General features: G+C 35.8%; 1 protein-coding gene across 1 annotated transcript; it reads right to left on the reverse strand.

Annotated features, from left to right (window-relative positions):
• Window positions 1-1,305: 1,305 nt before the first annotated feature.
• GC (GC vitamin D binding protein) lies at window positions 1,306-51,542 on the reverse strand. The gene is made up of 13 exons (XM_063107450.1): window positions 51,481-51,542; window positions 34,522-34,673; window positions 19,647-19,716; window positions 18,919-19,051; window positions 16,399-16,610; window positions 15,092-15,224; window positions 14,701-14,795; window positions 12,593-12,722; window positions 11,182-11,384; window positions 9,854-9,983; window positions 9,276-9,373; window positions 7,185-7,317; window positions 1,306-1,335 (listed from the first exon to the last, which is right to left on the reverse strand). The coding sequence occupies exons 1-13, from the start codon at window positions 51,540-51,542 to the stop codon at window positions 1,306-1,308; spliced, it is 1,581 nt and encodes a 526-aa protein (XP_062963520.1).
• Window positions 51,543-72,089: the final 20,547 nt, after the last annotated feature.

A 72,089-nucleotide genomic window follows, 5' to 3' on the forward strand; every position in this document is an offset into this window, starting at 1 on the left:
TTTTGGTTTTTATTCCCCAGGTATTATATAGGGAACTTATTTTACTTTTAGGACGGAATATCTGTGTGCCAAAGCACAAAAATATATAGGTAGGAAAACATTTTTTTAGCTTAGATTCATAATAATAGTAGTAGTAGAAGCAGCAGTAGCATCAACTTTGCTAGTATTACTGCTAATATTTGGGATTGTTTTTACTACTTTTTAGACATTTTATGTACATCATCATCAACTATCATTACAACAGCACTGGGAGGTAGATACTGAAATTTTCATTTTACAAAAAAGGAAACAGAGCTTTAGGCAGTATAAATCACTTACTCTATTTCACAAAGATAAATAGTTGGAGTGGGGATTCTAATCTAGGTCGGGTGACTCCAGAAATGAGTTTCCTTGACCACCCACCTTGTACTGTCTCTCAGAGTGTTAATTTTCTTTTTTATTCCGTCAGCTGATTCAAATAATTGGTAGTTGACAAGCTGAATACGAAGAAATGATTTAATTTCATTAGTCAATGGTTGGAGGGCATTTGTTTCCATATCATTCTGGGCGAAATTGTCAGTCAGCAAAATAACAACTGACATCATTGAAAAGCCTCAGTTCAACTAAGATCTGAGATAAACTCAAACCATTATTTGCATCATTTTAAAACCTCAGTTGCAATATATTTAAAATGAATATAACTGAACCTGCAGAGAAAATATTCTTGTTGAAATGTGCAGAGTTGAGGTCACCTTCACTTTAAATTGTGGAGTTATAGCTACATAAACTATTTTATATTCTTAATATCTTCATCAGGCATTTTAAAATGGGTGAAAATGTAGTATCTGAAAGAAGCAAGTGATAATATTTCAACAGTGTTTCTCTAATTTGAAGAGTGTGTCTTTCCTTTTAAGAACCCTGCTGTGTTATTTTTAACCATGTTATTTTTGATGAATCCTGTCTTTAAAACTCAGTTTTTCTTATTAAAGTGCATCAGGATCCCTTAAGTGATCTTTATGCTGTCGTTATCTTAAATGTGAGGTTAGGATGAATGTAGCACCAGGCTAGAGAACAGTAAACCTGGAATGTAGTCTTAAATGTATCAGAAGTTGACTATGTGCACTTCTGTAAGTTCTTTAACTTTTCTAAGTGCTTAAAATTCTCATCTATAAAACGAGTTTGAATAGATAATAAATGGAAAAAAAGATCAGAAAAGAAAGTCTCCTTTCCATTCTGTGACTTTTAAAAAATACATTGTACAATGCTGGATTCTTGGTGCAGCATTTAAAAAATATACTTACCTAAGATAGTACATATGCATCCCGACTACAGGATATTTTTCATTTCAGCATCGATCTAATAATGAACAAAGAATGTTATAGAATTTATGAAGTACTTTATTTGTAGACTACCTAATCATGCAGAAGGTATACAAAATTTTGAAACTTTGCTTAGAGGAAAGGATGCTTGCCAAAATGTAATTTTACATTGCAGTTTTTTATTGGCCATCCTTCATATTTATTTAGCTTTACATTGTCTCCACCCTTGAAGAGTTTACAGTCTTCTGGGAAAAACAGACAAGAAAATAACGACAACAGAATTTAATAAGTGCTAATTATTGGGTATGCACAGAATGTTGTGGGACAACAAAGGAGCTTGAGTGCCAGAGAAGGATTCCCAGAGGAGATGATGTCTAAATTGAATCTTGAAGCCTGATGAAAGATTTAGCCAGGGCAAGCCTGATGACAGATAGGGCAATAGGGGCTGAGTCATAAGAACAGGTTTAGTGTGTTTGGAAAACTGCAAGTAGTTCAGGAGAACCAAAACAGGAGGCACAAGAAGTAATGATAGGAGGTCAGCCTGGAGGGGAACCAAGGGTCCAAAAGCTTCCGATTTTGTAAAAGATTTGGACTTCAATTTAAAAGCAATGGAGAGCTATTGGAGGAATGTATTAGTCATTTTGTGTTTTGACCTCAGTATAGAGATGGGATTGGATGTGAGGCATTGGGGGTGAACTGGAGATTGGAGACTAATTGGGAGGTTGTAATCCAGGTGAAAGGTTGCCTAAAATTAAGTACTGAGAATGTAGAAGAAGATGGGTGGGATATTGAGAGATATTGAGGACTTAGAATTGATAGGATTTGGAATCTGATTGAATGTATATGGAAAAAGAGGAGAAATCAGGGATCACTAAGTTTTTATCTTGGGACAATGGGTGAATAGTGGTTATATTCATAAATTTAGAAAACACAAGAAAAGATTTTAGGGGGAAGATTTTGGCCATTTTAAGTTTGAATTTCTTGTGGGACAAGAGAGCCCTGTAGACATTTGGATATGAAGCCTGGTGCTGAGGGGAGAAAGTCTGGCTTGAGGTAGAGACCTGGAGATTAAAGACATGTGCATGGAGGAGAACACTCAGGAAAATGTAGTGTCATGGAAGTGATGAAGAACAAAGAAAAAACCCTGGAAAACAGAAATTTAAGGGGTAGGTAGAAGAGGAAAATATGAAATAGAACAAGAAGGAAAGAATTATTGAAAGACAAAAGGTAGAAGATAATACTTGTTTCAAGTATTATCAATAATTCTTGTAATTTCAATAATTCGTGTTTTAAGAAGAAAGGAATAGTTGTGGGTATCATATGATTTGCAGAGATACTTATAAGGACAGAAAAATGTTTATTAGATTCAGCAGGAAGGAGACTGGTGGTGTGACCTTGTTGACAGTAGTATGGTATCATCAGAAGCAGGACTGCAAAAGACTGAGGAATTTGTAGAAGGTATGAGGGATCAGAGTATATACTCTTTCAAGAATCTAGGCTGGAAGGGGAGGAGAAAGAAAAATAGCTAGGGATGTGTATAAAATATTTATTTTTTGTGGTAAGGAGAAGAGCAACTTTGATACAAATTGGGCAGAGCCAGTAAAAAGGAAATGTTGAAGCAAAAGAAGAGAATATGATTAATGGAGAAGATTCCAAGGAAGTGAGATGAATGAAATTCAGCATGATGCTACCAACCTGGTTTAATTTTTGCTATTTTAACAATGGTAATTTTGAATTTTCAGCCAATAGTTAGTAATCTCTGGGTATCAAAACTTTGCTTTTGTCATGATTAGCTAAATTAGGGCTGAAGTCTATGACAATGACGTGGAGTGAGAGTAACAGACTAATGTGGAATAAGCTTATGATTTTTCTATGTCATATAACCTCTGTAAATCTTATTCAAGCCATCTGTAAGAGGGGAGTTAAAATGGTACTTAATATTTAGAATTTTGGGGGATTATTCTATAAACATATACATGAAAAGCTATTAACATTCTCCTGAACATATAAAATCTATTTATATCGAGAGATATAACAAATTAAAGTGCCTATGCCAGTTTTTACTGAAGTACTCAAACAGGTAGAGGAGAAGGGGTAGACTCTATTGTTAGTTTCTTCTCTGCCCAACTTCTACTTGGCTATTTGCTTTTGTCTCTGTGTTTTCAAGACTTTGGTAATCCACTCCAGCATATAGCAGTGGCTTTCTGAATACTTTGGGAAATCATATTTGATATTCACCAGCAGTCTGTTGGGACATCTTATAGAAGCATAGCAATGAATTTGCAGAAAAGTGCATAGGGATACCCTGCCTGAATGATGGAAAGAGAAAAATATTACAAGTCTGATTTTGAAACTATGTGTGCGTATACACACACACACACACACACACATTTTTTTGCAGGCAAATGGGCCGTTATGTCATAAACAAGCCAGTTCTGAGAGTGCCATGGCAAAGCCAAAAGAAAATCACACTGGCGTTCTATTTCCTGGTCATTTCAAGAACTGGATGAGGGTGGGAGTAGATTTCCACATAATAAAACACTAACTTGATGTGGTTCAGAAGCTCAGAAGCCCCTTTTGCCATTCTTCCACCAGTTGTGCCAAGCATATTTAAAATGGCAAAGAGAGATTGATCCCTGGATATAAGTGATTGCAGTAAAAGGAGTAAATAGACATTACTTTTAAGAAAAAAATTTGTCAAGCAAATGTAGTACAAGGAAATCTAACAACTTATGATCCAAATATTATAGGGTAAGTGGGAGAAACATTCAACTAAGCATTGGGAATTAAAGCAAATTCTGTTCTAACAGATGTGCCTTCTGATGAAGTCAGAGAGGAGAGGTGGGCTTGCTTACCTAGCCAGGAGATTCAGTTTAGAAAGACAATTAGAAGGGCTAATAGAAACACCAGAGGGTCTAATCTCTGAGTGCTCTAAATAATCAAATAGTACACAAGTATCACATCAACTTCATTCATCTCAATTTATTGAGCAATTATTGAAAGATTGGCTATGCAGCCACAGTACTCTATAAACTTACTGGAGATAAGCAAGAAAATAGAAAGTTATCAAAAGGGACAGGGGAAGGGTTTAAAAAGTGATCTTTCTTATCGAATCTAAAAGAATATTTAGACAGTCTCCCCCCTACACTCACACTTTTTAAATGACTGAGACCCTCAGAGCAAATTGTGCTAATTGCAAACAACTTCTAGGTAAGGTGATTTTATTTTTCTAGATAAGGCAACCCAAATTCAACCTAAATTTAGGGTACAAAAAGCAAGTTTGTATGAAAGAACCCATTCAATTTAATAATTATGCTAAATGTCTTAATGCCTGTACTGACCAAATACCCTGACAAGTCCAACTCATTCAGTTTTTATGTTAAGAATTTTTTGTGGTTTGAATTTTAATGAAAGATAAAGATGACATATTTGACAGTGGAATTTAAAGGTTTCTATTCTACTGTACTCTTTTCATCTGGAATTCTGACTTTACAAATTGTTATAAACAAGATTAGCAAATAGGTTTGGGACTAGAATATAAATGTAGAAATTAGGAGAGAAATCAGAATCGCTAAGGTTACGAAGAAGGAAATCAAGCAAGATGTAGCTGCGTTTGTCAAGCCGATTAAGACTTTGTTTCTTAGGCACTATGCAGTAAAAAACAACAAACAAAACTTCACTAAAATGTTAAGAGAATTGGTACACGTAAACCAAGACTTTAAAAAATACTTTACACAACCTAATTTTTAAAAAGCCACTTTAAGTATAAAGAGCTGCTATTGAGAACAGAAAATAGACATTTTCTAGTTGATAGAGAAAGCCAGGGTAGGCTCAGTAGAAATTATGAAGGAAATATGTATGGCCTAACTTATAGAAGAATGTTCTCATAAATTAAGCTATCTGGCAGCGAAATAGGCCGTTTCTACCTCTCGGAGAAAATAAATTGACTATAGGTATTTAAATGGAGGCTGAATGGTCTACAGGAGGAATTAACTGAGTGAGAAGTCACACGGGATAATCTTTATAGTTTTCTTCCAACATTTTTACCTTTATGATTTTTAAAAAAATTAAGTTACTAGTTATTTTCAAATGTGTTCTATTAGGCTTTGTTCCTTTCATGGATTAATAAATAAACAAAAATTCATGTAAATTCTTAAGAGAAAGTTTTACTTGTGGAGAAGTACTTCTAACTGGCATTAAATTATTAGCCTATGTAGCATTGACCTTTACATTATAGTTAAATTATTTTTCTGTAAAGACACACAAAAATGGTGTGTCAAAGGTGGATCATAAATACTCCTTCCCCAATACATGACAAAATAAACATTTTTAAAGTCCAGTCAGAAAACCTCAACAGCCACCAGCAAAGTGGGAAGGTGAAACAATTTAATTTTATGAACTTCAGAAAGAGGCGCACCGAAGAAGAAAATATTTTGGCATGGTGTAGAGTTGTTCTTAACCCTGCCTCTGTACTTCTGATATGGAATACGTGGGACAACAAAATTCTCAGAATTGTCACTAATACCTCCAAGTTAGCAGTAAAGTGAAATGAAGAGTGGCCCTTGGCTTTTGACTCTTCTAAATAATTGAGATGATTGCTGGAGAGTAACAGGTACAATGGAGGATATGAACAAGTGGACTGACTTTCTGAAAAAGGCCAACAAAACATCCCCCCATGGAAGAGGGCAGATATTGCCTCGGTGAAGGAAATCCTAGTAGAAGACACTTCCAATCTCAGAAGTCAGAGCATAGTCTAGGTCTACTTACAGTGGGCACACAAAGCCTGAGCTGGGCTCTCCTCCCCTCCCTCATACCTTCAGTCTACATAAAGATGGGCAGAACACAAAGCACCAGCCTCTCATTGTGGTTTATAGGACACCAATAGACCTCGGATGCAGTGAATAGGGAGACACTAACTCATCTATTATCAGAGAAAATAAAGGGTCTGGTCAGAACTGCCCATGTTTTGCACGAGGTAAAATATAAAGGATCTGGCAATTTAAGGAAGAGAGAGGAGGAGGGGGACAGGGGCAGAGGAATGGGAGGAAGAGGTGGAAGGAAAACAGATACTTAAAGAAAGATGAACCCAAGAACTCACAAAAATTCAAAGGAGTTGGGGAGGAAAATTGAAACATATGGGAGTTCTAATTTCTCTGTGTTTCAGAGTTGGGAGCCAAATGATAGTGTCAAAAAGAAAAATTTGTAATTAAAAATGACTAACACTTTAATATTCATAGAAGTCTTTTTTACTTAGAAAATAATTCTTATGATAAAGAAACATTTATGTGACCTTTAGAAATTCTCCGGTTGTATTTCTTTTTTTTTCATATTAAAACAAAATTAAGTTTAATATTTTTATAATTAAAATGGAAGGTATGGTATGATCGAATTTTTCTGAAAGTATTTTTTAATTGATCTACCTGCCTATGCTCATATATATGCATATGATATATTTACATAAACATACATACATATATATGAAAAAAAATTTTAATGAATTTTTACCCTCACCGTGTTCACCCTCACTGTGTGAGATGGCCTCTGATATTTCTACTATATTCTTTTTCTTTTCTTCTTTCATTTTTAAAAGCTGTTGCTGGCTTACAACCTATAGTCTGAAAAACACTACACTGTCCTTTGCTGCCCGCATTCACAAACCCTTTTGTTTCTTATAAAAAACTGTAAAGTTAAAAGAAACTAAAATTTCATAAGTTTTGCAAAGCTTATTTTTTTTTAAGTGAGCATAACATGGAAATAGTCATTTTCTTTTGCTGAAAAGAGAACAAAATTATAACAGCACCAGTAACAAGAAAGAAATTAGTAAATCTTAATGCGTAAATTCTTAGAACACTCTGAAGTGATAAGTAGAGGGTTACATTTTCCTACCTGTGAGCCACAGTAAAGAGGAGGTGAATTTGTGGAGCAGCACTTGGAGGCGAAGTCTGAGCGTTTGTCAACCAGCGCTGCCAGGTCAGTGGGTGTGGCGTCAGGCAATTTTGCTCTTAGTCGCTCTGCCAGTCTGAAAGACCATTTTTATGTGAGGTTTTATTATATGTATTTTATAAACATTTCTAATGTGAAATGATAGCCAACTTCAGATCTTTTATAATAAAAAAATAATTAAAATAAGTACTTGCCTGACTCGAGAAAATTCTATATCTGTGGAATAATTTTTGGTGAGTCGATTTGAGATTAGTATGTGAAATCTATGTCTCTTTCAAGATCATGAAAATAAACATACAAATTGCTGCTGCATCTGAATTCCAATCTTTCCCTTTTCATTTGCTCATTATCGCAACATGGATGATTTTCTCTTCCATTTCCCTGACTCTTCACCTTCTCTCCAATTTTAGATTTCAAGCTCCTTAAAGAGTATTTTCTTTATGGGACCTCATACTACTTAATCCTTTTTCTTTTCTCTCATATTTTACATAATTTTCTCCTGGGTTTGTCTACTTATCAACTCACTGTGCTGGAAAACACTGAAAGGGGAGTCAGGAAACTTTGGTTCTCATTTTGAACTGTACCGTTAACTAACTCTGCATCTCATTTTCTTGATGGTGATAGGACTTGGTACCTCTGAGTCTTTCAATTTGAACAATCTATGATCTTGCTGCCTCTTCATCTTCATAATGAACAACTCAACCTGGTTTTATGACTTTCTCCAGGAAATACTTGCCAGGCCAGTAGTGGGCAATGGGTGGTAAAAGAGAACCAAATTTATCTGGCGCTGGGGTTGTCGAGGTGGATGCTAGAAAGGGACATGAGGGAAAGGGGGACTAGTTTATTCATAACAAGAATTATTGAAATGAGTAGGCCCAAGCTAGGAGAGGAGGCAAAGTGAGACCAAAAGGAAATCAGATGATTAAAAAAAAAAGTGGGGGATTTCAAATACCTAGACTCAGTAGTCTTAATCTTTTCTAATTTCATAACCCTACATGTCAGTTCTACTACAAGTTCATCTGGAATCCAGACTATATAAATTACTACTCAGATACCCCATGCAATCCTGGAGTTCAAAACTGTTGCCAGAGAACTTAAATTTGAATTATCTGATTAACATTATTTTATACTACCTCCATAATATTCTACTAGATTATACAATTAAACAGTTTTCTGATAACTGAGAAATAATCATTTTGAACTTAAGTCTTTCTCAGTTTTTCATTTTTTTTTTAAAGCTTTGCTAAGGTAGACTTCATGGGGGTCACTGAAAGAAGTATTTTACTTTTAGGATTATTTAGAAAGATCTTTTTTATGGAATTCTATTTGTGCTTACTTATGGCCCATGTTGTTTGAAATGGATCTGAGAAACTTATTAAATAAAGTTGAGAATGACATGGTCTTCTGAATGGAGACTTTTTCAAGAACCCAGTACTACTACTTTCATTATTACAGCCTGTTATTTTAGTGTTAACACCTACTTGTAAAGAAATGCTTTCTCCTCCTCTTAATAGAGAAAAATGACTATTGAACATCATTATTGATAATTAGCATTTGACTTCCCAATTTATAAGAAACACATGCTGGTGATGACCACTGACACTATACTTGGTTGAAAGTTTGGGTCATCTTGTCAGGCAATATGTCATGAAATTAGATAATATTTTCTAGCAGTTTTATAGCTCCTGAATTATATGTGGCAATATCTACAGATAACTTTGGGGCAAGAATATTGATAATCTATGTGCTAATTTTGCCATTTTGAATCAAGTCCCTGCAGATAGATTTTATAATTTTTGTGGCTGTGTTCTAAATAGCCTCTCACCTTATACACATGACATTTTGTTCCCCCAGAAAGAACTCAGCTGCTGCTTACATAGATATTAGATTCTGACCACTTTTAAAACTCTTAATGCAGTTCCTCTTTTTATTGTTCACATAGCACACCTAAGTTTTCAACCATGCTTTCAAAGCACAATACTAGGCAAATATTACTGATAAATTTGGAGAATATAGCCAGAACAAGTCCCTTACTTTTTCTTGTATTCAGTAAATGTGTTTTCTGAATAATCTGCACATAGTTCTTGTCCCTTGGCAATGAAAGAAGATAGTTCCTTCTTCAGTAGAGGACCCTGTAAGCAAACAATAATTGTGTAACAAAATTAATTGTCTTGAAAGACTGTCCCATGAGGCTATTAAATCAGAATTCATATACTATATCAGTATGAATATTTATTATCTACACCAAGCACTAGCAAACATTTTCTGCATAAGTCTAGATTACTATCTACTAATTTTAGTCTTTGTAGGCCATATGTGGTCTCTGTTGCAACTATGCAAAGCAGTCATGAACAATGCAAAAAAAATGAGCATGGCTATGTTCCAATGAAATTTTATGTATGAACACTGAAATTTGAATTTATATAATTTCACGTGTCATGAAATATTAATCTTTTTTTGATTTTTTCCAGCAATTTAAAAATGTAACTCAGTTCTTCCATTTTTAACTCGTAGGTCATACAAAAATAGGCAGTGGGTCAGGTTTGGCCATGAGCTGCAGTTTGCCAACCCTTGATCTAAATGGTTGATAAAGAAAATCTAGCAAATTATACCTTATCATTGAAACAAGCAGTAGAGTCTTCAGAGTCACAGCAATCACCAAGGCTTTTCAGGGTTGGTTCAAGTACTTTACTGAGGAATACTTCTGGAATGTGAGTCCTCCTACTTAGTTCAAATATATACCTGGCATGAGAGAGAAGAGATAAAACTCTTCTTATGTATAGATATGTGTATATGCATCCATGTATTGAAATGTGACATATCTATCACAAAGAGAGAGAGCACCTGTTTTCTGCATCTTAATTAAAAAAAGAGATAGCCAAATCAACAGGCTTTGAGTTATACATATCTTCTTTGAATTGTAAGTTATTAATACTTGCTTTGAAGCTATTGTGACTAGTTAATATTGAATTAAAGCTTTGCATGCATACATATTTTCATATATGCTATATATAAGCATATCTACTTCAAAAGCATATAGAACGGTCCTTTGTGCAAATATAATACAATCGATCCTATATAAAGCATCATGTGGGTACTTTAAGTAGCTTTTCCACGAAAATAGTATTTTGTAAATTCTGCCATTATGTTTTATCTCTCTGCTGTTATGCACTTATAAAAACAATGAGTATTCAGAAAAATGTAAATTAGAATCTTGGTCCAGTTTAAATTTTGCTGTCTGGTATCAATAATTGATATTCCAATTTGCTTTTTCAATGTATTTGTGAAATATTTTTATTCTATGAGTATGCATAGACTCAGAATATATGCAACACACGGTGTATTTTAGTTCTTTTTTAGTTGAGTGAAACAAGATAAAGATTTACCATTTCTTCCTATTTAAAACAAGATAAAAATTTATCATTTCTTCCTATTTAATCTTTTATTTCTTTTAATGGTTTTGAATATTAATACTGTCAAGAAAAATATTCTGTTTGCTGTCTGTTTTATTTGTATCAAACGCTTGCTGTCTAAAAATCTGAAATACTTTAGGCTTGTGACTTTGAACTAGAAGCAATATGATAAAATTAGTAATATGAAATATTTCTGGTGTTACATGTGTATAGTATTTTATTGTAGAAAAAGATGTTTTCTCATTTACTTTCACCTACACTTCTACAAGCATTTTTCAAGCCACCTGTATGTTAAGTAAGGCAAGTATTACCATTCTTAAATTAATTAACAAGAGAATGAAGTTCCGAAAGGTTAAGTCACTTCTGGTCATACACAGTAATCAGGCATAAAAAGTGCTGTGCCTGTGTTGGAAATGAGTGACAGCATACCTCCCTCTGGTATGCTGCAAGAATCTGGCCTGCAGCATGATTCTTTTGTGTCCAAATGAACTTAAAATGGAAACACATTTCACATCACCTCTACTTACTGATCCATGGCTTTGGTGTTTTTTTGATCACACCCGTCTTTATTTGTGGGCAACTCGACATCTGGCAACTCAGGTGGTTGGGCAGCTGGCATGGAGTAAGTGCACAGAAAAATATCCATGGGTGTTTTTTCTTGACAACAGTCTTCAAACTTAGAATTTTTCTTGGATAAGTTGTCACAGATTTTTACTGTGTGTTCAGGCAGCTACAAAAGAAATGGTGAGTTTGTGCATTGTTAGTTTCCTGGTTGGCCTGCTTAAAAATAAGGCTTACAAGTCATGGCACCATGTTTGTAAAAGTCAGTGTAAATACTCTCAGTAAACTGGTACAATATTTGGGAAGGCAATTTGTCAACATGTACTAAAATCCTTTTTTTTTTTTTTTTTTGTCGTTTTTTCGTGACCGGCACTCAGCCAGTGAGTGCACCGGTCAGTCCTATATAGGATCCGAACCTGCGGCGGGAGTGTCGCCGCGCTCCCAGTGCAGCACTCTACCAAGTGCGCCACGGGCTCGGCCCCTGTACTAAAATCCTTAAAAACATACAATTTCACATCTAAGAATTTTACTCAGAAAGTAATTACAGATAAAGGGAAGACTTAACTATAAGGTTATTAAGTACAGCATTGCTTAAAATAATGAAAAACCTATACAACCTAAAAACAATAATAGAAGGTTAGTTAAATAAAAGAGGAATATAGATATAATACATGTAATAGATATATGCAATTGAGTCCTATTTAGCCATTATATATCATTATAGAAAAACACCTATTAACACAGACATGCATTTTTAATGGAAAGAGACCAGGCAACTCAATGTATCTATTGCTGAAGAGGTCAACAAAACCTTTTCATCTACTTAAAAAGATTATGCAAGTTAAAAATGGTGAAAAAAATTTGAGATGATTAAATTACTAAAAGTATAATAAAAAATTAGTAGCCTCTAATAGTATAATGGTTGCAGTGCCATCTAAATGAACTTTATGTGATAATGATTTGAATCTGCACTGTCCAATACTATTGTGCATTTGAATGTGACTAGTATGACCGAAGAATTTTAAATTATATTCAAATTTAAATATATATTTAATTTAATTAACTATGATTAAATTTAAATAACCGTATGTGGCTAATGGATACAGTACTAGAAAATGTAGGTAGAGTTAGGTCTTGGGAATCAGATAATCCTGTCTTGCATGTAAACTCTGCCACTTACTAGTTGTGTGGTCCCAAATTATTGACCCTTGCTAATCTTCTGTTTCTTCATCTGTAGAAAGGAGTTAAAAATATATTTACATTTTGTAGGACACATGTGATGATCCATTCAGATAATGCACGTGAAAATCAGTTTAGAAGAGTGCCTGCCACTTGACACATGGCACATGATGATAATGGTGATAGGGATTGTCTTACCTCCTTGGCCATGCAATCCTCGGAGGCAGACTCACAGCATTTGGAGAGGATTTTAGTAACATCTTCAGCTAGTGGCAAAACATCCTCCAGATCAGCAGTAGGTACTTTCTGGGCTAATTTTATGAGATGGCTAAATAGTTAAAAATAAATTTGTTAACTTCCCCACATTCTCAGTGTTTTTGTTTTCATTATGAACACACTGCCTGGAGGAATGATATCATGTTGTTAACCCTTTGGCCTCAATGGCCACATGAGCATGTTTGCCATGCAATGGATCCTATGTGCAAAAGCCATGTACTCAATCAATATTTATTAACTCTGGTGTGGAGCTACAGGCCTTTTATTAATTCTTTTATTTTATCTACAATTTCTCAGCAAATTTATAAGAACATTTTTAAAAAGACTGTGAGGGGGCACAAAAATACAACATTGGCCTTATGAGTAGAGAGACATCAGTACTTTCTTTATTGCTGTTTTAGATCTAACATTTTAAAGGCATCCTTCAACTGTGTAGGTCTGGCCAGAAGAGAAGCTGCATTTGAGAACTGAAAATTTGAAAAGATTCATTGAGATAGTTTAATTCTGTTCTATTAATGTTTATGCCAGTATCACACTGTCTTGACCACTGTTGCTTTGTCATATATTTTGCCATCAGGAAGTTCAGTCCTCCAACTTTGTTACTTTTCAAGATTATTTTGGATATTTGGGGCTCCTTGAGATTCCTTATAAATTTTACAATTTTTTTTTTCTATTTCTACAAAAAATGCCATTAGGATTTTTATAGGGATTGCATTGAGTCTGTAGATCACTTTGGGTAGTATGGGGATTTTTAACAGTATTAAGTCTTCCAAACTACAAGCACAGAATGGCTTTCCATTTATTTGTATATTCTTTGATTTCTTTTAGCAATGTTTTGTAGTTTTTATTAAACATTCTTTTACAATATGATTTTAACAAACTGTGTGGTGTTCTTTTACATGTGTATACCATAATTAACCTGGGGAATTTTCTGCTTTAGGGACATTTAGGAAATCTCCAGTTTTTTCTTGTTTAAAAAAATGTAGCAGCAATATTTTATAGCTAAATCTTTCTTAGCATCAAATGCTATTTCCTTGGGGTAAATTCCTAGACATTAATGCAAGTATAAATTAATAATTAAGCAATATATATGGTAGTATTATATTATAAATTCCTATGTTCTACTTGCCAAATACACTATCTCAATGTAAAAGGAAAACTAAAGAACAGACTAGAGAAAACATCATTGTGTATTTGGGTAGTTCTAATGGAAGACTAATTTTAAAGGTCTCAGGAAAGTACTTTTTATTCTCATTACAGAAGTTTATTACCCACTGCCAGCAAGAAATAGGTTCATTTATTGCCATTAGATAAAAAAAGCTTGTGAATCAGAGTAAAAGGAACTAAAGAGACTATAAATACTGAAAAGAAAAATCTGGCAAATCTAGATGTCTGAGGACATATGACAGAAGTATAACATAGAAACTTTTAAAATGAAAATGTGGAGTTAACAGTAAAGGAGCCATACAAAAATCAAAGTGATGGTTGCAAATAGCTGAAGTAGATAAATAATAAGAATAAATATTCATGAAGATCATGGTTGCAAATAGCTGAAGTAGATAAATAATAAGAATAAATATTCATGAAGATCATGAGATTATTCTGTATAGTAGAAGGCTTCATAAAGCAAGTAAGAATTCAGGGAGTCTCATCCCAAGAAAAAACTGCAAAGCAAATAACAGATGATGGGCACAAAGATTTTTTGGGGGGGGGGGTTTATTTGTAATCTATGCTAATATGAATATTGAAGATATATATTTTAGTGGTCTACCAGTTTTCCCATACAACAAGTATGTGGAAAAGATTGATTAAAACCAAATCTGATGTTTTACAACATAGCCTTGTTCCTTATTGGTCATATTCTGTGTAGAGGGGGGAAAAAAGAATAAGGCCATATTTTTGAAGATTATAGGTACATAAAATTATATTTTGTTTCTTCTATTACAAATATCTTCTTAGAGAACCCTAATATTATGGATAGATAGTGCATAACAAAACTTCTAAATACAATGACAGTGCTTAATCTTTACCTGAGCCTTGATTTCTCCTTCCCATAAGCAGAATATTGTGAGCAGACTTTATTTGACATGGTAGTGAGAAGCGATAAGTGTTTAATCTGGAGTCTCTAGAAAAAAAGCACAAGAATCTCATTAGACAGTCAGGATCTCTTGAAAACAGAGGGCACAAATGTCAAAAACAGAGACTATTAATTTCATTTTTTTGATAAATGCAAAACTGAACATTGACCAAAGGAACAATGATATTTCTTTCCCAGAAGTGGTATGTTTACTTTCCAATTAACAAAAGGCAAGGGAGGCATTTTAGAAACTTTTACGGATTGAAGACTCTCAACTTCTACCATTGTTTAAAAGGAATGCCATCACAAGAAGAAAAAAAATGGAACATAAGTATGGGACCTACCTCTTTCAGAAAGCATACGGTTGGGTTTGCAGAAGTACAGCAGGACCCTACCATAGAGAGATAACTCTTGGTGTAACTGACCAAAAGTGGCAGAGGAGCTTGTCCATAATTACTGGAATATTCATACAAAAAACTGTGGGGAAAAAAATAGGATTGGTCAAAAAAACTGGGAAAATGAAAACTACTTTTCTACAAGTATTCTGATGGAGAAAGGATGCATGTTACACTAATTTATAGTTTTAGTATCTATTAAGCACTAAGGATTTAGAGAAAGAGTTATAATACTATTTACTTTTAATTGATATACTCATTAAAAAAATTTTTTTTCCTAAATTCCCATAGGTCTGCTTGGGAGGAGGGGCCATTGTCCCTTTATTCATGAATGTCTAGAGAGGTGAATTGCCCATGGTGATTGCTTATTATTTAAGCTGCTAATTGGATTAATTACAATGAATGTAATTAATGGGTTTACCCTTCATTATCTATCTCAGTTTTTATTCTAGACAATTGCTATGCATAGGTGTACTAATTTGTTGAAAAAAAATCATTTTAATTTTTAGAAACACAAGCCCCTATGGATCTAAAAGGGACTCTGAAATCTTGGGAAAAATCTCTGAAAATTTACAAGAACAGGCAAGCCCACCAACTTTTATAAAATTGTGACCAATTTAAATGACGTTACTTTTGATTTTTGTATATATATATATTGTTTTTTCATTATCATAAATTGGTTTTCCGCCATTTTTGTTCATTTTCATGACCTTCCAGGACTAAACATAAAGAACCAGTGGCACCTTATCTAATTCCTCATGCATGTTAAATAATAATAAGGTCAAATTTACATATTCATTTTTGTAGTACATGTGTCATGTTCACAACTGTTTCTTGGGATGAAGAAACTGTTCATTTATTATGCTTTATTGGGAATTAAGTATTAAAATGCACACAGCAATAAAATTGCTTTTATCATAGGAAGTATGCAAGGATCCCTAGCATAAGGGGAATCACATTAGGGGCTGTCAAATATTTGAACATATGTCACATGGACAGGAGATCCAAATGATTCTGTTTCAGATGATAGAACTAGGACTAGCATATGGTAATCTGGGAAAGTTGATTTCATCTCTTTCTGAGAAAGACATTCACAATAATCAGTACCAACAGGGAGTTGTGCTGTTGGGTGAGAGTCAGGTTCCCCTCATTGGAAGTTGCCATAGAAGAGATGCTTACATAGAGTAGGGGGTTAGATTAGATTCATTTCTGATATTTTATGCCTTAAAATTCTATATATGACCAAAGCAGCTTACTGGTCAGCAAATCCCTGTGGATCTGTCCTGAATCCCTCACAGATTTCCTCATTTGTTGGCTCCACATAGGTAGGAAATTCCTGTGGCTGGTGTTTTAGGGCAGCCATACAGAGTTTCCGTTCGAGGCCCTCTTCGGTACAGCACTCCGCTGTTCCTGGGTGCACTGGGAATGGAGAGTCTCTTTCACAGGACTTGGCCGACAGTGCAGAGGTCTGGAATGAGAGAGGAAAAAAAAGGAAACATGTATATGCAAATTTCCAGACTCATAGTTTTCCATTCCGTATGACATCTTAGTCTATCATTTAACAATTCTCATTGATAACCAATTGTCTATGAGATGATTTGTCAATGTGAGAAGCTGCATAATTATACTTATAGGCAAATGTAGGGTATTATTTATGTTAATAAATAACTCTCCGCAGAATAGAACAAAAATAGAACTTTCATAAACGGACTGTTTTTGTCTGACTGTGGCCTTTACAATTTTATCCTGTAGCACAGTGTTTTTCCATGGGGATATTATCATCTCTGAGGATGAGGGGTCATTTGGAAATATTATATTAGTTATTCTGTTATCATTTTCTACCTGTTTTCTGCTGCAATACCTCATTAAGAAGGAGGACCTCCCTTTCTTAAGTGAGCAGACCTCAATTTTTGACTGCTTTAGTCTTCTACATCGGTTTGCATTCTCTTCCCTAATGATTCTTGAGCCTGCTTTGACTTCAGAATTACTCATAGACTAAATAAAAATAAGAAATGCTTGGACCAGAAATTCTGATTCAGTAGGTCAAAGATGGGGCCTGAAAATCTTTTTTTTCCATAGCCCCAAGATTTATTCTCCAGTGCAGCATGGGTTGAAAACTACTAGTTTACCCTAATTTACTGCCTCAGTCCTGATACTCTGCTGCATGTGGGCAGTCTAAGCACTACCAAAGCAATGGTAGCAATAAGATGTTGGTATTAGAAAGAACTTGTGAAATAAAGATGGAGAATAGAAATAGCTATCATGAAGAAAAAAACATTAGAAATAGTCATCATGGGAAAAAGTTACTTTGAGATTTATATAGGAAAACGTACTTTGACATCCTCACACTTATTTTACAGGTTAGGCATCTTTTTAAGGAAAAACCTCTAAAAATCTTTCCTCTCAGTAAAAGAAAGTAACATGATGAGTGAGTCACATAAACCCACGTCTCATCCTCTTCCGTGCCTACCTGCCATCATGTTCTCAGAACTTAGGAGTTAGACTGTCTTTCTCTTTGTTATCCTTCTCTCTCTTTTCAACCAACCTCCTTTTTCCTTCCATTTCTTTCCCTGGTAAACTTTATGTTTTTTCTTTTTACCGAGTGCGCCACGGGCTTGGCCCTATGTTTTTTCTTTTTAAACTATCTCTTTTCAAATAAAAAATGAGGTTGAAAAATAAAAAGCACCAACACATTTTTTAAAAAGTGCTTTGAATAAGCAGAAGAAAGAGGGAAAAAAGTCAATGCCCTCTCTGGTCTCTTAAGCTCCAGGATTGTAGAGACAGATCATATCTCTGGTCAAGGGATGTATTAGCAAATATATGAAATAAAATAAAAATATGCTCTTTATTTTGACCATGGATGATGGTTTGATGCTTGCTTAGTTTAAGGTGGTGCAGAATGTCAGGTTAAAATGATGGGTGTTTATGAACTTGGTGATGGAAGAAAATGATTGTGAAATTCTTAGAAAGTAGATAAGGGCCAGATAAAGCAGTTAATCGGTAAGAGTACTGATTTTATAACATCTATTATAATCAGAGTTTTTGAATATTGTTTCTGCAGCCTAACTGCCAGAGGCTTGAGCAGTGAGACTTATTTATCTGCAGACGCCTTTATCAAATACATTTAAATGTCATTTGCATCAAGCCTGATGACTGCATTAGTAAATTGCTGAAACTCCTGAGATTTCACCTTTTTCAGGTACTGTCTATATTTTGAACCCTGCCATTTCAGCATTTTAATTTCTGCATATATACTGTATGGGAAAAACCCCAGAACTTAGTATATGTATATAGGGCAACATTAGAAACCCAAAATAATTTGAGGCCGACACTAAATTATTCTGGAGCTGTGGGTACTAGTCCTGGCATGATGATAAAGGTATGGGTGGGGTTCTAAGCTACACAGCATAAGTTGGAATTATTTCAAGAGGTTCCTAAGTGTATATTTGTGAGTCTCAAATTTATGGCGTTAAAAACTCAGGGTTTTGAGTCAGACTGGACTTAGATCCTATGCCCACTTCTCACTAGCAATGTATGTTTAATAAATCACTGTTACTTTACAGCTCCATTTTCTCACTTGAACCTTGTAGGAATAATGGTTAAAATGGACTCATTATGTTAGAAGAAACCTGGATTCTAAAGAGAATAGACTTCATATTTCCCCCACATTAGGAGTGGATGGAATTGCTATCTAGAATTTCCCTGAGACACGCGTGAAGGCCTACTAGGCTTTGTGCTCTGGGCTGCCGTAGACATCGCCAGCCACATGTACCTACCCTGGTGTCATAGCAGGCAGGGTCAGCCCCTTTGGCACAGCAGGCTTCGGTCAAGGAGACAACTTCCTTCACAAGCTGACTGACCTGTTCAAATGTGCCACTGGGAAACTTTCTGCTGTATAGGACTAGTGATCTGAGGGGGAAAAAAAGTCCGTATATTAATTAGAACTGAATTTTTTTTTCACATTTTTGCACATACTAAAATATAAAATCTGTTCAATTTTTAAATGGAATATTGTACATATTTTAACAAATATGGCTAATAAAAGAATAAGAGGTTTAATTTAAAAAGTAGCTTTTGTTCTAGGTGAATTAATCTTGTAAAGCAGTAGAAATGGGACTTGGGGTTCCATCATACCAGCTTGGTGGTGTCTTTCTCAAGTCTCCCCAAATGAACCTGTTTTGTAACTTATTGCTTTTGTTTGCCAGAGTACTAGGATATACTATTGCATTTTAATTTACCTTAGAAAACTGCTGGCTTATTCTTTCTTAAAACTCATTAATGAACTTACTGGTGACAATTCTTAGACCACAGTAACCACAGTTCAACTGGAATCTTTGGATGTCTTCCATTTTGCCTGACATCCCCGCCCACATTGATCCTGGGCTCTCTCCTCTTACTCTTAGCAGAGATCAGTTCAACTCCCCATGCTGAATGGAAGTTACCTCACATTCAGTTTTGTTCAAGGTCAAGTGACTGAGAGAGACTGTGGAAACTGCACACTTACAAAGATTTGAAGTCATCCTTTCCCAGATCGGTGAGTTCCTTGCAGACTTTATCCTTTTCATAGTCCCGGCCTAGGAACCAGAAATAGAAAAATGTATATCTTTTCCCTTTTTAATGAATATTACGTTAAGTGTACATGTACAAGGGTATTTCAAAAAAGCTTATGGAAAGGGAGAGTTAAAGATAATATGAAACTTTCCACGATCTTTTTCAAGTACCCTTGTATAAAGTGATTCTCCACATGGTCTATGGTGAAAGCAGCATTTTCTCAATATCCGTATGCAGTTTCATTTTTTGGGTTCCTTTCTAGCTGTTTTCTTACAATGGACCACAATTTTATGGCATGCTGTAATGTTTTATTGAACAGCAGGAAAAAAAGGAGAAAAAGAGTGAACTAATACCGAAAGTAGGTAAGTCGAATGATGTGTTAACTAGTGAGTCAGAACTTATTGATATGACAATCATTTTTCTAGGTCCCATCTTAATAATAGTGCTAAAATGGGACTTTTCCTCCTTCCTTCCCTCCTTTCCACCCATCTTTTTCACCCTTTCTTTTCATTGTCTCAGTTTCACTGAAGGCCTCACAAGACATAAGAACAAAAGTAAGTGGAGAGTGTCTCCGTTCCAAAGTGGGGGGCCAGCCCCAGCAGTGAGGGCTTGCAGGAGGTGTGTGAGAGCCAGTACTGACACCCTTGCACTGGTACCCAGCTCCAGGCTCTGTACGAAGTCTAAGGATTCAGCTGAGGGAGAGGGTGGAAATGAAGCAATATATTTTCTGGAAAATGTTGTTAGTGTGGTGAGTTTGGAGAAATGGTGGTGAGTGTTTCTCCTCACTAAAAGCATAGTGAGAGACGCTTTAAGGAAGTCACTCAGAGACCTTGGTAGGTGACCTTTGGAGTTTGGGTTACAATGGACAAGTGTCTGATTTAGGTCAGAGAAATCTAAAGGGCAAGGGGCTGGTTAAGTGGCCTGGGAAGTAAAGGAGAGGGCTCTGGCTGGGATGCTCTGGGGTGGCCTTGCAGAGCTCATAAAAATCAAGCTGGCCTGAGTTGTCTTAAATATTTATTTTTCCCCCCAAAAGGGATATATAGAGAGTGGTGGGTTGCCAACAGTGGGGCACCTCTGTGCAGAGTCAGACAATTTGAAATTCAGGGGCCCCAAAAGGAGGCTTAAATTATCAGCCGGATGTGAGAGATCTCCAGAGATGACAGGGCAGAGTCTGCCAAAGACCCCACAAACAGAAAATGTCAGCTATGAACATCTCCATAACAGAGGAAACGACACTAGCTCACTACGCTGCCTGTTGAACTGCTTTTTCCTGCTGCTACCTTTCCTGCTAGCTTCTCCCTTCCCTGTGTTAGCCCTGGAGGAGCCTGAAGCAGCCTAGACAGTGGGAGGAAGGAGAAGAGAAGAGGCAGAGAAAAAGGAAGGTGTCCATGCCATGCCCCCCTTTCCCATCGCATGCAATAGGACTGCATCAGGCCTGACCTCGGGAAGTGGCTTCGACTTGCAGTGAATTTACAATTTTTTCTTTTTTTGGTTGCTGGCTGGTATGGGGATCAGAACCCATGACCTTGGTGTTACATGGCTGCACTGTAACCAAGTGAGCTAACTGGCCAGCCCCTGAATTTGCAAATTTTGACTACTAAATACAACTATACTCATGACTGAAATGAGGTGGTTATTTTGGGATTCAAAAGGACCAGAGGACCTTTTTTTTTTTTATCTGAGAGTGAACTGAGACTCATGGGACCTGCTCTTGAGTCCATTCTTGCAGCAGGGAAGAGCTAGTTCCTGTGGGGGGATGAGTTCTTTACTGGTGGTGACACCTGCTTGTACAACACACCTGTTACATGTGTAATAGGGTGGATGCGGGGAAGTCAGCCAATGTTCTCCTTCCCTGATTCATCATTTATGCCAGTATGTCCAGGAAAATTCCCAATAACCTGTGATGATAGATCTTCTGAAAAAATGTAAGAAGTATATAAATGACCTGGTCTCTGTTCTAAGTGGCTTTAACTTTTAGTAATCTGTCCTCCTGGCTGTAAATGTTGGGAAAGTCAACTCGGGTGATATGATGGTAACTGCTGTCACATGTTTTACCCCAAGGATGTCCTTACTTCTCTGTTACAGTTCTGTAGAAGACTGAATGTACATATGCCCAGGTAGAAATCTTTGTTCTATGGTTGGAGCAGAGGTGGTGGTGGCTGTTATACAAGCTAGGCAGGGCTTTTTGTTTTCCCTTAATAAAAGGATTCTCTTTTGGGTTTGTTAGATTTAATGATGAAAATTGCCCATAGCAAAAGCTGTTGCAACAGGTATTTTTCAGGGGAACAACCCAAAGTATATTTTTGAGGCAAGAAAAGCCAGAATTGAGGATTGAGAGTTGAACACATTCTTAAGCAGCACTTTATAACAAGGAACCAACTCTAATACCATCAAAATCACATGGAAGGTGGAAGAGAACTGACATGTTTGACTCTGACATTATCCTGGAAGCTAAGACAAGGTGGTAAAATTGATAAGCTAATGGTCAATGGAATACAAAAAGCCACCGGCAACAAATCTCTGGCATAACTGAGAACTTTTACATCTAGTACATTTCCTGAAATTTATTGATTAGTTTTCAAGGTTGGATATTGTGACAGTTTCAGAAGGTCAAAGTAAGGCAGAAAGTTTCTATTAATCATTAATGGTATTCCACGGGGTTGTAGATTAGAACACAGAGGGAAAGAATTTAGGTTAGCACTGTCCTCATTTAGTGAAGAGCAGGATGTTAGGATGGCAGCAGAGTTGTTTCATGTTGCTTCTAAAGCAGAGCTAGGAAAAGTGGCAGGCAGTATAAGGCAATAGATTTTAGTTCAGTATAAGAAAGCTTTATAATATCTGTGGCTAATTAATAACTGAAATGATAGAAGTCTTTTGAAGAAGTGAGTTTGTTTTGTCACTGAAAATATTTGAATGAATTTAAATAACCATATACCAGGGTACTTCAAAAAGTTCATGGAATAATTAGTATTATCTTTGGATTCTATTTTTCCATGAACTTTGTAAGGTACCCTTGTATATTAAAGATTCCTGAATGTAGTATGAGATTGTATTCTTGTGATTTTTAAGATCACTTCCCAGGAATTATAAATTAGCTCCTTTTAGAAACAGTAAGAGATTATATGGAATCTTTTCCCCCCAGAGCTTACTTTATTTTAAGGCACAAAAAATAGCCCTAATAAGACATTTTCTTTTTGATGATTATGAGCTACCTCTGTTTAATAAACTCCCCCTATTAAATGGAAGTGGTCATTTTTGTTGGTACTTTTATTGTGACTATTCAATAACATGCATAGTGAAACCTGGTATTCAAATAGGTTACCTTGGATAAACATTTTGGGAAATATTGTTTTTAGCCCTCCAGGTTCAGATTCCTCATTTCACTAAAAAAGTAGAGTTTCATTTTATGTGTTATGGGATTGTGTGTGTATGCAAAGCTAGTGTAAATGGGCACGATAGATTAACCCTTGTTATGCAGTCTTAGTTTAGTCAACCACAAGTAGTTTAGAATTCATGTGCATATGCTTTAGTTAAAATGCATACTGATAAAAGTGGAAAATTAGATGGACTGCATAAGACTTAAAGTGATTTTGAACAATATTTGCTGGAATATTGAGCCTTGGACATAAAAGGAAGCAAGGGAGAAAACTCAAAAGGGAGGCAGTGAGAAAGTTCAGAATTAAAATATGAAGGTAAAGTGCTTTTATAAAAATATCCCGTAGAGGAAGCTGTTGCACCATGATCTTTCAGGTATATACCCCAAATATATTTCTGATTAAAAAATTTCATTTATTCATTTATCCAAATAGGAGCTATAGAGCTTACAAGCCTAAGCAAATACGTTAATCATTTTATCATCTTGCAAAAAACAGGAAATAAATACTGAAGTTAATGTGCAATGTGATTATTGCAATTTGACTCCTCATTTCATGAAATATTGCTTAATAATTTTTTTATACCAGTTGAGCTCACTCTGATTCAGATAGTTAAATCATATCTCAAATGAATTATAAATGACATGCTCTGTTCTCTAATGTACCATTTGGTTATAAAGAGTGTGATCTGGACTTTGACATGGCCCCAGTAAATATTGGCATAATCTTAGTAACTCTGGTGAAATCATTGTCACATCAAGAGATCCCCTTGGTACTAAATGTTTACAAATTTCATTAACAGAGTTTCTTCTTTGTGCAACAGCACGTCCCATTTGTATGTGAGTATTGTGAAACATTCTGGTAAGTCATGTCCAATTCTGGACTTTTGAAAACAAATTTGATTTACTTTTGGGAAATCTTTACTGCTTCATGCACCTTACCTCTCCCAACAGAGCTGACAATGTACATTCATATGCGCAACAGATATTTTTTGAGGGCTTACTCTGGGCTAGGTATTGGGTTCAGTATTGAATTTGAACATACAATAGAGACCAAAATAGACACATCCCTGCCCCCATAAAACTTTCATTCTAGTGAGGATAGACAATATGATACTCACTGTTTTGGTATAAAATTCACTAAAAAAGATATTTTGGATACTCTCACTTTTGTTATAATCTTTCAATAAAATGTAATTTGGTCCGCTAGGAAAACTGTTTGTATACCCAGAGCAATGAATGGTCCTAAATAACATTGCCTTAAATAGCCACTCATATAGGATGCTAAGAACTGTATCAAGTTGCTATGTTCCTGTTGTGTTCTGGAGAATCAGAGGCTTTCACAGTTCTGTCAGCCATTTTACATTTTTGTGATTTCATTTCTTTGGCTTTTTTATTTCTATTCTGCACTGACAGGCTAATCTGTGCCACAAATAGTCAGTGTATTTGTTAGCATTTTTTTTTAAACTTTACATTTTAGGAATATGGTTTGCAGTGTTTATTCAAACTAGGTAGATATTGGTGATTTCAGAGTAGTAATTTTACTTGAAAATTAACACTGTTGGGTTGGTTTAGGAAGCTGTTCTGGTTATTGAAGACTGATATCACTAGAAACATTGTCAATGAAGTTGCAATGGAGTTAATACTTTTTTAAATTTAATTTTCAGCCTTTTTTGGTTTCATCTCCATTGATATTTTTATTCATTATCGTAGAGAGCACTGATTTGGTTTTTCATATTAACATTGATGTTTGTAAGTAGATGTAGTCTTCTGCATTTGAATCAATGTAAAGAAATTCAATTCTTTTAATACTAAGGTTAGAGACCTACATGGCATCTACAGATTAACTAGTCTCGAGGAAATTAAATACGATACTCTGAGTGAAAGAAATTGAACTTTATTTCAGTTTCTGAAAATCCCAAAACCAATGAAGACAGTAGAAAATGTAAGGTCAGTGAAACAGTAGCCCAGAAACTACAGCTTCAGTGCAGGGCAGTAACAGATTTACTCCAACTGATGTCCTTGGGTTCACCTTGGTTCCGCCTATTTTTTGGGACACTCACCAAAGACCCAAAGGAGACATTTTTTCCTGCATATGTCTCATCTCACCTCTCCTTCCTTTAGTGAGTTGGTAACCTCCTACAATTGCTTTTATAGGGAGTAAAGATAGGGGAGGAAGTTGGGATGGGAGAATGTGGTATCACCAGCATCTCGATTTGGAAACTTAGAGTGCATTGCCACGCATAGGTCCCAAAGCAATGTAAGATTACATAAAAATATCATGATAGTAGTTAACAATAGAGTGCCAACAATTTGGGGGGTACTGTTCTAAATATTTGACATGTAATATCTCACTTAATCCTCACCAAAATCCTAGGAAGTTTGTAGTTATCACAGCTCACCTCCAATATTTACAGTATATTTTTGTGTGTCACTTTAAGAACTTCATCTTTATGTATAAATTATTTTTACGGAAAATTGTGTTTAACTTCCAAATAACCAAACAGTATATTGACTTTTTGAGCACAATTTGTGAGTTAGAGTATTACTCTGTTGGAATTTTATAGTATTCTGTTTACAGTATTGAAAGACTCATTATTATTCATGCCCTTCTGAAGTCTTAATAGGTGACTAGCAGTCCTAGAAAAAAATTCATTCATTCTCTCCATCCCCCCTGTTTTTAAAAAAAAAAAAAATCAACCCCCCGCACCCCAAGCTTTTAGGGTTTGGCACAGAAAAACATAAAGGTGAGCAGGTTGGCTGAAAGCCTCAGTTAAGTGCTTTGGTCTCAGTAGAGACATACACTTAAGTAATATTCACTAGGCATTTTGCTAATAGATCTTGTAAAGGAGGCCCATACTGATTATATTCCCTTTAAGTAAAATTATCTTCATTTTCTATGAAAGTTATTGCAGGGAAAGGATCTTATCTAAATTTTCAGGTCCTGGATGCCTGGCACAATTCTGGACATAGAATGAGTATTCCAAAATAGCCAATTCATTAACCATCTATTATAAAACATGAAGAAAGTATCATTAAGTAAGGGATGGCAAAATCATATTTCAATACTATAAGCCTTTTATGAGGTGATCTAAAGAGGAGGTGGTTGTGATTCTGCTTTGTTGGCTAGCTATACACTATCTACCTTGATTAGAACTTCAGAAAACATTGGACATGGGTGATTCCCTTTCACTGTTTCCTATCAATATACTTATCTCAATAATGGCAAGGATATATTATACACAAAGGTATTTTTAAATGTTCATGGAAAAATTGGATTAAAAGATAATATAAATTTTTTCATGAACTTTTTGAAGTACCTTTGTATGTGTTTCCTTATTTATGTCTCGATTATCAAGCATATCCCCTGAACCACTTAAATACATGTTAAGTCCAACAGAAAACATAAATAGAATTAAATGGTATAGAAAAACTTCCTTTTCAAAGATTAGTAATCATTCTTTTTATAACTATAAAAACTAGATTTGTGTATATTAAATTTTACTAAAGCCAAAACAATTATTTAGTAATTTTGTTATTCTGATATGCTGGCAATATTTTTGTTTACTGAATGAAATAAAATTTTCTAATTTTCTTACTAAATCATGGCAAGAACCTGAAGGCTCATTATTGGACACTTGTAAGAACTGTAATTTAAATGGGACATTTCATAAGTATTAGACACAAAGCTATTTTGTGCTAAGCATTGTGATTAAGATTGCTTTAAGTGCTTTCATAGCACTCCATCTTAGTAAGGCTAAAGAGCTTTCTAAACAAATAAATTAATAATGAACTTTGTCAATATCACATAAGCAGAAAATGAAATGCCACTGTTGCCTGAAGGATGTTTACTGGGTATTAAATTCCAGTTGTCATTGGAATATAATACCTTAGCTACATTTGCTAAGAAAGCCTAAAAGGAACACTCACTTAAATGTTAGTATGGTCAGCAGTCCAACTATCTATTTTGTTATTTATATTTTAAAAAATCTAGTGTGTGTCGTATGAAAGTATTTTATTTTTAAAACCAATTGCTAGCTAGGGTTTGTAGCAGCGATAATAACAAAATCATGAATTTACTTTCATGATATTAAGACTAACATGTGTTGTTGTTTTATGACTATGCTCTTGCTGTCATATTCTTAATGTTTAATAGATACCAAAATCACAGTTGTTTGCACATGAAAGTTTGAGTAATTTTACTTCTGAAGAATGAAAAGCACAACTTGTTACATGTAAACATACTTAAAGAATACATATGTGTTTTCACTTATGTATTATTTAATTGGCTGATAACTAATTATTTTGACTATTTTTAATGGAGATAATCATGTGTTAATATTCCTTTCCTTAGGTGGTATTGAGTCTCAAACTATTACCAAGACACCAAACTCAAATGCTCACAGGGTCTAGGGACTGCAAAACTTACATCCGATCCGAGTGAAGAAAGGAAAATGCCCCCTGGGGGGAAACCATAGGTCTTATTCACAAAGGCAGTCACAATTCAGCCCCAGTTCATTATTACCATGTGAAAATTTGGCCCTAACTACCATATCTTCTCGTGCTTCCAGAGATGCTAGAAATCTGGATTTTTATGTGAAATCTCCAGGTTTTAAAATGTTGACATGTCATGTTAAACTTTAAAGATACTTTGCTGAGCCGAAGAAAATATATCCATGGGATGCTGTATTTTATCATGATTTAGGGTTAGAGATGCTGGATACAGACCTCCTAGATTTGAATCCCTGCTGTCCTAGGTAATGGGCAAGTTGCTTATCCTCTGTTCTTCCTTAGTTTTCTCATTTGTAAAATGGAGATGATTGTATCACATAGGATTGTTGTAAGGATTAAATGAGTTAATATATGTAAAATGCTCAGAACAGTGCCTTTCCACTCAATGGTAGGCAGTATATACCTGTCAATTAATACAAATATTATATAACTATTATTATCTAAATCCAGTTAGTTTGTACTACTTTTGTACATATGCATGAGACAAGTCTTTAATGACTATCTACCAGGATCAAGACATCCTGCAAAAGAAAACTCTAAAGTCACCACTCCTTAAGGAACCTGAGTCTATACAATACCAATAATGATCATTGCCATAGAAGAGATGGAAGAAAAGCATTATGAATGAAAACTTTAGATTGAAAGAAAGCTTTTAGAAACTCTAATAAAAGGAAATATTGAAGTGGACCACGAGTGATGGAAAGGAATTTTAAGTGAAGAGAACAACATGAAGAGATACTGGGAATTGGGAAAGTCATGTTTGGAGAATAATGAGTAGGTCCCATAAGGAAACTGAAGTGTGGAATGTAAACACAGAAAAACTTGATAGCCAATGTTTTACTTATTATAATTTTTTTTGGTTAATGAGGAGTCTATTGAAATATATTCATATAGGAGATTAACCAACTCACTGCTGTACTTAAGGAAGAGTAATTTAAGATTTAAGGTAAATAGTACGTTCTCTGTAAGGCTTTTCTGTGAAATAAGTTAATTCTTGTAAAAATGCTTACACATCTCCAGCCTAGTAACACATGGAACATTAGTTAGGGCTGATATAACGAATGACCACAGACTGGGTGGCTGAGACAACCATTCATTTCTCATGGTTCTGGAGACTGGAATTCCGAGAGTGGGATGCTAGCATGCTCACATTCTTGGTTAGGGTCCTCTTCCTGGTTGTGTCTTCACATGACTTCCTTGTTGTGTGTGTGAAGAAAGAGAGATCTCTCTTTTTTTTTTTATAAGGGTGCTAATCCCATTATAGGGGCTCCATCCTCATGATCTCATCTAAACCTAATAACCTTCCAAAGGCCCCACCTCCAAAATCATCACATGGGGTGGGGTGGGTTAGGGCTTGAACAGATGAATATTGGGGGGACACAAACATCCAGTCTCTAACACATGGTAAACATTCAATGAATGTTAGCAATGACATTTATAGTAAATTCAGTGATAAAAAGTATATTAATATCACATCAAGGGATTTGCTCCAGTCCTTCTCTTAGGTGGTGGGCTAAATACTTATTTTCTGGTAAGAGAAATTTAGGAGAGAAGATAAAAATAGAAAGTCCCCAGGAAGCAGGGAAATGATTTAACATGTACCCTAGTCATCTCCTATCCAACTCTCCCTGGATCTGGCCAATAAAATGGCCATCTAATAACAGGGACATGCTTGGCTCACTACTCCTTTCCTTCGAGAAGTCCTCGCCAGCTGCAGGACCCAGATACATACCATATTAGACTTCTATTGCTGCTGTAACAGATTACCACAGACATACGGGCTTAAGCATCACAAGCATGTTACCTTAAAGTTCTGTTGGATAGTCTGACACAGGTCTCAGGGCTGTGTTCCTTCTAGAAGCTCTAGGGGAGAATCCATCTCCTTGGACATTACAGGTATAGGAGGCAGCCTAATATTTCTAGCTCCAGATCTTCTCCCTCTCTCTTCAAAGTGAACAACTTTGCATCTTTCTGTGTCTTTTTTCCTTAGCACATCTTCTCTCCTGCTTTCCTCTTCCACCTTTAAAGACCCTTGTGATTACATTAGCCTCACCCAGAAAATCCAGTGTTATCGTTCTATTTTAAACATAGCCAAATAGCAACCTTTATTAAAGCTGCAACTTTAATCTCCCTTTGTGGTATAACTTAACCTACTCACAGGTTCTGGCACTTGGACATGGATGTCATTGGGGACATTTATTCTGCCTTCCAAACACCCATTAATGGTTAAGTCTGAGGTCACAGCCACCACTGGGTGACTCCAGAGGACAGAATTGGGGGTGGATTTGCATCAGACATCTCAATCCCTGGAATCTTCACCTACCAGTTACAAATGCTCAAGATTAATACATTAAATGTATTAGTCTTACAATAGTGACAGTGATTTCTATGTAATTAATTTATTTTTGGATTTCACTTATCACATTATATCAGGTTTTTAAAATTGTGTTTTATTAATACAAATCGATTGGGAGAGGTATGGAAGGTAGGGGATTGGTTAGGAAGTCATTTGATAGCCAGGTGAAGGAGGGAAAAAGGCCGAGGTAAACCAGTGTATGGAAATGTAAGTGGACATGTAGTGGTGTGAGAGATGGTGTTCACAGGCTTTGAAAACTAGATCTATGTAGAAGTAAAGGAGAGAGACGAATAAAAGAAAATACGGTAGAGGATCCTATGGTAGAATGCTCTGTACAGGCTAATCCAATTCAGGGCTAAAATTTATAGAATATGGAAATGATTGAGTTTAGAGAATAAAAATGAATAAAATAAACAAGAAGATGCTATAGGATTGAATAAATGATTCAGATGTAATGGTGACAGGAAAATAAATAGAAAAGTTAGAAATTAGAACCAATTTCATGGAATGGTAATGAAATGATTTTGGATCAATTATGGATGAGCACTGTAAGCAGCATGAATTTCACTTACTTCCACCTAAATTGGTGTTAGTGACTGGTTATTTTTCTCATTCTTAATTCAGTGAAAGATCATATTTCAGGTGTCTGTCTCATGAGAGGCAGCAAAGTAGTGATTCAGAACATTCTCTTTGGAACCTAACAACTTGGTATAAAATTCCGATCTGCTATGACTAGCTCAGTTACCTTGGGTAAGTTACTTAACCCCTCTTTCCCTCAGTATCCTTATCTGTAAAATGGGAATAATAGCACTAAGCTATTATTATTGTAAGTACGAAAAAAAATTATTAAAAGATATTTTTTATTATACATATTTGTGGGGTACAGAATCTAACATCAATACATATGTACAATATGTGGTGATCAAATCAGGATAATTATTATGCTCATGTTTACAAAATATAGTCAATCTTTGTGACCCTTAACTAGTTGCCCGCCAACCCTCTTCCCCCATTTTCCACCTCTAATAACCATAGTTCTATTTTTTTGAAAGTTTAATGTATTATTGTGATTCTTTCCCTCTCTTTTTCTTTCTTTTCTTTTCTTTTCTTTCTTTATCTGAGCTCCCACTTATGAGTGAGGACATGTGGTATTTCTCTTTCTGTGCCTGGCTTATTTCACTTATATAAAGGATTTTAAACACGCTGGCACATTGTAAATAAAATATTAGCTGTTATTTTTATTCACAGAGTGTAACATCTAGTGCCGATTCTCTACAGTGGAGACTTTATATAATAATAATTATAATAAAATAAGAACAATGATAAACATTTACAAAGAGTGTACTCCTTCACTGTATGTCTTCATTGACAATTTCCCTTCAATACTTAAAATTACCTTATGAAGCAGGTACTGTAATACTAATTTTATAACATTACACAAAAACTTTTTAAACATTACATACCAAGTAGTATTCTAAAGCTGGGAATTACAGCAAGGAATACAAATAAAGTCCTTGATTTCACGCAGCTTACATTCTGCATTGGTTACAATAAACAAGTAACCAGCTGGTGATAAGGTAAGGTAGTAAATGCTAAGAAGAAAAATAAAGCAGGTTAAGGGGATAGAGAGTAATGAAATGGTAGGTGCTATCTGAGGTATGTTGGTCAGGGAAGTCCTCTCTGTAAGTGAACTTGGAGTAGACACCTGAAGGAGGCGAGGAAAGGAGCCATGTGGATATCTGGGGGATCAGTGTTCCAAGAAGAGGGAAGAACTAGTGCAAAGCCCTGGGGGGCAGAGGACATGGTGTGTGGGATAATGTGGGGGTCAGTGTGGCTGGAGAAGAGTGAATAGGGAATCTAGGGGGAGAGAGAAGTAGCAGTAAGCAAATAAAGAAGTTAGATGAGCATAAATACTGAGGGAGGGCGTCATCAATTCCTTATACAGACTTCTTTATGTTCTTCCTTGTCTAGGGCTGTTGTGATGGGGAAAAAGGAGAAGGAAAAATATAGCTCACCCACCAACCCAATAGGGGCCGTCTTTCTTCTCGCAGTTTGATATCATGTTTAGTAAAAATATGTATGTTGAAAATGAAATGCTTAAAATAAAAAGGAAAATGTTCATAATAAACACCCTGTTCTTGCCAACAGCTCTTACCAATTGCAGTTGTTTATTTTCTGCTGGCATCATTACCTTGCTACCTGTATAGCTGTGGTTGCAGCCTTTGTTGCTTGTTTCTTGGGAAGAGGGAAGGATACATTTTAGATTAGTGCTACATCTGTTTCAGTCCTGGGGAAAGAAGCCACCTGGAGGAAACTGACACACACTGCCATCTTGCCTCTCACGAGGTAGCAAAAGTGGGTGTTTTCTTAGGACACCATCCAGATTTGGCAGATTTGATAAACCCTTTTCTTCCAAGATACACTCAAGGGCTTGTGAACCAAATCTCTAATGCTTTTTGATAGGAGAGAACTGGCCTAACTACAACTGATATTCATGTTGGGCTGCAACAGTATCCATTTTAGACAGCAGGTTTCTAAAGAATAATTCCATAGGTATAGGCATTTTAGGAAAGAGTCCATATGTCTGTGAAACTCTGAGTTAAGTATTATTGCTTTGCTGTAGGATTTCTCAGAATCTTTCAGACAACGGAGAAATTGACTGTGAACTCACCAAGAAGGATTAATCTATGGCTAATTTTAAAAATATGTTTGGCCATAGAAACTTTTTTTCAAGATGTGTCTTGATTGAAATGTACTTTGGAACAAGTGTTCTAGAAAAATGCTGCGTCTGGTCATCTCTCTAGAACTGTAAGAGGCAGAGACAACTACAACCCAAACCAATCCCTCAATATCCAAGGCACTGAAGACGCTGAACTGAGTCCTCCCGAACTGCTTTAATCTGTACACTTTATTACTTCCTGCCATGAGAGAGCACACCTAGCTATAGTTAGATTGCTGACTTGGTCTTTTATCATTTCCAGGTATTATAGAGTAGAGGATTATAGAATTGAGGTCAGGACTACTGTCCCCAGATATTGGATGCTTATTGCTTACAAATCTGTTTTATATGTCTTGGGATATTAACTAACCTGTGGCACCTGGGTAACTGGTCTAAAGTTCAGACCTTCAGGGAGCTGACTTGAGGTTTTTAAGCATCCTTTGAGGACTGCTGAGAATGTCAAAATAGAGACTGTGGAATGCTCTGTTATTTTCCAAAGGACCCTGTGATTCTTAGAGGTTAGCCAATGCATACTTAACGGAGTCAGCAGTCCAAGAGGATGACTCCCAGGTGATGGTCTCCATTTATAATTTGAAGACCTAGCCATTGCTGGATCTTCTGTGTTTGAAGATCGTGAGCTGAACCTGCTTCAGTAGGATCTTTCAGGATCAGATCTGCCCCAGGGAAATCTTGGGCAAAGGAGTAAGCTTTCGGGGTTTCTTGGGACTGGGCCTATTTAGAGGTCTTATAAGGAACAAAATTTATTATTTATTTGACTTTTTAATACCCTACTCTATCTCAGAAATACTAATTTTTAGTCTTACATAATGATCCATAACTTACTTAAAGATCTGTAGATGAGTAAGAGAAAACTTAAAATAATTTGAATGAGGAAAGTAAGATCAAGGAAAAGTGAATGTAAAAAGAAGAAAAGTCAGGAGTAAGGTTCATGTCACAGTTAATAACCAATAATTCCTGGGAACATGCATTTTATTCCACTGGTTAAATACATTACTAATATGAATGTTAATGCATGATTTAGGTGAGGCTATTAATTGGCAACACAAAAATGAAGATTTTAATTTTATAAAGCAGGATGAACACAGATTCCTTTACAAACAATAAAGAACTAGCCAGAAAAGTAAATAGAAACTGATTATGAATTCCACAGATTAGGAACTTTCCATAAAGTTATATACTTACATAATCTCAGTTTGTTATCATTTAAAAAGTTTTAAAACATTTTCCAAAGATGAAGACTCCATTTGAAGAATAATTTTAGTGAAAAATACACCTCAATAATCTTATTTATGGTTGTATTTCATAGCTATAAAAAATTCTTACTTTAGGTTGGGATATTTTAAAAACTATATTGCATCTTCAAATACTGCATGTATAGGATTCCTTGAAGAGGAACATAGAAATATCTCAGATGAGTTCATGTGTCCTTGACATGGTGTATTTTGCCCCCACTGGTGATATATATTTGAAGTCTGAAAAAATGCTCAGTGATGGATGAATCACAGTGTCCATTTGCTTTATTTCTTAACAATTAAAATGTCCTAATTTCAAACCACTCTCTTCAGATTTTGTTATCAAAAAAGGTGGGGGCAAGAAATAATTTGCATCGCATAATTCCATTTTCTTTTTAAAAATGAAATTCTTATCTTGATTTCTTTCACTATTCCAATTCAATACTATATGGCACAGTCGAACTCAGATGAATCCCTTTTTGATCCTTCCTTCTCTCTCTCTGATATATTCACCAATTCTTCAGTTTCTTATCTTTTATATAGTTCTTTAAAGTAGTAACATGAAATAAAACTGGTAAGAGTTCTTGTAAATAGTCACAGCAAGAGAAGTCTTACCTCTCTCTAGAGCATGTCCAAATGCTACAGCAAGGAGGAAAATCAGGACCCTCTTCATTTTCCTGCCCAGGAGTCCTGCAGCACCTCCTGTGTCCTGTAGATTATGGGAGGTAACCAAAAGATGGTAGCCAAAAGGAACCAGCTCCCTTTTACTAAGATTCCCGTGAGCTAATCAATTATTAATCTCTACACAGAAGGGGCGGTTATCCTTGGCCCAGAAGAGATACAATAACATCATCAGTCAAGGCAAATAGACACCCTGGGGTAACACAGTGGAAAATCTAGGAGATTTTAATCATTAACTTTGTCAAACTGCAAAAGAACCAAGGCATATAGATTATTTTCCCCTGCTGTTTTTCACTAAAATTTATTTAACGTGTTAAGGAACACATTTTCCCCCTGCTTTATAGGGTTATGTGTCTTTTTTGGACATTCCCTACTGTTCTCAGGTATAAATGGAAAATTGGAAGTTTTCTCTTTCTCCCTCCCTCCCTCTCTCTCTCTGTCTCTATGCTTCTTTTTCTGTCTTTGTTTAAATCTACTGTGTATAAGTAGTACCCGAAAAATATTGCAGACCAGATGTTTTAAGTAATAAGGGGAAAAAGAAGATGAGAAGCCAATTCAGTGCAATTGCTCAAACCCATAATTTCAGTGCTATAAAACAATTTTATCTGAGATGATGGCATAGTACTTTATAGTGATGTGGTATATTACAATTTTTGAAACACCGAAATGCATATTAAAAATAACCTTTGAAGTGAAGCAAATAATAACTGGAGAGGTTAAATGCCCTCCCCCTAATCATAAAAAGTTAGTGGCAAACTTCGCACTCCCTATAGCTAGTTTAAATCTCCTTCTAATGCTATACAACTGGCATATTTTATGATAATATAACTCAATAGCTCACAGTAGCCGTGTATGACATGGAATCCAATGTCTTCATTTTACACAAGAGGGAACGGACCTCCAGGTAGATTCTGTGACTTGCCCAGAGAGGGGCAGATAGTGATCATTTATTGGAATTAGGTGAGTTCCTAGTCTGTGCAGTAGCCCTCATTTTAGGAAATGGTTAGGGACAGGTTGGGTACACAGGTTCTGGAATCAAATCCCTACTGTGCTCTAATTGCTGTGTAACTTGTTTTTACCTCCCTAGGCCTCATTTTCCTTGTATGCAATGTGGTAATAATGCTTAGTATCTTTGTCATAAGATTGTTGTGAGGTTAGTTAAGATAACCCATGTGCAGTGCTTACCATAATATCTAGCACATGGTAACATGCATTAATGTTATCTATTACTCTTATTCTAGTTATTGCCACTTTCTTCCAGTGACTCTCTAAATTTTTATCTGAGAAGGTTGTTGGAACTAATGAGGGCTGGAAATCAGTGAAAGATTTTAAAGCCAGCCTTGTGTCCTGGGTCTCACAGATCAGTGATCTAGCGTTCCATTATCAATTCAGTAGCCAAGGATTAACTACATGGGAAGATTCTATCAAAACCTCAATAAACTGCATTAAGCAGTTATAATTGTAGTCTTATCCTCCATCTATTTAGAAGGGGGGTTAGGTTCAGAAAATAAAGTCCAGCTAGTTAGAAAAAGATAACTATGTATGATCGAAGCAGAGATAGCTCTGTAAGGCCAATGGAAATTTGTTGGTAAAGATTAGCAGATACTATAAACATTGCTCAAGATAATATGGGAAGATAGCTTTTCTGTTCAAGGACCACTGTATCCTGTTCTAGGATCAATTTCTTGCCTACTGTGCATCTTCTAAATTTTTCATTTTTCTTGTGGCTCAACTCCTAGTTTACTTTGCGAGTTAATTAAAAAATGTGTTTTAGTCTTACTGTAAATTATTTTGAAATAAAGGAACTCTAATGAGTGCCAACAAGTTTAAAAAGTACTGAGAACCCCAGAACTCAGAGAGAATTAACACATCAGTATATTTCTGTAGTTTCTATTTTTATTTAAGATAATAATATACATATATACCTTTGTATCCTTTTTTATTTAACAGTACTTTAGTCTTCTGATGATTAGTTCATTCAAAAATACACTTGGATTATTTCCCATGAATTTTGCTACACAGTTTAAGACTACCCTGTTCTTTCATTTTTAAAAAAATTATAACTTTACCTCTGCTTTTGAAATAACATTTACCACTTTTGTTTAATGAAAAACTACATGTAGCAAGAATTGCAACATCTCATTTAGGTGTCCTCTTGAGAAATCTCTACACAAGCTGTCAAATGCATTCTCTTGGCTGAGCTCATCTTTTTCTAATAGAAAATTGGCACTGACGTGCTAGTAGCTAAATATATGAGCCTTTTTTCAGTTTTATTTATGTAATTTTCCTGAATCTTTCAAATGTTGATTACTTACTGCAATTTTAAAACTGGGAAGAAATAATCATAATTAGCCTAAATAGGATGCCTCATGTGACAATAATCACTCTAGTAAGTCAAGTAGGAAAAAAAAAAGGGTAAAAAAGATAAAATCAAACTTCCTGACAGTCTCTGTTACAGAAGCAGCTATAGCCACTCAGAAATTTATTATAGAAGTATGTATTTAATAAGAGTTATTCATTAAATATTTAAGCAGTTGAATTTTACAGGAGTGTTTCCCATAAAGCACTGATTTGAAGTGGCTTCTCTTTCTTTACCCTGCTATTGGCTTCAGAAGAACTGTAGATTTTTCCCCTAAACAGGGCCAGTCATAGGCAAAATTGTGAGGCAAAGCCCATCTTTAATTCTGTTCACATTTGTCTTATTTAAGTACCTCTTGGTTCTTACACACTTTACCAAAGCAGTATCTTTAACATTTTTATGCTGCTACAGGCTACTTAAAAGCTCTTCTGTTCAGTACTCCAGTAGAAATGACCTTCAGGATTTTATTTGCCAGAAAGTTCTCTCTATCTAGATTCTCTTTAAATTATTAAAATGCATTATCACTATCTTTCCCTGATAAGTGACCTGATGAAATGGATGTTTAAAGTAACCTAGTCTATTTCCTGTTCTTAAGGGAAAAGCTTTCAGCTTTTCCCCATTCAGGATAATATTGGCAGTGGGTTTATCATATATGGCTTTAATTATATTGAGATACTTTCCATCTATACCTAACTTGTAGAGAGTCTTTATCATGAACAAGTGTCGAATTTTATCAAATGCTTTTTCAGCATCTATAGAGATGATCATATGGTCCTTGTGTTTGATTTTATTATATGGTATATCACACTTATTGATTTATGTATGTTGAACCAACCTTGCATCCCTGGGATGAATCCCACTTGATCATGGTGTATAATTTTGCATATGTTTTGCTGTATTCTGGCTATCCTACTGCTGGGAATATACCCAGAGGAATGGAAATCATCAAGTCGAAGGTATACCTGTTCTCCACTGTTCACTGCAGCACTATTTACAATAGCTAAGAGTTGAAACCAGCCCAAATGTCCATTATCAGATGAGTGGATACGGAAAATGTGGTACATCTACCCAATGGAATACTACTCTGCTATAAATAAGAATGAAATACTGCCATTTGCAACAATGTGGATAGACCTAGAGAGAATTATATTAAGTGAAACAAGTCAGGCACAGAAAGAGAAATATCACATGTTCTCACTTATTTGTGGGAGCTAAAAATAAATAAATAAATACACAAACAACCTGGGGGGGAGGGAGGGAAGAAGACATAACAAATTACAATTCCTCGAAGTTGATATGACAAGTGAACAGATATGAGGTTGGGAGGGAGTGGGGAGAGGAAGGAGGGAGGGAGGTTTCGGTAATGGGTCATAATAATCAGCCACATTGTATACTGAAAAAACAAAATAAAAAAATTTTTTAAAAAAGTAGCCTAAAATAATACCCTTAAAGTTGATGTATAGAAAGGAACAGAGCCAGTCCAGATTTCAGGGTATTCTTGTAGCCCAGCCATTTTCCTTTTCTTGACCTCCATGAGGAATTCCTGTATCCTTACAATAAATTTCTCTTTTTACAAAAGCTTATTCCAGCTGGGTTTCTGTCACTTGTAAATTAAAAGCATTCTAACTAACCTACCTTTAAATGATCTCCCCTCTGTTGCTGCCATTATTTATCTAAAATGCAAAGAAGACTATGTTACTGCCTCCCTACTTAAAACCCTTTAGGCCAATGCCTGTGCTTAAAGTTCACGAACTCATCCTGCCTACCTCTGAAAGGCACTCTGCCTGGTGTAATAAAAGTTGTATGGCTAACTGCTTTTGGCTCACTGAACACATTAGGCTCCTGAGCCTTTCACAATCTTTGTTTATACTCTTTTTCTTTACTCTACTTTGTGTGTTTGCTCTTCCTTTTCTTTCAATAGAAGAAGCCTTTCATTTATTCATTTAACATATTTAATTCATACCACTTTGTGCCAGGTATCACACAAGCTACGATGGCAAAAATACCTGTATGGCCTTTCCTCTTATGGACTTTCTCATCTAGCTAGGAAGACAGAGGTTCAAAACAAAATGACAAGCGTGCTGAGTTGTGAGCATGCGGGGAATGGCTGGGATGAGAGTAGATCCAGAGAGACCTATTTGGAGACTGCTTTGGATGTCCAAGCAAGGCACAATGGTGGTGCCAGCACTGTGGAGAGACTGTGGAGAGCAGAATCACTAGTGGGTGGTAATTGAGTAGACATTGAGAGGAAGACGGAAGAGTAAGAGGCGACGCCCAGGGTTCTAGCTAGAGCATGTGGGCAGATATGAATGCCAGTCTCTGGGATAGAAGACCCTGGAGGAGACCCATAGTTTGGAGGAAGATGTGTTCAGGTCGAATTTTGAGTAGACTACTCTGGAGCTCAGAAGACACCTGAAATTTCCATGCGGTGCTGGGTTCTCTGTCTCCATGCTTTGCTCTCATGTGGTGCTCTTACTCTAGCTAAAGCATGTTCATCTGGATACTCCCAAAAGCTAACACGGAAACTCCACAGGGTAAATCCTCATAATAATCAGCTTAATGACGGAATTTAAGTACCTAGTGAAATTTGTCAACCCTGTGTTTGAAATGAAAAACTATGATAGAAGTCTATCATTTGTTTTTGCTCATTGAAATCCAGGTAAAATTTGAGTAATAATTATTTTGATGAACAAGCCAATTTAGTTTTTTATTTTAATTGGGTTTTCATGAAAATCTGCAAGTGGTTCATTTGTATTTAAAACAAAAGGGGCTATTATATAAACATGTTCAACAAAGTTTGGGAGTTCAGAAAAAGCTCCCAAATATAAATGGATTTATTAAGCAAAATATTTCATTTATTTTAAAATGAAAGTTTGAGCTAAAATTAGAGACAAACAAATCTTCTGGTATGGCTCCATTTACCCAGACTATAATGGTTTAAGAGGTTTTATTTGATAAACTGGCAAATAATTGTAACTTTCCCAAGGACGCTTTCATAAATATATATCACTAAAGAGAACCATCACTGAAAGATATTTAAGATAAATGCTTGTTTGAACTAGAAGCAAATGATTTTACCTTAGGATTGGAAAAGCAAAGGAAGAAAGAGGAAAAGAAGAAAGAAAATAGAATAAAAAAAGAAAAAATAGTTCAGAAACAAGGTTCATTTGAGACAGTTGATAACCTTAGACAGGAAGCGACATCTCTTTCTGTCCCTATCGTTCAGTGGAATGAAGAATTCCATAGTGACCATTTACAGGTATACTCATAACTAATGAATTGTCAGCTACGTATTTTTAGTATTCTTAAGAAAATATGAAGTTTAGTTTCAGTTAATTGAAAAGAAATCACTTTATAACAATTTCTTACTCAATTATGTTCTAACACTAAAACCAAGTGATTTGCAGAAACAGGACGGAGTATTAAAACTGTGCAATTACCTTTCTAGAGTTTTGAATGTGGTGGTATATTCTTGTATCATTTATAGAGAAAAAGAGAGACAGAGAGTGATAAAGAGAAAATGAGAAAATGGAAAAAGAGAATGAAAGATAAAATGAAAGAAAATAAGCCTATTCACATCAAAACATCCATTTATAAACAGTCCCAATGGATGTGCACAAAATGTAAATGTATACTTCTAAATTTTAAATATATATTTTCTAACTCAAAAATAGATCAAACGTCAATATTCATAGCCTGTGTTAACCTTCATTACGAGTTTCTAACAATTCTGTCTCCTATACATTCTGCAATGAACAAGAGTCTAAAGAGGAAGGGCTGGCAATTTGGATAAATAAAGGTGATATTAAAATTGGATTATATGGATTTTAAAAAAGTTTTCAGGATTATATTACAAAATTAGCTAAAATATTAGATAATCTAATAGATTCTACTTCCAGGAGCAGAATGTATTGTCTCAATTTTTGTGAATTTAGTTTTTAGGGAGTCTAGAATGTCAGAAAATAGGAAATTTTGTGAAACTAATTATGGTAGACAGAATGGCTCCCTCCCCCCGAGATGCCCACATTCTAATCCCTCTCACCTGTGCTTATGTTATACCACATGGCAAAGGGGAATTAAGATTGTAGATGAAATTAAGGTTGATAATCAGTTTACTGTAAAATATGGGATTTCATTGGATTATTAAGGTGGGGGCAAGTGATCACAAAAGGACTTTAAATGTGGAAGAATGAGACAGAAGGTCAGAGTCAGGGAAAGAGATGTGAGAAGCAAAGCATAGACTGGAGTGATGATGTAATTGCTGGCTTTGAAAATGAAAGGGGATCCTGAGCCAAGAAATCTAGGCAATCTCTAGAAGCTGGAAAGGGCAAAAAAATGGAAAGGGGTGTTAAAATCTACAACTCTCATTAAGGATTTTAAAGTTTTCCATTATATTTCTGTCTATCCTATTTTTTTTTCTTGAATTTTGAAGCTCTGTTATTATATGCAGGTGGATTTATAATGATATCTTTCTGATAAATTATCTCTTTTATCAGTATGTCCTTATCTGTGATACTTTATCTTGAAGTCTGTTTTGTCTCATGTTAATATGGTCATGACAGGTTTCTTATACTTACTGTTTAAAAGGCTTATCTTTTTACACATTTTTACTTTCAACCTATTTGTGTCTTTGTACTTAAAGTGAATCTCTTGATAAAGGTATACAGTTGCATCTTGCTTTTCAGAATCAAGACTTATAATGTCTATATTTAATTGGAGTTTTTAGTTCACTTATGTTTAATGTTGTTATAGGTGTGGTTGGGTTTGAATCTACCTTCTGCTATTTGTTTTTTGTGCATGTGTTTGCTTTCCTTTTGTCTCTTGTGTATCTTTTTCCTTTTAAACTATTTTCCTGACTTTGTGTTAATTGAATATATTTATTGTGTTTTAATTTTTTGTGGCTTCTTAACCATTTTATTAAATTTTAGACTAATGATATTCATCTTTAATATATCAAAGTTTATTGGTTTTTCATGTGACCATTCACACTTTTTATTTCATACCTGGCAGTTTTTACTTCACACTTCGTATTTTTCACTGCTCATTTCCCACGTTTAAAAATCTTACAATGGTTAGTATGATTCACCCATACCATCCTTTGTACTTTTTTTGTTAAGTATTTCTTCAGGTGTTATAAATTGTTTTTAATGTTTACTGGTTTATTAAAAAGGATATTACAAAGGATACAGACAAAGAGATGCCCAGGGCGAGGTATGGGGAAGGGGCACAGAGCTTCCATGCCCTCCCCGGGTTTGCCACCTTCTAGGAACTGCCATGTGTTTAGCTATTCAGAAGCTCTATATAAACTTCTCTTTTCTCTTAAAGCTATTATTTTTGCTTAGAATTTTTTTAGCACATTATACGTGTTTTTCCATATCTTCTGATAGAAGAGTAAGTCGTCATTATTATCATTGCTATCCTGTATGTAGGATGTTTTTTCTCTGGTTGCTTTCAAGATGATCACTTTACCTTGGGTTTTCAGTCATTATTCCATGGCATGCACCGTATGGTTCTCAATATCTCTATCTTGATAAGAGCTCATTTACCTTCTTATATCTGTAAGTCAATGTTTTTTAATATAATTTGTGAAATCGTAAGCCGTTATTTATGATGGTCTTTTTGCTCCAGTCTCACTGTCTTCTCTTTGGGACTTCAATTCACATACTCCCAGTGTTGTGTTAGACTATTTGATATTACCCCACATGTCCCTGAGGTTCTGTTCAGTTTCTTTAACGTTTGTTTTCTCTGTTCTTCAGTTTGAATAATTCTTATTCATTTGTCTTAAGTTCATCACACTTCTGATATCTCCACTTTTAATCAATGGAGTTAGCATTTTTCCATTTTAGAATTTCCATTTGATTTTTATTTATAGTTTCTATTTCACTGCTGAGATTCTCTATCTGTTCATTTCAGACTATCTTTTAATTCTTCCAACATATTATCCTCTAAATATTTCACCATTTTAATAAAAGGTGCTTTCAGTCTTTCTCTACTACATACTATGTTTGGGCCATCTTAGGGTTGGTATCTATGAACTGATTTTTATCTGGATTGTGGGTGACATTTTTCTGTTTCTTTGCAAGCATAGTAATTTCTTCACTCTACACTGGACATTGTTAAAGATACATTAAAAAGACTCCACATTCTGTTCTATTCCCATAAAAATGGGATTTTTGTTTCATTTGGCTCTTCAATTGCTTGTCAATTATCTTGAAATTTTGTAAGCTAAATTTTTCTGCCTTTTCTTAGGGAGGGTATATGAAGAGCCCAAAGTGTTTTCCAAGCCCCTCTAACTTGGAAGGACTCAACCTCCAAACTCTATCTTCTGTAGCTCTTGTAAGGACTTGTAAGGGTGAGTCAACAGTAGGCCTTATGCTACAAGTGTATTAAGGTATAACATCTTCCAAGGTGTAGTCTTTCTGGAGTCTTAGCTGGATGCTTGGGTGTTAAAAAGTCATCTCTCCAGGGCTGGCCAGTGGCTCACTCGGGAGAGTGCAGTGCTGATAACACCAAGGCCACGGGTTTGGATCCTATATAAGGATGGCCGGTTGGCTCACTGGCTGAGTGTGGTGCTGACAACACCAAGCCAAGGGTTGAGATCCCCTTACTGCTCATCTTTAAAAAAAAAAAATAAATAAATAATAAAAATAAAAAATAAAAAGTCATCTTTCCATTCTAGCTGGATGGGAACTCCAATGTTTTGTAGCACTGCTTGACCTCTAGTCTCTTTTTTATTCCAGACATGTTAGTAGCCATTTTTTGCTAAGCCTGGTATATTCTTTTTTTTTTTTTTTTAGCAGAATTACTGAGATATAATTTAAATATCATAATGATTACTTATTTAGTGTACAAAATTAAATGGGTTTTGATAAATTTACAGAGTTGGGAACCATCACCATATCTAGTTTTAGAACATTTTTATCACCCCCAAAAGAAAACTTGTAGTTGCCTTTTGACATAACAGTGTGAGGAGCTCCATGGACTTGCTGTCCAGTGAAATTGTTGAAAATTATTTTAAAAACACTCATTTAAAGTCTCTGGAAATGGCATATAGCAAATGAAGAAACACGTATTCAAGAAAATCTACCAAACTCAGTAAGAAAAGTGAGAGTCTGTAGTATTTGAACCAAGATCCATTCATTCCCTTTCCCCACCCTCCAGCTCAGCAAGATGGGTAAACTAGAACACGGGGCTTCCTTTATCCTCATCTCCTAGTTGGAGGGCTATCATCCCAAGATGCGCAGGATGCCAGCATTTTTCATCCTGCCTTTTCCTACCTATTGCTGAGGCTAAGTTCTAGGGAACGTGGCCAAGAAGTCAGTGCCCTTTTTCTGCTTAGCTCCAGCACACAAGATGTAGGCTCAACCTGGGGCATGGCACTTCTGAGAATACTTGGTCCCTGATTGCTCTTGCTTTGGCTTGTGGTCAGGAACTCCAGAACAAGTGAGGCAAGCCAAGGAGGCCTGGGCTGATGACTTTCCCCTCCACTGAGTACTCAGCTCTGAATGAAACATGGCATTGTGCCAACCAGGGGGAATCACCAGAGCTGCGTCTCAGAGATTTTGCCTGGGGGGAGAAGCACACCCTAGAATAGAGAACTTTGAATCACCAAAGTTGCTGACTTCATTTACAATGAGTATGAAAAGTTTAAGCATAAGTCCTCTCTCAAAACAAACAAAAGAACGGTGGAGATTGTGGGCGATATAGTCTAAACTGTAGGGTGCCTAGTTTTCTAGAAAGAAATACAGATAGAGACACTGTGAGAAGCCATCCTGGGGCCAGAACAAATCTCAAACACTGACCTCAGGAGCTATCACTTCAAATTAGCCTAAATTTGACAGGTTCAGTTTATGGAGCAATTTATGCCATGGACATATTTGAAAACCATAGAGCAATTAGTAGCAATTAATGAAGATTCACAGCTGAGACTTTACACTTTCTATTTTACCGTTACATTCTTAGGAGGAAACATAGGAGTGATCTTCATGACCTCAGATTTGATGATGAATTCTTAGATATGATACAAAAAGCATGAATAACAAAAGAAAAAAATAGGTAAATGGACTTCATCAAAATGAAAGCTTTTGTGCGTCACAAGATACTATCAAGAAAAGTGAAAAGTCAATACACAGAATGGGAGAAAATATTTGCAAATCATACACCTAAACAGCTTTTCATATCGAGAATACATAGAGAACTCTTATAGTTCAATAATACAAACACAAATAAACCCTTTGAAAAACGGGCAAAGGGTCCAAATTGACATATCTTTAAGGTATATACAAATGGCCAATAAGCACAGGAGAGCTTGACCTCATTAGTCATCAGGGAGGTGAAAACTAAAACTGTAATGAGATACCACTTCATACTCTCTAGGATGGCTACACTCTCAAAATCATGTAATAATAAATATTAATGAGAAAGCAAATAAATTAGAATCTGCATAAACTGCTGGTTCGAATGTAAACTAGTGCAGCCACTTTGAAAAAGTGTAGAAGTTCCTCAAATAGTAAAACTTGTGAAGAACGTGTTAAATCTTTGGGTTCTAAAAATGTTGACTGACACAATAACTCAGAGGAAGAAATAAAATAACAAGCATCATCATTTTTAAAATAATTCTCCCAGATTTGCAGTCATTTGGCATAAACATAGTAACACATTGCTCATAACATTTTCTGTTATACTGTTGATTCCAGTAATTTGACAAGCATTAATAAACCATTCCTGTATTTATTCAAACACATTTTTATTGATCAAGGCATTTTTCTAAGTATTGGAGGTAAAGTATCAAAACATGAACAAAAATATTCGCCATTATGGAGCATAATTCTAGTGGGATAGAATGGATAGTAATTAGGTTTTAGTAAGCAGTTATATGTTAGGTAGTGATGATTATTTTCCGATATAAAAGTTTTCAGTAGAACCTCTTTATGCAGATAATTTATACCTGGAGAAACCTGATAAACTTCAGTAAGAGGTAGAACAGCTATGAAATAAAGAAAAGTACACATTTAACAGCATATGAAACATCAGGGAATAACTATGTAAAAAGTTAGATGAAGCACCTTTTTTTTTTTTTTTTGGCTAACAGTAAAGAAAACAATTACCTTTTTAAAAATTACCTTTTCCCTCTACTTCATCTCTTATGTTGTCTTCATGATGTATTACCTAAAATGTGAACAATGCTTAAGAATTTACATTAGCTTTTTCAAGGGGTGGTTAGATATGGAAGGATTGTTATTACATATACATGGAATTCTTACTAAGAGGATTACTGATTCATAGCATAATCTGAGAAATGGTGAGAATTTATTTTTATACAGATTTTTTTTTTCTTTATCAACTCATGATTTGGGTTATTCTTAAATTTATACAAGGTTATCAAATTTCAATAAAATCAATTTGCATGTAAATAAAATTGTAAATGGACTAGCAAAAAAATTCTCTATATAGACATTTAATAGTAATATTTCTGTTTCTATACTACAGCTATTATGGTCTAAATATTCTTTGCTCAGCAACTTGGACTGACCAGATTAATTAGTTAAAGTGGTTTTTCCCAGGAAAAGAATCAATGCCATTGCAAATCATCAGTAGACCCATGTATATACTAATAAAAACCCCACTAACATGTGCTGGGAGCTTAACATATGCTATACATTATGCTTAACGCTTTACATAGATTTCTCAATCTTTACAACAGCCAATAAAGTGTACCATCCTCTGCTTTTACAGATTAGAAAACTAAGCTTTAGAGTTTTCTAGTAAGTAAAGTATGAATTAAAATTAAGCATTTTGATCCAGAGCCTACTCCTAAACTAGTACTCTGTCATTGGCAAATAAGCAATGACTATAAATGGAATATATATTTTCTATCTCTTTTTGGTTGTACCATTTTATTTTTTTATTGAGACCTAATTGATTATATATATTTGTGGGGTACAGAGTTGAATATCAATTCTCGTGTACAATGTGTGATGATCAAGTCAGGATAATTAGCATATTCATCATTATGAAACAATCATTTTTTTGTGTTGAGGAAATTCAATCTCTTTTCTAGTCATTTAATAAGAGGCAGTAAATTAATATAAATTATATATGGAATATATATTTTCCATACTACTATTTTAAAATTATAATTAGATACTCATCTGATTAATGAAATGCATATTAATTTAAAAGGACTGAATGAAGGATAGTTATGGGTGGATGACAATAAATTTTTTGATAGTAAACAAGGGTCTGCATACTTGAAAAAAATGGGAGCCACAAAAGTAGAAGCTGGCATTACTGATTTTGAGGTCATTGTTTCAGAATGTAAAACTACTGGGAATATTCATATAGAAATGCTTTTCGTGGCTATAGTTTCACCATAACTGGCCATCTTAGCTATGTAAGCTTTTCGTCTTAAAAGTAATAGAGAAATCAAAGCACTGTAACAGAAATATCAACTCAAATCAGCTGCAAAATGAAAATGAATGAATTCTGAAATCTTTCCATATGATAGGAGCAACTCTTTATACTCGATTGAGTGTAAGCTGAAAACTCGTTTTCTTATTTTATTGTCTTCCTGTTTCTGTTTGTCATTCTGTGTCTTAAATACACTAACAAAATCATAAACATATACATTATTAGGAGAATATGTTTGTGGAGAAGCTACATAGCTTTGTGATTACGCTAAACTTGTGTATCACTTTCTGCTTTTGAACTGGGCAGAGCAGAACATAATATTTCTCAAAACCAAAAAAACAAAAAACTATGTGCATATGTTTCTGAGCTAAAATACTGCTTCTTTTCAAATATATCTTTCATGTTAACCTTGGTTAAAGAAAAATCACTGATTCGTTATGTGAAATTTCCATGTTTGTTCTGTAAGTAGGTTGATTAAACCTACGGATATTAGTCTGCCTTTTGTCTTTCTCATCTGTTATTGAGACATGATTGAGGCTGATTGCCTGTATAACGTGTGTTTTATAAAGTATGATAAAATGTTTAGTTCACTGTTACTTGATAGTGAGGAGTCATAGATCTACATATTTAGTAAGTGAGATGACATGTTTTTACATTCTATCCTATTAAGAATTAAACTATAGGCAGCATTGTTCATTCATTCATTTATTCTTTCCCTCATTTATTCAGCACTTACTATGATAAATATGGCAGACCCTTGGCTTCATGCACTTTACAGACTGTGATATTATTATGTATTTAATGGGGTCTGTAGTAGGCCTGACTAGTGTTTACCAGAATTTTCAGATTTCCTTTCCTCATGGGAACATGGCTTGCCTTGGACACTTCTCTGCCTTACCTTACCTTTTCTTAACCTACCACTCCCACCCCCAAACATTGGTGTAGAAACCTGGTGTGAACAGGTGTAACCTGATGGCATGTCACTTCAATTGCATTGGGGTTCTCATTTTCTGCCTCAGGGCTTCTCTGCCACATCTGCATGGGATATCTGATGTATGTTCAAAGCTGGAAGGATGAGAGAGATAACACGTGTGAAGCAAGCCTAGACAATGGGGACAGGGGTTAATATATGTATTAGTCCATTTCTATTGTTTATAATGAAATACATGGAACTGGGTAATTGGTAAGAAAACAAAATTTATTACATACAGTTTTAGATGCTGGAGAGTCCAAAGTCCAGGAGACGCATCTGGTGAGGGTCTTCTTTGGTGGTGGCTTTACAGCAATGCAGGAGTCTCATGTGGCAGAAAAGGGTAGAGAAGAGAGAGAGAGAGGCTCTCATGTTCTCTCCTTTTAAAGCCCTCAGAACCACGCCCCTGACCACCATTATTAATCCATTCACTATGGCAGGGTCCTACAATCTAATCACTTCTTCAAGGCCCCACCTTTTAATCATCACAATAAGATTTCCCACTGTCTCAACACTGTCACAGTGGGGGCCAAGTTTCTAATACCTGGACCTTTGGGTCTACAATGTAAACTTCAATGAGTTTGGTGCGGGAGGATGTTCAATCTACAGCAGTAGGTAAGTACTACTCTTTTCCATCCACAGGCAGAGAATTTTGAGGATCTAAATGGTTCCTCTGAGGGAACCATCCTGAAGGGTGAGCATGGCCCTACATAAAATATATGTATGCAAGCCCTGTCTCAGTCTCTACTTCTAGGGTAATCCCAGGCTAGGATAGTTGGTACTAACAGACCGCAAGATGAAACTCTGGAACTAGTAATTAACTGTTCCACAGTGATCAGACCTCACTGTAGTGGTAGGTGGTAGGTTGATGGTAACCCTCGGCATGCAGCAGCATCAGTATATCAGGACTCTAACTGATGATGGACTGGGAAGAGGTGCATGAGATAATGAGTTACTGGCTTATGCAGTAACAGTAGCACTGTACTCATTACTATGTAGCAGTAATAACTGTGGATCTGGCTTGGTTTTTTTAACCTTGAAAGTTAACTGGCTTTAGAAACTTTGAAAAAGAAATGACAGGCTCAATTTTGCCAATTATCAATTCATACCATGCTGTGAAGTTCAAAAAGCCTCCATGGCAGTGCTTAAAGAGGGTCATATCACCTGTAGTCATTAAACCACCACTGTCCTGTCCTAAGGTTATGTCAACTCTCCTATTCTTTGTGACAATATCGTCTTCGAGATCCTGAGTTTCTTGATATTCTGTAGTATATCATGCTGGTTCACTATATTATTGTCATCAGGCAAATTGGACATGTTAAACTGGAATTAGTATGTACTCTGATGTCTCATTAGGACATATGAATAGCAGAGGGTGAGGGATAAACTCCAGGAAGTTTGAAAGGACTGTCACATAGGTAAAGTTTTTAGGAGTCCTATAGAAAAGGGATTCAGCACATGTTAAGCCTGTTTGGACTTTGGAGATGGCATATAATCCACTTAGGAATACTTTTCTGATCCATTTATTAGTGACTTGAAAGTCATCAAGATTTGAATGGGGCTTAGAACAAGCAATGCCTTTGGAAAGAAGTCAGTTTACTAGCACACCACTGGTTTGGGGGTTGTAATTAAGAATGCAGTACACACATACATTAAACTGATGGTTGTTATACTGTGCTATGTAGTACTGTCCTCAGTAACTAGAACATGTGAGTATGGAAACCAAAGTTTGCAGGAAAGATTGGCCCCTCTCACCATTGCTCCAGGTGACCATCTTTTGGAATTGTGCTTCCTATCCCTTGGTTTTGCTGGAATAGAGGCCCTGGTTCCCATCAGGGATTTACTTCTATCAGAGGGCATAGTAAGGATCTTAATGACCTAAAGCCCCACTACCACCTCATCATTTTAACTTGTAATGCTGCTGAGCCATTAAACAAATAAAAGAGTTACAGTATGGGTGGGGATGATTTATTCCAATTACTTATGATAGTAAGCATAACCTAGCCCATTCTGGCAAATATAGTTTAAATAACAATTAGTGAAATGGCACTATATGAAGAAGGAATGTAACAGCACTAGTATATCTTATATTAATCCATTTTTGCTGCTTGTAACAGAATACCTGAAACTGGGTAATTTTTAAAGAAGTGAAATTTATTTCTTACATCTGAAGGCTGAGAAGTCCACAGTCTTGTGGACTTCTTGGTGGTGATGACTCTACACAACAATGCAGGATTTCACATAGCAAGAATGGGCTGAGCAAGAGAGAGTTAAAATTCTCACTAGCTCTCCTTACTAAACCACCAGAGCCATGCCTATAATAACTCATTACTCTGGGAATGGATTAATCCATTCAGGAAGGCATAGTCTTCATATTCAATCACCTCTCAAAGGCCCAACCTTTCCAATACCATAATTGGATTTCCCACCGCCTTATGCTGTTACAATGGAGATCAGGTTTCCAATATATGAACTTTTGGGGGACACAAGTAACCTACAGCACTGTATTCTGCCCCTGCCCCCGCCCTCAAATTTCATATCCTTCTCACAGGTAAATACATTCATTCCATCCCCAAAGTCTTGTTTCAGCTCAAAAGTCCAGTCTCATCTATGAAATCAGACAAGTTATCTGCTTCCAAGATACAATGGGGGACATGCATAAGACAGAAATTCTCATTCCAAAATGGATAAATGAGCCAAAGGGGTAACAGGTCCCCCAAATGTCTGAAACCCAGCGGGGTAGACATCAAATCTCAAAGATGGCTAACCTACCTTGACTCCATGTTCAGCATCTTCTGCACACTGGTGTAGGGGTTAGGACTCCAAGTCCTTAGTCAGCCCCGCTCCTATGGCTTTCCTGGGCTCAGTGCATGCATCCAGTCTTCCAGGCTGGTGTTCCACTCTGATAGCTCTGCAATTCTGGGGTCTCTATGGTAGTCCCACTCCCACAGCTCTACTAGGTATGGCCCTAGTGGGGGTTCTCTGCTGCAAATTTGACCGCATATTTCTGTTCTAGTGAAGGCTCTCCAGGGTGACTCCACCCCTGTGACAGATCTCTTCCTGGGTCCCCAAGCTTTTCCATGCATTCTCTGAAATCAGTGTAAAGCCTGCCAGGCCTCCATAGCTCTGGTATTCTGTGTGACTGCAGACATACCATGCGGACACTGAGAAGGCTTTTGGCTTGAATCTTCCCACACCCGGGGCCAATTTAGCCATGGCTGGAGGAGTCCATGTGTGATAAGCAGCATCCTGAGGTGGCCCTGGGCATTGAACCCATGAAGGACTCCCTGGGTCTGTTCTCTAAAACCGTTATGTCTCCTTAGGCCTCTGGGTCTGTGATGGGAGGGGCAGCCTCAAAGATCTCTGAAATGCCATTGTGGTCTTTCTTCCATTCTCTTCATGATCCCTTTCTTCTGCACTAATCTTCTTAGCAGAAGGTCACTGGGCTATACCCTTTGTTTCCTTTCTGAAAGACACCTTTGCATTCTTACATGGCCAGGCTGAGAGTTTTCCAATTTTTTACCTTCTGCTTCCCTTTTAATTATAAATTCTGCCTTTACGTCATGCCTTTGCTGTCATAAATCAGCATAGGCTGCAAGAAGTATCCATGTGGCTGCTTGAATGCTTTTTTGCTTAAAATTTTTTTCCACTAAATACCCTGGTTCATCACTTTTAAGTTCCACAGTCCATAATACTTTGGGGCATGAACAGAATGCACTCACAATTTTTGCAACTCTATAACAAGGGTGACCCTTGTTCTAGTTCCCAATAGCTCTTCTTTTTCTCCATCTGAGTCCTCCTCAGAATGGCCTTTACTGTCCATATTTCTATCAGCACTCTGATCATCATGACTGAACCAGTCTCTAAGATCTTTCAAACTTTTCCCAATCATCTTGTCTTCTAAGCCCTCACCAGAATCTAGGCTTTCTCTAACCTGCACCTCCAAATTCTTCCAGCCTCTGTCCATCACCTAGTTCCAAAGCTGCTTCCACATTTTCAGGTGTTCATTATAAGCAACACCTTACTTCTTGGTACCAGTTTTCTGTATTAGCCCATTTCTGTTGCTAATCATAATGCCTCAAACTGGGTAATTTGTGAAGAAATTAATTTATTTCTTAAATATTTCCCCACAGTCCAGGGAGCACATTTGATGAAGGCTTTCTTGGTGGTGGCGACTCTTCACAGCAATGCAGGTGCAATGAATTGAATGCCCCCCAAACTCACTGAAGTTTGAATTGTTCCCCCAAGTTTTATGTGTTAGAAACTTGTCCCCACTGTGACTTTTGGGAGGGTGTGAAATCCTATGTGATGATTGAAAAGTGGGGCCTTGAAGAGGTGATTGGACTGTAGGACCATGCCATAGTAAATAAATTAATAATGGTGGTCAGGAGCGTGGTTCTGAGGGCTTTAAAAGGAGAGTACGTGAGAGTGTCTCTCTGCTCTGCTATTTTCTGCCATGTCAGACCCCTGCATTGCTGTAAAGCCACTGCCAAAGACTCTCACCAGATGTGTTTCCTAGACTTTTGGTCTTCTCAGCCTCTAAAACTGTAAGCAGTAAACTTTGATTTCTTTATAACATACATAAGACCATGTATTTTGTTATAAGCAAAAGAAATGGACTAATATAGCAGGCTTTCGCATGATGAGATGGGCTGAGCAAGAGACAGTTAACCTTCTCACTAACTCTCCTTCTAAAGCAATCATAACCACACCCATGACCAACCATTAAACCATCCACCCATTACTTCATAAATTAATCAATCCATTTACTAGGGCAGGGTCCTCAGATCTAATCACTACCTAAAGGCCCCACCTTTCAAATACCATAATTGGGTTTCCCACCCTCTTACCACTGTTACACTGGAGATCAAGTTTCCAATACATGAACTTTTGGGGGACACATTTAACCCATAGCAGTTCTTTCTCCATCCTTATCTCCACCTCTAGGAAATATAGGTATAATTTTTTTTTTCTAAGTAATAGACTTTATTTTTACAGCAGTTGTAGGTTTACAGAGAAATTGAGCAGAAAATACATATACAAGTAGTTTCCATACCCCATCCCCAACACACACACAGAGTTTCTCCTAGTATTAACATGTTACATTAGTGGGGTACATTTGTAACAGTTAGGCACCAATTTGATATATCATTACTCAATTTTATATATTAAGGTTCTCTCTTCATGTTGTACCATTCTATGGGTTTTGCCAAATGCATGTCATGTATTTACCATCATGGTAGCATACAAAATTAACATCCTAAACATCCTCTGTGCTCCACCTATTCATCTCTTTCTCCTTCCCTCCGTTCTCTCCTGAAAACCTAGTAACTACGGATTTTTTTCCACTACCTCAAACATTAATCTTCTTTTGTGTGTTGGAAACATTCAAAATTCTGTCTTCTAGCTAATTCAAAGTATACAGTAAATTGTTGTTAATTATAGTCACCCTACAGTGCTGTAGAACACTAAATATTATTCTTCCTCCCTAGCTGTACTTTTGTTTCTTTAATTTTCCCCTCTATTATGAGTTATTACAAATATGTTGAAAAGGTACAGAAAATAATGTAATTAAAATCCACATATATGTCACATAAAAATACAATTGAAGCACTTCTCCTAATCTAATCACATTCTCCAACCTCCTTCCCTGAGGTAAACAATAGCCTATTTTTTTTTTTTTTGCTTTTCTTTTCACTCCAATGAATGTATTAATATTTTTATTCTAAATGAGTGATTCATGAAACAACATTTAATATTGTTTTGCATGCTTCTATGCTTTACATACAATGCTATCAACATTACATGCTACTGTTTGCAACTTGCTGTTTCTTCCCTGGAAATAATGTTTTCGAGATATTCTACTTCATTCATTTTCACAGGTATGTAATATTTAATTGCATGGATATGCTGTACTTTTCTAAATTCATTCTCCTGTTGATAGACATATAGGTTGTTTATAGAACTGAGACATGATCTAAGCTGTTCTTATACCTTCCTCTCCTGCTCCTGCAGGAAAGTAAAAAGCTTTGCAGTTTATGCCCATTAAGGAGGATTAAACTGTTGTTTACTTTTGTGGAGCCGGATGGCTGTTGGGGTCTTAGTGAGTGGGAGGCAAGGAAGAGAGAAGGCTTGATAAGAACCATTAAAAGTCTCTCTGCATTAACTGGTTTGTGGGGTTTAAAAATGGATGCATATTTTAGGAGAATACTTAGCCAAATAAAATATCAGGGGAAACTTTCTTCTACTTGTTGTTTTCATGAGGCACAGTCTATATTTTTTTAGAGGGTTCAAAGCTCTAAGAGCCAGATATCTGTCATATGGGTGTGAAACAGTGCTTTTACTTTCCATTCAAGATAGCATTACATAATTATCCAACACTACTCCCACCGAGTACTCAGGGCTCTGTTGTAAACTCTTTGTTCAAATTGTTTCAATGCATTCAGCATAATTGGAAAGTCTTATCCCTTTCCACCTGTTTCAGCAGAAAAAAAATGGAAGTAAAAGGTTTTGTATTTCATCAGACTTTCTGGACATGGTTTGGTCTGTGCATCTTGTCAAGAAGTGAACAGTCTTCCTCTTATACCCACACTGGCAGGATTGACTTCTGCTGCTTTTGTTTTTTCTTACCTGGGATGTTACAGGTGAGCTTCACGTGTTTGGTAAGATATCTGACAAGGGAGCAAGCATGGAGATATTCCCATAATATAATGCAAGATATAAGGACTGGAGACTACCTCGTATACTTTCCTCCTCTCTCTTTGGTATTCCCTACATAAATGATCTCCTGGGAATAAAAGGACCAAAGTCTTGCTGGAACCTTCACTCCCAGTTCATCAAGTCCATAAACACATAGATGAAGCCATTTGTCATATGGCAAATGGCCAACGAGTTCTCACTTCCCACCCCTACTTCCTTCTTTCTTCTCATTGTCCTAAGTCCCCAGGAAACTTAAAAACTGTTTATTCTCTTTACACACAAGCTAAATGTAAGAAAAACAGAAAAGTAATGTATTTTGAGAAGTCAGGAGGAGGAGGTGGAGGAAATAATTTCTGGGCTTATAATAGAGGAGATATAAAGGAATGTCAATAGATATTTTTATGAGGGGGAACCCTCGTAAACTCAGAAAGGTCTGCTTCTATTAAGTACCCCAGGGAGACAGCAAAACCTCAGATAGGATTGAAAGCTGCTTACCAGGCACCTGAATCCCCTACTTGGCAATGATCACTGTATCCGAAATGCCTGATAAGACAGCAGTGTTCCCTGCTTTATAGTGAACACGGGGCTTATCAAGTGTGGGCTGATGAGAGGTCCTTATGAATCTTTTAGAGTAAATAAAATCCAAGAGCTCTTAAATAACCATAGAGGAGAATCTGAAAAGAAAATGACATTGAATTTCTTGCTGCTCAATAGTGTAGAGATTCAGAACAGATTTAATTAGATTTAGAGAAATAAAGAAATATATCAGCTCTTGTCTCTGAGAGTTGAAGGATAAATTTAATGCCTGCTATATTTGAAAAAAAAAATAGTAAACATTTCAATAAAAGGCTGAATATGAACTCTGAAGCTATTATACACTAAAACAAATGGGCTTAACTCTACTAGACTCTAGCTAATCGATCAGATTTGGCACAGCATCTGATGATAATAGTGCCCAGCATATAGTAGATTATATAATTAATAAAAGACATAGGCAACTCCTGTAATTTCTACTTCCAAGGTCATTATAATAATAATGGAAGTAACTAACTTTTATTCATCTTTTGCTCTGTGCCAAGGATGCTTATAATCACTTTACGTTAATTATCTCATTTATTCCTCACAGAACTGTTAAGAGAAACAGTGTATTAATATTCTAGTCTTACAGAAGAGAAAACTGAGGCTCTGAGAGGATAGGAAACTTGCCCGTCTCTAATCCATTTACTCCCCTCGATATCCTTTGCCACCACCTTAATCTGGGCCTAGTCATTTCATACTTTGATTACTACAATTGCCTCCTAAAGGATTCCCTGTATGAGGGATCTTCAAAAAGTTCATGGAAAGATTGTATTACCTTTTAATTCCATTTTCCATGAACTTTTTGAAGTACTCTTGTATAATCTCTTGCCCTTCTTTCTATTTCCCACAGGACACCCAGAGAAAAGTTTTAGAAAGTGCATTGGATTCTATCCCTTTCCTAATCCTACAGGGACTTCCCACTGCCATCCTGTTACTGTGGTGCTGGACTCTGCTTATAATCCCCAGTGTCATCTTGTAGCATGCTTCTCTTTCTTGCCACTTTTCAGCTGCACTGGTCTTTTGATTCTGGAAACACTGTTTCAGGATGTTTGCACATACTATTTTCTCAGTTTATCTTTCCATTCTGGTTAGGATTAGGTTCAGCAGCAATTGACAGAAAACTCCAACTAACAGTGGCTTAAACTAGATAGACGTTTATTTCTCTCACTTTAATATCTGGTAGGTAGTCAATGGCTTCGTGGTATCAGGGTTTGGATTCCTTCTATCTTGCTATTCTGCTGTGTGTGGCCTCCCTTCATAATCCAAGGTGGCATCCTATGTTCCTGATAGCAAGAAGAATGAAGGGACACAGGAAAAGGTATGAGCTGCTGTCCCTTAAAGAAGGTTTTAGACATTCCCGAAGGATAGTTCTGCGTCCAAGCCATCAGCTGCTGGAGCTTAATCTCATGGCCATGTTAAACTGTGAAGGAGGTCATTTTCCTTTCTTGGGGTTCATAAAATACTTGATTGTTGCTTAGATAGAACAAAATATTAAATTATGGTTATACTTAACAATGATAAATATTTTCTTCACAACTGCAAATTTATTCCCTACTGCTTTGTTTCAACCATGGTTTTTGGCCGATGCAGTAACTTCTCATTTCAAAGACAATTCAAGTATAATCTTTAAAAAGACACTTTATATAGTAATTAAACTTAACATATATAATGTTAGCAATACACATGACTCAATTGGTATAACAGCAGTATGAACAGATTTGATGAAGTTAGCATGTATGCAGGCAAGGACACTATTTTCTACCTGCTGCCTGGCTAATAATCAGGATTATTACAGCCATGCTATCCCAATTTTATAAATGTTAAAATGTGAAAAATGGGGCACTTTATTAATTTTTTATTGCCTTCCACTCCTTAGGAGAATACAAACTTCTTGAACACAAAGCCTTTGCTTTATTTACTATTTTATCTCTAGTACCTGGAAAATTGTCTAGAGTGTTTATGTTCAATAAATGCCAAACTTGTTTAAAAAGTAAGTGAAAGACTGAATTATTTCCCATGGTAACCTAAGTTTACCAGATGAAGGGTTGAGAGCTCAGAATGTTAACTCAATCAAGGAGCAGCTGAAATCAACACCAATTGAAGGCATAATTTTAGTTACCAGGCAGGCCTCTAATGAGAGCCAGAGACTCAGCACAAGATCTTGAAATGAAGATGTTACTCGCAAGGAAGTTCCCCTCACTATGCCTGGGTACAAAAGGCACAATGACAACTCATTTGGGTACTGTTGGAGAAACATAATTTAAAAAATCTCCTCCCAACCCAGAAAACTTCTCCACAAAGATAGAAGAGAAAGAAAACAATTTCATTATTGAATAAGCATTGTACCAGAATGTGATACACAACAGACAACCCACTGAAGTGACTGAAAAGACATAAAGAAATCTCAGCCTCTTATGTACATAGCCGAGTAGATATAGCCATTACATATATGTTCTCCAAATAAGCAAGAACTAGTCCAAAGAAATGGTACCATTTATCACACATAGTTCATCTTAACTTTACCTAGTAATTGGGGTGACCATCTATGTCAGCTTATTGGTTTTATCTAAAGGAAAAAATAAACTTCTCGTATTTTTTATGATAGGAGGTAGTTTTGGAGCAAGATATCCAGTGAAGTTATGGTTATACCCTCTCACAGAAACTGTGAGATAGGAGTGCTATCTATTTTGATGATTATATTTAAAGAGATGGTTCCCAGGTTCTTGAAAAATACATTTCTGAGTTGTAAAGCTGGCAAAAGGCTAACTTAACTTTTTAAAAGATTTATATACATTTCAAAGAGACAGAACTTACTATTACAAATTTTCTAAAGTAAATGTTCTAAGAAAAGAGTGGGAGGGGGTCTGTTCTTTTATTTTCAACAGGGAGAATGAAGCCTTTTATTCTTAATTTGTATTTGCTCTTACAGTACCTAAAGGCAAACAGAATAACATCTCATTTGAACCGTGGACCTGTCAGTGTGCAAACTGACACTGAGCAAAAATTGAATATTTATCATGTACCCAACACTGTGTACATGAACCAAAATACTGTATTCAAAAGAAGTCTCTAACAATCACCACCTTCAAGGAGTGTGACTTTCATCACTCTACAGTTAGTTCATTCATTCTGAGATGAAGTTGTGTGGATTTTGAGGTTTCCATAGGCCAAGGCAATAGGTCACATGAAGCAATAGTAGCTTGTTTCTGTCTGAATCCCATATTAACAATATTAAAGTCAATGTATCTTTTTTATTTATACATTTTGGCTTCTGCCTTCCTAGCACTTCTTAAAATTTATTAAAATTCTTGATTATTAGGAATAGACTTTAATGTCTAATACTAATGTATTTGATCTATCTGTGGTACCATATTTGTACCTAAAGAAAGAGACGTAAAGCCTTCTTATTTCTTTAGAATTTTTTGGTTTTTATTTTATATTATCTCCTTTCATTTTCCAGGAAGAAAAGTAAAATTTAAATATGAGGATCAAGTATAGAATTACTATTTCTTATCTGTGATAATTATACAGTGAGCAATAAAAGTACCACTATTGCAGGAAAGATGCATTATTATTGGATATATTTATTATTTGTGAACATGAATGTCACAGCCAGCTTGCATAACTCTATTCCTAAATATTACTTAGTAACAGGCTCTGGAACCAAGTGAGAACATGGGTGAGGATCTGAGGATTATTCTTCTGTAAGGATGTATTTGAAGAGGTTGTCTGTATGTGAGAGCAGTAAGATCAAAGGTGAATAAAAATGACCTGCCACAGCCCAAAGTCTAAAAATACAATGCACGACCAGAGTCTTTTGAGAACCATGGCAGCGATGATCAGTGCTGACTGCATAGTAGAATCAATCATGCCTGTGCCTCACCCCAGATGAGTAAATCAGTCACTTCAGGGGTAGAGCTCAGGTACTGGTGTTTTCTTTTTGGTCCCATCTCCTCACCTCCTATTCCCTCCCCTCTCTTTCTTTTGATTAAAAGTCCCCATGTGAGTCTAATATGAAGCAGAGTTGAGAAACACTCAGCTAGGGTGGGAAAAATAGAAAACTGGTGTCCATGCAGAGAAAAGATGAAGGAAGAACAGCAATAAACAATGTCCAAATATAGACAGGAATTGAAATGTTGCTGTTCTAAAATATTCATAAGTCCTTATGGCTTGAAGAAGTGTTCATGACAGAAGGATAAATAAAATGATTGATCATATTCAAGGAACATATGAAAACCCCTTTTCAATCTTAAAGTCTCAAGGTATTTTTGAAAAAGACTCAAAATTGGGTACAATAAGAAAACAATAGCAGCACCCAGCATAACTATTAAACAAGGACAAAAATGATAGTATTTACTCTGTGTAATCAATGCAGATCGTACCCTATTACAACTTGCTTCCGTCTTCCTCACTTCTGTTTAATTTCTCATGAATCCTTGTAACAGTAACTAACCGTTACAGGAGCTAATACATCCTGCTTAGAACAACAAGAACTCAATTGACTGCCCAGGGATTTGATTATTACCAAGTTTAAAGGAAAAAAACAAAAGAAAAATCTATTCAGTTTCTTCATTGTGTTACATTTCTATGAGATTTTCTGGTCAAATTTTAAGTAGCAAATACTAACTTTGGTTTTTAATAACACTCTTTGTAAAGCTGCCCCCAGCCATCAGCTCCATTAGCTGTGATAATTCCTGGTATGGAAAACTTCAGCTCCTCTTCATTACCAGCCTCTAGTCATCCCAATCAACTGAGAAGAGGTTCTTTTTCTAAAAAAGTTGTCCTAAAGGGAGAAAGGAGAGAAAAGGGAGAAATGGGGAGGGAAAGCAAGAAGTTTGATGATATACCACTATTTTGAGAAACCACAAATTGGTACCATCATGATAGTTCCATATGCAGTAGGCAGTTTTGGTTTTCTTATTGGCTTTCATTCCCTCCCCTCCTCCCCCAGCCCCCCATTGTGCAGCAACCATTATCTTCAGGTGAGATTGGTCCCATGTCCAGAAAATCTCATCTGGAAATAACCTATCAGCATAATTAATCCTCCTGCCTTTCCATAGTTTTAAAAAATTTCCTGCCTACAGTAATTGTTTCAGGAGAAGATATGTAACCTAAGTTGAACAAATCAGAGTGAGGGCCCTAATTAGAGAGATATCCCTAAAAGATGGTTTATGAATGACAGACCTGGAAGTATTTCAGCTTTTCTTATCATGAAGCTTATATTTGGTTATGGGAAGAGCCAACAACATTAGAGAAAATGGATTTGGAACCCTGGTTTAAAAACATACTTAAAGCCTGTTTACTGTGTATTTTTAGTTACATGTAGTAATAAATTTCTTTTGTTGTTTAAACCAATTTAAGTTGAGTTTTTGGTTAATTGCAACCAAAAGTATCCTCCTTGATAAAATAGATACCATTCAATGTGGTAGGCATTATGTGGAAAATATCATTTGCTTACGTTGTTTAGTCCACTTTTTAGAGGATGATCTCTTTTACCTGGATTCTTTCTCTGTACTCTCAGAATTTGTAGAGCATTTACATTCATCCTTTCTTATACATTCATTCTCACGTCCTCAACTGTGTTTATTCCTGTGGCATTGTACATGATCAAGTATCTTCCATTAAAAACAAAACAAAACACAACTTCAGCCAGCCTCTCATGGTTCATCAATTGTTTGTTACCTGCTCTTCTTTTCTCAGAGAGTCAAATTTCTTCCAAGGAATGTCTGTACTTGGTGTATCCATTTCATTACCCCCCACTCTCTCCCAACCAATGTTTTACTTGTTTCTAAAATTAACAGACATTTTTCACTGCTCATGTTACCATTGGACTCTTTTGGCTACCTACTCTCTTCTTCCCAAGATACTTTTCTTAACTTATTTTCATAGTGCTACACTCCTTATTTTTATCTGTTGCTGTAACAGATTCTTTGCTATCTCTTTGGCAGGCTTATCCTCCTCCATCAGGCCACTAAATATTGAAATTCTTAAACCTCAGTCCTGGCCCCTTGTATTCAACTCTAGATTATGACCCTGAGTGGCTTCATTCATGCCCATGTTTCTTTTATCAATATGCAGAAGACAGACAAGTGCACACCTAGCACCCAAGGCCCTCTACTCAACCAACTTTTCCTGATATAAACAATTGTTGGAGTGAGCAGGACTGAAGCCATGTTGGGACCTAAAACCAAATGGTCTCTGCTAAAAGATTTTAAAAAGACAGAGTTTTTTTCTTGGCATGTATTTCTCTGAATTCCCTCTTTTCCCATGGTTATTTGATATTTTGAACCTTGGTTATGGGGCAAGATGACATTATTTACATGAATGTAAAGTTTTTTTTCCAGCCAACCCAAAGCTGCAGACTTGCACATACTACCCAGACCCTGAGATAAGGATGGGAGTAGAAACCAGAGGGAGTCTCGGTAAGACTTTGTACCTGAGACCTTGCATTCTGAAGCCCTCGCTGCTCACCTGCCCCTCCCTACTGCTTTTCATTTCCCACATTCCATTCCCTCTTTACCCTTTTTAAAAACTGCTCAGTAACCCTCAGTCTTTGAGATGGCTTTAGCCTGGACATTCTTTTTCAGGTTTACTGGAGAGATGGGTTAGCCTAATATCTCTCCTCAGGTCACTGGTATTCCTGAATAAAAGCTGACTTCCATTCTCACGAACATTTGACTTTTGAGTGGTCTTCTTTTGCCTGGGGGCAGGCAGCCGGACCTGTGAGTTTGGTATCAATTTTGGGGAGCCTCAGCTAGAAGTTGATTATGCCCTATAACAAAATTGCCTGATAAATGTAGCTGAATTTATCAAAGGAAACTCAAACACAACTTATCAAAGCAAACTTCATAATCTTCCCATCAAATCTGGTCTTTTGTAATGTCTTTATGTCACAGATATAATAAAAATTCAAGTAGCTGAGCTGGCCAAAATGTTGGAGTCTACTCTTTTGTACTCTCTATTGAGGATATAAAGGGAGACAAGCCAGAAAAATAAGGCACATAAGTTAAAATCTTTGGAAAAATAAAAATAGGGTCATTTAGAAAACAATAATCTCTGAGTTCAGAAAGTTGGATTTTAAGATATCCTTACTTCTTCTGAGCATTAACTTTTGGCACAGATAAGAAGTGTCAGAATTGCAGAAGGGAAATTTGCACAAGGGAAATTAAAAACACGAGACAAGTTCAGTTAAATAGAGGGCTGATGTTGAGTTGTCAATATTATGAACTGTTATCTGACTAAACTAAAGGATCATAAAACTGATCCTTTTTCTGTTCTGTTCATTGCTAGAGTGTGTGGTTACTAGTTTCTAGTCTAGTGGAAAATGTTATAAATGCCTAAAAGTAAATGGCAGCTATTTTTTTTCCCTCAAATGTCTTTCAATATAAAGTTAAGATGATAGAAGGAGGACGGTCAATAGGCACTTCATTGACAATTTATTTATTAAAATGCTGATGGGAAAATCTGTTAACCTTTCAACAGATTGTACAGGGGACAGTTTTCTTTTTAATTAAGTGTGGCTAAGAGGAAGCCAATTCAATCCACATAGCTATTAACAGAAAACACTCTTCATTTTGTTTTGTCTTTTTAAGAGGGAAAATGTGTGTCTAATAATGGCCTAATTTGATTGCATTTATTCCTGACATTGTATGGAAGATTTCATTATCCTCCGTCTCTGAAGGGAAGTTATAAATAATTAAAGGGGATCTCTAACATATGAACAGAAATGTTACCCAGCACATGGAGCTATTAGAACTTTTAGTATCTATGCCAAATTTTATCATCTAAACTACTAGGAAGAAAGGTTTCTACTTTTACTACTTATCTGGGAGTACTGGTGACTGATTTAAATTCTGCAAAACTTCCTTGTAGAAGGAAGATCTAAAACCCCAACAGAGTTTAAGTACTCAGCTTCAGTTAAAGTACTCAGCTTCAGAGAAGGTGGCCAGAGAAAGAAATGTTCTAGATTTTCTTTTTTTTGGGGGGGGTACAATTTTAATATTTATTTTGGATAAATGCAAATTTGCTTCCATTTCTTATGCCTCTTCAAATTTGTATCTACAATATCGTACAATAAAAATTTCTTTTCATAATGATGACCTTTACGTTGTAAAAGACAAAACACAACAGACAACTAAGGAGATGGTTTTATTCAAGCTATTGAAGTATGGAGAATGGTTGTTAATGAAGAATGTTAAAGAGAAATTGCACTGGATGGAATTAAACAGGCAAGGGAGACTTTGTTCAGCACTATTGCAATAGAGGAGAGAGCCTAATGCAGTAGAGGAGAGATACCGAACTTGAGTCCACTGAAACAAGAGGTGGAAGGGTTTTTAAGTCTTGTGGTGAGCTAGTGGAAAGTACTGGGGGACCTTTGGGGAAGGTTGGTAAATGTGATTAGGTTATCTGTGTTTGCTAATTGGCACTTATCTAAGTTAGGCATCTATGAAGGTACCACAAAGACAGGGAGATAAGGAGCTATATTTGTTGATTATTACTTTTCAAAGAGATGGTATTTCAATGATCCTTGAAAAAGACATCTTGGGTTATAAAACTGGCAAGAGGTTGGGAGAAGATTTGCAACTCAAAGAAGCCAGAAAAATTTTCTAATTGCAAGTTTTCTAAAGTAAATGCTCCAAGGAAAGGAAGGTCAGGGGCCCATAGGAAGAAGGTCAGGGGCCCATAGCTGTCAAGCTAAGGGAAAGGTTAAGGCTGTCTTGATCAGGAACCACTCAAAGTAGAGGAAGAAAAACACGGAGTTTAAAAAACAGGAGAGTCACTGAGAGAGAGTGGAGGTGGGTCTTATCTGATTCATTGAGGAAGGATGGATATGAGACATCTCAGAATATGTAAGGGCCATTTCTCAGAACACAAAAGGACGGGCAGATTATTTGAATTTTCTAATTTATCGCAATTGTGGAGCACAGGGCTCAGGTAAAGTTCAACTCTGTTAAACTAATACAAAATTCTCTTTCATCAAAAAGTGATACAGTTACTGCAGTATATCGTACTTTTTAGGCAGAAATCATCTGGCAACATTTCAATCATTGTGGTATCGTCATTGACTAATCAAAAGAAGTTTTACTACAAGGCACAAAGAGTTTATGATTATTTTTATTTTATGATTGCCTTTCTTGTTGTTATTGTTTGGTTTTTGATTGTTAATATCCCCTGCTTATTTCTTACTATACTAATCCCCAAATTTGTATTGTACTTTACAGCTTGTAAAGCTTTTGTTTATATTATCCCATCTGATAATTACATCAACACCCTGTGACATAGGCAAAAGCAGGGTCGGCAAACATTTCCTGTAAAGGACCACATATTAAATAATTTTAGGTTTTACATGCCATAAGGTCTCTGTGACTACTACTTAGCTCTGCTGTTGTAGCATGAAAGTAGCCATAGACAATACACAAAAGTGAATGAACATGAATGTGTTTCAATAAAACATTATTTATGGTCACCAAAATTTGAATTATATATAATTTTTCCTGAGTTATAAAATAAATCTTATGATTTTTTTCAACTTTGCTTAGCTCATGGGTCATATAAAAACATAGGCCAGATTTGACCTTTATGCTGTAATTTGCTGACCCTCGGCCATAAGGATGATATAATGTCAAGGTTTGAATATCATCTCTGCTACTTACTAACTCTTTGGTAAATAATTTTATTTTGAGCTGCCATTATCATATTTTCACAGTAGAAATAATAATATATGCTTTACAATTGTGTTGTGAGAATAAAATTAAATGGGAGCAAATCAGATAAAATATGAAGTTTTTAGCACTGGTGGGTTCTCAAGTAATATTCTCTTCTTTACTTATGTATTATGGATGAGTAATTTAAGGCTCAGAAGTTGTGACCTGTCCAAAACCATACAGTTGTAAAGCAGACACTTTTAATTGAAGTCTCTTCCAAGTTTGGTGGACTTCTACCAAGCTGTGGTCATTTCACATGGCAACATTTTACAGTAGATCTCTTTCCCAGTCCTGGGCCTTTCTTATGTATGACTTGTGCAGCTCGCTCACTTCCAACTCCCTGTCTTCATCACTCAGTTTTTAGTATTCTGAATTAAAGGTTTTTTGTTTGTTTTTTTAAAATCTAAGTAGCTACCACAAAACCTAGTGATAGGGCCTTCTAATTCAACTACTACTCATTAGAGACCACCAGATTTTATAGATTGGAAAAGTTTGTGTCACCTTATTTATTGTTCTGTTTGTTTTATATTATGTGCGAATTGTCCTCTAGATTTAATGATAGATATATGACAATGGTAAATTTGAGATTATATGAGACAATGTTGTAATAGAGTATAAAATAAAACATTATTTTTGAGAATGCTTGGTCAGCCACTATGGATAATTCCCCCATTGTGCTGGTTGATTTGACAATTTCTTTTTGCTGCCTATTAATTTTTGCTTTATATATGATTCGAATCTCTTACCATACATATTGTTTTATAATTATAATTTTATAATGAAATTAAAATTTTATCAAATGCACTAAACTTTTTACTTCTAAGAAAGCTTTAGCTTAAAATCTTTTATTTTGTATTAATATAGCTTTAGTATTTTCCTGTATATATATTTTCCATTAATTTACTTTCAAATTTTAATGTCCCCTCCAAAACTCAAGTTAAAATTTAATTGCCATTGTGATGGCATTGAGAAGTGGGGCCATTAAGAGGTGATTAGGCCATAAGGCCATCATTCTCACGAATAGATTAATGTTATCGTGAAAGTGGTTTTGTTATTATGAGAGTGGGTTTTTACAAAGGAGAGTTTGTCCTCTTTTGGTCTCTTGAATATGCTATCATGCCCTTTTATCTTCCGCCATGGAATCATGCAGCACAAAGGCCCTCATCACATGCTGACAACTTTGTTATTGGATTTCCCATTCTCCAGAACTGTAAGAAATAAATTTATTTTCTTTATAAATTACCCAGTCTGTGGTATTCTGATATAGCGACACAAAATGGGCTAATATAGAAAATTGGTACAGAGAGTGGGTTTGTTACTATAATAAATACCTCAAAATGTGGAAGCAACTTTGAAACTGGGTAATGAGTAGAAACTGGAAATGTTTGGAGGAGCAGGCTAGAAAAAGCCTGTATTGCTGTGAATGGAGCTTTAAGGGAAATTCTGGTGAAAGCTTAGAAATTGAGAGCTGCAGGGAAAGCCTGAAATGTCTAGAGATCACTGATGCAGTCATGATCAGAATGTTGGTAGAATATGGATAGTAAAGGCCATTATGATGAGGTTTCAGACAGAAAAGAGGAGCATCTTATTGGAAACTGAAGTAAAGGCCATTCTTGTTATGAAGTGGCAAAGATAGGCTGAATTATGTTCATGCCCTAGAGCTTTATGGAGGGTGTAGTTTAACCGTGATAAACTAGGATATCTGGCAGAATAAATTTCTGAGTAAACTACTGAAGGAGTGAGGTAGCTACTTTTAACCCCATACAGTAAGACATGAGAGAAAAGAAATGACTTAAAAATGGAATTTATAATTAAAAGAAAAGCTGAACAAAAAGGTTTTGAAAATTTTCAGTCTGGCTATGTAAAGAATAAAAAAACTTGTTTGAGAGAGTAAACCAAGGGTGTGTCCAAGTGATTATTTGCTAAGGAGATTGGTGTGGATAAAAAGGAACTTCAAGACAATGGGGGAATGACCACAAAGGCATTTCAGAGATCTTTGAGGATACCCTTCCTATCACAGGTGCAGAGCCCTAGAAGGGCATAATGGTTTCGAGGAACAGGCTCAGGGTATCCTCCAAGGGTTTGCTACCCAGAGCCACCGCAGGAGTCTGCTCCTCACATTCTGGTGCAGCACTTTTCAGCTGCCCCAACTGTGGCTCGAGTGGATCCAGGTGCAGCTCTACCTGCCTCTCTAGAAAACGTAAACCATAAAACTGGGGTGGCACCTACGCAGTGGTAATTCAGTAGTTGTGGAGAATGGGAGAACTGTGGGGGTACGGCTTCCTCCACTTAGACTTCAAAGGATGTTGCAGACATCCTGAGGGTCCAGCCACAGACTTGTAGGAGTGGAGCCACTCCTGAGACCCCAGAACTGTAGAGCTACCAGCTTGCAGCATCAACCTGAGAGAGATACAAGCAAAAGACTCCAACCTGTGAGAGCTGCTGGGTGGACTGAAGTCATAGGGGTGGAGCTGCCTGAGGCCTTGGGGGCCAACCCACACCTCAGAGTGCCCAGGATGCAGGACATGGAGTCAAAGGAGAGTCTTCTTTAGCTTTAAGATTTCATGTTGTTTTCCTTATTGGGTTTTGAATTTACTAGGGACCAGTTACCTCTTTCTAGCTCCTTTTTGGAATGAAATTATCCTTTTTGGAATTATCCTATGTCTGTTCCACTATTGTATTTCCAAAGCATGTAACTTGTTAATTTCATAGGCTTGTAGCTGGAGAGGAATTTGCCTTGGGATAAATCATGCCTTGAATGTCACCCAAATCCGATTTAGATGAGACTTTGCACTTTTGAGTTGATGCTGGATCAATTTAAGACTTTTGGGGCTAGGGGCCAGCCTGTGGCTCACTCGGGAGAGTGTGGTGCTGATAACACCAAGGCCACGGGTTTGGATCTTATATAGGGATGGCTGATTTGCTCACTGGCTGAGTGTGGTGCTGACAACACCAAGACAACAGTTAAGATCCCCTTACTGGTCACTTTAAAAAAAAAAAAAGACTTTTGGGGCTATTGGGATAAAATGAATGGATTTGTATATGAAAAGCATGCATTTTGAGGAGCCAGAGGTGGAATGCTATGGTTTAAATGTCTCCTCCAAAACTCATGTTGAAATTTCAGTGCCACTGTGACAATATTAAGAGGTAAAACAGTTAAAAGGTGATTAGGCCATGAGGGCTCCACCTTCATGAGTAGATTAAGGAGGAATGGGTTTGTTATTGCCAAGAATCGGTTCTTGTAAGGTGAATTTGGCCCTTTTGAGCCTTTCAAACATGTTTTCTTGCCCTTACACCTTCTGCCATGAGACAACGCAGCAATAAGGCCCTCAGAAGATACCAGCAACTTGGTATTGGACTTGGCCTCCATAACTATAAGAAATAATTTTTTTCTATATAAGTTACCCAGCCAGTGGTATTCTATTATAGCAACACAAAACAGACTGAGATATAAGTATATCTGGTATAAACAGTGTATACACTGTTTATATCAGATATCACTGGATTTTTTTTTTGGCTAATATTACTTTTTATTGCTCAGTTTAATCCATATGCAATTTACTGTAATTTCTGGTAATCTTAATTTTATTTTAACCTTATTTGTGTTTTCTGTTTGTCCTGTATTTCTCTATTTATTTTATGCTATGTGCTTTTTAGCACAGTTTTATTGAGGTATAATTGACATAAAATAAACTGAACATATTTAAAATGCATGATTAGATAAGTATTGACCTATGGATGTACTCAAGAGGCCTTCTCAAAAATAAAAATAATAAACCTATCTCTACCCAAAGTTTCAACTAGTCCTTTAGTAGTCCTTTCTTCCTGCTTCTTCATACTCTCTCCATAGGCAACCAACTGATCTCATTTCTGTAACTATAAACTAATAGGCATTTTCTAGATTTTATATAAATGGAATTATGCAATACATCTTTGCTTTGTCTGGCTTTTTTCACTCAGCGTAATTAATTTGAGGTTTATCCATGTTGCAATACTTTATTCAATTTTAAAATGCCATGATTTATTCATCCATTGACTGTTGATAGACATTTGGTTTTGTTTCAAGTTTTTGGGTATTACAAGTAAGGCAGCTATGCATATTCATGTGCAAATCTTGGTGTGGGCGTATGATTACATTTTTCTTGAGTAAATACCTCAAAGTGGAACAGTTGCATCATATCGTAGATGTATTAGTCCATTTCTGTTGCTTATAACAAAACACTGGAACTGGGTAATTTGTAAGGAAACAATATTTATTGCTTCCAGTTTCAGAGGCTGGGAGGTACAAAGTCCAGGTAACACATCTGGTGAGATGACTGTACAGCAATGCAAGGTGCTGGAGTAGGTACAGCTAAATTCCTCACTAATGCTCTTTTAAAGCCCTCAGAACCATGCCCACAGCCACCAATAAACCATCAATTTATTAATCCATTTGGTAGGGCATGGTCCTCACAATCTAATCACCTCTTCAAGGCCCCATCTTCAGTTACCGTAATAAGATTTCCCACACTCTTAGCACTGTCACAGTGATGGTTAAGTTTCTAATACATGGACTTTGGGGGACATTGTTTAATCCAAGGCAGTAGATACTTGTTGAACATTTTCAGAAACTGCCAAACTGTTTTCAAAGTTAATTGTACCATTATCCATTACTACCAGCAGCGTCTGAAAGTTCTTATTGCTCTACATTCATGCAGCATTTGTAAGACCAGCCTTTTTAATTTTAGACATTCTAATAGATGTATAGTGATATCTCATTGTGAGCATAAATTGCATTTTCCTAATGATTAATGAGGCTGAACATTATTTTTATGTGCTTATTTGCCACCATATCTCTTCTTTGGTGAAGTGTCTTTTCAGTTTTTTTGCCCGTCATTTTGGTGGACTGTTTAGTTCCTTATTAAAATTTGGGAGTTTTAAAAATATATATATATTCTAGATATAAATTGTTCTCTATTATATATATTATTTTCCATTTTTTCTCCTAGTTTGTGGCTTATCTTTTCATTCCCTTAACAGTGAATTTTCTACAAGCAGATGCTTTTAATTTTGATGAGGTTTAATTATCAATTATTTTCTTTTATGAATAATGCTTTTGAAACTGTAGCTGAGAAATCTTTGCCTAACCTGAGGTGACAAAGGTTTTCTGCTTTATAAGTGATATGGTGTTAAGTTTTACATTTAGTTTTATAATCTATTTGGATTAATTTCTGTACAAGTTGTAACATATGGATTGAAATTTTTTGCTCATGGCTATCTAAGTGTTCCAGAACAATTTGCTGAGAACACTACTTTTCCACTCAGTTGCCTTTGCACCTTTGTCAAGAAATCAATTGACCATATATGTGTGGATTTACTTGTGTCTATTCTGTTCCATCGATTGTCTGTATTGATGGCAATACCACACTGTCTTGATTCCTGGTCCTCCAACTTTGTTCTTCTTTATCAAAGTTGTTTTGGTTATTCTAGTTCCTTTGCATTTCTATTTTAATGTTGGAATTAGTTGTTAAAATCTGCAAAAATATTTCTTCTGAGATTTTACCAAGGTTGCGCAGAATCTAAAGGTCATTTAGGGGGAACTAACATTCATAACTATATTGTGTCTTCTAATCTACAAATAAAAAATATTTCTCAATTTGTTTAGTTATCTTTTAATTATTTTATTGTTTTAGTGTTTTTAGTATATGATCTTACATATCTTTTGTTAGATTTATCCTTAAATATATAACATTTTTGATGTTATTGTAATGGCATTGTTATTTTAATTTCAATATCCGATTGCTACATAGAGAATTAAAAATAATTTTAAAATATTTATCTTGCACACTGAAAACTTGCTAAACTCACTTATGAGTTCTGGTGGCATTTTTGAACGTTGTATGTGATTTTCTGTATAGATAATTGTCATCTGCAAACAGTTTTACTTCTTTTTCAGTCTAACAGCCTTTCATTTCGTTTATTGCCTTATTGCACTGGGTAAAACCCTCCATGAGAAAGCTTAATAGAAGTGGTGACAGGGGATTTTCTGGTATTGATCCAGATCATAGAGAGAAAACATTGTATTTTATCATTGAATATGTTTGTTGCACTTAATATTATTATTATTATTTTTATAGACATCGTTTATCAGATGGAGCAAGTTAAATACTATTGCAGGTTTCCTGAGAGGTTTTTTGTTGTGGATAGATATGGATGTTGGGTTTTATAAAATGTTCATTGGCACCTACTGAGATGATCATATGTGTTTTCTAGTCTGTTGATATGGTGAATTACATCTATTGAAATTCTAAATTAGCCTTGCATTATTGACCCCACTTGATCATGATGTGTTATACTTTTTATTGGTTTTGAATTCAATTTGCTAAAATTTTGTTAAGTGTTTTTGCATCCCTATTCATGAGAAATATTTATCTGTAATTTTTCCATAATGTCTTTCTCTGGTTTTAGTATGAGCATAATTCTGGTTTCAACAATGAGTTGATTAAGTGTTCCCTCATTTTCTGTTTTCTAGAAAAGTCTGGGTAATATTAATAATATTTCTTACTTAGACATATGGTAGAATTTACAGTGAAACCACTTGGGTATGAAGTTGTTTGTTTCTTGGAAGGTTTAGACATTCAAATTCAGTTTTTTTAAAAATAGGTACACATCTGTTCAGATTATATATTTCTTCTTGAGTAAGCATTAGCAGTTTGTGTCTTATAAGGTATTTGTTTATTTAATCTAAATTATAAGATTTATTTCATAAATGTTGTCATAATATTCTGTTATCCTTTAATAT

The sequence above is a fragment of the Cynocephalus volans genome, chromosome 9 (genome assembly GCF_027409185.1).
Source record: "Cynocephalus volans isolate mCynVol1 chromosome 9, mCynVol1.pri, whole genome shotgun sequence".
Classification (NCBI taxonomy): Eukaryota; Metazoa; Chordata; class Mammalia; order Dermoptera; family Cynocephalidae; genus Cynocephalus; species Cynocephalus volans.

Excerpts from the sequence above, each read along its gene's own strand:
- GC (XM_063107450.1), bottom strand. The coding sequence starts at position 51,542 with ATGGCTAAATTGGCCCCGGGTGTGGGAAGATTCAAGCCAAAAGCCTTC. Across the intron at positions 14,796-15,091 it reads CCGTATGCTTTCTGAAAGAG|AGACTCCAGATTAAACACTT; the intron begins GTAGGTCCCATA and ends CTTTTTTTCTAG. Across the intron at positions 9,984-11,181 it reads AACACCAAAGCCATGGATCA|GTATATATTTGAACTAAGTA; the intron begins GTAAGTAGAGGT and ends CTCTCATGCCAG.